The sequence below is a fragment of the Durio zibethinus genome, unplaced genomic scaffold (genome assembly GCF_047325235.1).
Source record: "Durio zibethinus cultivar Kanyao isolate XHJ-2024 unplaced genomic scaffold, ASM4732523v1 HiC_scaffold_30, whole genome shotgun sequence".
NCBI classification, from domain to species: domain Eukaryota; kingdom Viridiplantae; phylum Streptophyta; class Magnoliopsida; order Malvales; family Malvaceae; genus Durio; species Durio zibethinus.
The window spans coordinates 1,164,399-1,234,748 of NW_028322653.1; the positions used below are offsets into that span (position 1 = coordinate 1,164,399).

A 70,350-nucleotide genomic window follows, 5' to 3' on the forward strand; every position below is an offset into this window, starting at 1 on the left:
GGCTGGATGGACTGCTTACCGATTACGACTTGGAGTGCTGCGAAGGCTGGTATGTCTGTCTGCTAAACTGGAAAGCGCACGATACACTCCGGGGGCGAGGCCAGTTAGACATGACGGAAGAAAGACACTTACAAGACTTTAAGAAGACTTGGAATGGTACCAGAATCAAAAGCATTGCCTCGAAGGCTTGAACCGATGGAAAGCACAGCAGGGCCGACTAGGGCAATTTATCAAAGGCTGAACCCCCGCTAGACGAATGGACCAGATACCCGTAACTACATTTTCTCGATCGTAATTTCCTGCTTTTCATACGACATTGAATAGGAAGGGATTAGGGACTGGATATGTACATACCCTTATCCTTAGTGGGGTCTAGGTCTACTTCCTTTCCCTTTCTTGCGGAGGATTAAGCAGTAGATAATACCCAAGCATGGGAACTCGGATACTAGATCATCCACGATAAGCCTCTCATCCCTCGTTCCATGGTGGAGTGATTTGATACCTTTCCCAGTTCGAGAAAAGTAGCCATAAAGTTCCTAAATCCGGGGAATCCATTTCTTCTGTAGTAAGGCCTGTGGTAGGGCAAGGCAAGAAGGAGTTCCTGTTCCTTAAGTTAGGGTCGATATAATTGTTTATTACTCGTAAGAGAAGGGTGGGATATGTTCTGAATAAATGCCTTTTTAAATTAGAAAGCTCGAAAGAAAGTCCTTTTGTATTGTACCCTGAGCACCTGCTCTTGTAGCGAGGTTCCTGACGTTTCACTCCTTCACTTCATGCCTTTGATAGAACGGAGATGGGAATTAGGCTGCAGGTAGTACTACTACGCTCTTTGCGCTCTTTGCAAGATTCTCAGCGGGAGAATGCCCCCTTTCCCCTTTCTCCATCTCCAATTCCAGAGAGATATCCTTTTAGACGCTCTCCTGGTTATGTTGCATAACTAATATCCAATTTCACGGAATACCTTAGAAAAAGGGCAAGCTCACAATGAAAGGAAGCTAGAGTGTATACTGGTGAGACAGAATATGGCAAAGTCGGAGATCTCGTCACATGTCTGTTGAGAAAGTAACTGCTTGGGTGCTTCCATTTCAATCTTTCTTCTTTCCCTTTTCCCGGGTTCCTATGAGATTGGGCCCTTGACTCATCCTTTTATTCCCTTTCAAAAATAATGAAAATAGACAAAGCAAAGAGAAGAACTTATAGCCCAGATAAAGACAGACCCTACTTATATTCAAAGGTACCACAAAAGATAGGAAGACACGCGCTTATTCAGTTTGAAAGACTGTTAAAGGAGTTTGTTGGGGGCTTGAGGTTCAAGGTAGAATACGAAAGATTCTATAGAGTCTGGGCCGGGTTCCCCTCATTCACCATCTGGTAACCCAAGAACTCTTTCTTGAAATCTAAGGAACTAGTCCCGTAAAGGAGCACTGATGCAACTCTTTCATCCTTTCCTTAGCTCTAGTAGGGACAGTACCGCAATGAGCGGTAGGGCCCGAGACCACATTCCTTATATTATAAAGGAGGTTCTCTTCACTGTCTATAGGTAGGGACTATTTCAATCAGAGCATCCTCTCTCTCTTTGGGAGAATCTATAATTGGAAGAGGTTCAAAAGAGAGAAGCAGAATGAGTCGGCTTTACACCGGGGCATAACATAACAGAGATTTCCTTCAATTTCTATTAGAAGGAAGAAGCTATCTTGTTGGTGACAAGGGAATGAACGGAAGTGGGAGAGCAGATTGGGAATACCACTAGCATTGGGGAGAACACCCTAGCGGGTATGGGTACCAGAACTCAAAGAGCAAGACAGTGGAAAGATCAGCAGTCGGATACTTTGTTGAAGAAGCAGACATGTTAGGTACATGTCTTTCTTCTCACTACAATATGACCTAATAGATAGATTCACCTTAAGATTTCACGAACAAGGGAACAATGGATCGAGTAAATAGGAATCGGGGAGGAATCGAACCTCCCGGCCGGCTAGCCCGCGTTCGTTCCAACCGATCTGCCTCCATCCTCCTCGAAATGCTGCTTTCCTTGTGCCCCAAAGTGTCTTCTTATTCTATGCTGCTTCTCATCTCTCGGTCCTTTGCCAAGAGGCGCAAGTGTTAGACATCAATTAGCCTTCTATTCTACAAGGGATTCATTGAAGCAATCTACCTCTGAGAAAAGTGGCCTTTGCGCCTAAGGTGCAAATCCAGACCAAAAGATTCAAGTCGGACCAAAGTCAGGTAAAGAAAGCGTACCAAACACGAAAACCTCGAAACTTCAACGAAAGCTAATCGAAACCTAATTCAAATAGTAGCAAGTCGAGGCGCTCGCTTGGACAGGAAGGGAGATCCGCCCAAGTACTGAGTTCCCCTATTTGAAAATAGATATCTAATAGGTCCTCGGCGGATGCCGTCTCCCCCTGCAACCGCTGCCAGGCTATTTTATATGTATTAGTTGGTACGCTTCGATCACTCCCACCCGACAGGAAGACCCCCACTTTTGCGTACACGTCCCGGCGGAAAGGAGTGAGATCTTCTGGCGCCGCGGGTTGCGGATTTGCTTCACCAGCACCATATCGCTGACGTTAAAGTCCCGAGGCCTCCTACCCCTGTCTGCCCACTTCTTCATCGTTTGAACAAAGTCTGGTTCTAACGAGCCAGGAGTTGTTCCCAGTGAAAAGGAATTTCTAGAGTCCGACTTCCCTGCGTTAAGCATATAGCACATTCATCAATAGAGGAAGAAGTAGATGGACCATAATCGGATGTGGGAGGATATCTCATACTCAAGAAGGAGCTCTGCTCTCTCTTATGCAATAGCTCAGTAAAGAGTTCATTCTTTGACTCCTCTCCTAGTATGAGTGTGAAAAGGCAGTCAAGCAAGGAAGGACAGTGCGATAACAAGCGATTTGTGATCAATAATCCACCGGATTCAGTACCAATCAATGGTGGATCCTCAACTTAGACAGTTGAATTTGGGTATGAAAGAAAGGAAGCGAGCTATTGCAAGCAACCTAGCGGTAAGGGCACTTCTTCCTTCTAAATCTAAAGACAAATTCAATCTCTTCCCTTCAAGTCCAATTCTCTGATCTTAAGACTGACTGAATCAAGCAAGTCAACTTGAACTCCGCCAATGCCTCCAGACTTGACTGAATTGACTGAAAGCGCTTAGTTAGTCGGGAGATAAGACAACTCTTCTATAAAGCGGAATTCCAAACCGGAGAGTGAGAGTTTCAGATTCTCATCAAGCTAGGCATCCAATCCATGACTTTCCATCTTTCTCCTTCGATCCGCCTATGAACTATGACTCTTGACTTGACTGATAGCTTTTAGCCTAAGGGCGAACTCCCTTTCAACTATGAGATTCCCTTACCCCCACGAAAAAAAAAACCTCGTATGCAACCAAGTCTCCCTGGCTGGATGTAGAGAGGCCTGCAACTGACACTGGCAAGGAAAGAAGTAAACTACTAGATTAGATCTTATTGCAAGGCTAGGCGAAACCCTATTTGAAGTTGGAAGACTGGGAGAAGTTATTTTATTAGGACTGGTAGGGAATTTCAATATCAGGTTCAGGCTTTCCTCAAACTCAGTTTTGAGCTAGCGGGAAATCTTTCCTCTTTTCTTTTGACTTACTGAGAGATTAGCTATGGCTTACTTTAGGCCTTAGAAAAGGGCTTAACAAGAGATTAGTAGCCTCCCAAGAATCAAATAGAGAAGGACGGACTGGCTCGCAAGAGAGAAGGAATGAAACGGGGGGGAATGCCTTAGGAGGGGCAGGTAGTTGGAAAGGAACTCAAATTTCCACTGACTCACATGGAAAAGCAGGGGGACGTCATGCCCTTAGACTCGAAATAGATTAACTTCCTAAAAAAAGCACACTCTCTTAGAGGCATTCCAAAAAGGGCTGGCCGGGCCCATATTTGATAGTATCCATAGAAAGCTCTCCTATAAAAATGAAAGTAAGCAAATCAATTCCCTGAAGTGAAACGAATTCTCTTTTTAAAATGGAAAGATCTTACCCGCTCTCCTAAGGTACACGAAGTTACTGGCCTATATTGAAAACTTGCTTTTGCTTGAGAAGATAACCCGCTATCTTTGGGAAGACAGGTAGACTTCTACAACTACTCGGTCTACGCCCTACTGATACACTTTCTTTACACAGGGGCTGAGACAGGCTGGCTGAAAGAGGAGAGGAAGGGGCTTGAGATACTCCTGCGCTTTCAAACTCACTTGCCCGCCGCTTACTTGCTCACTCTCAGGCTTGCCTTTGACCTTGCCTGCTTGTGCTTGAAAACTTGCTTGCTCACAGGATGGATGGCTTCTTCGCCTACCGCATCAAGCTAAGAAGAAAGAAGAGGAAATCCAGCTGACAATCAATAATAGCTTCCAATCGCAGAATAAAGCTTCCCCAAAGCAAAGGCAAGCAGGTAAGCAAGCCAGTGTAAGTCCCCTTCCCAGGGGGTAATATGCCAGTATCAGTCCCTTTTACAGTCTTTTCTCCAGTGCTATCATATTTCCAGCCGCCTATTTATTAGACGCATATCTCTTCCAGCCAGTTTCCTTGCAGCCAGTTGGACTTTCTTTCCTTCTCCTTTCCTGCCACAGTTTCCCTCTTGCTAAGAAAAAGTGCTTCCCACTCCCCCTTGTTAAGCCCTTGCTTGTGTAATCCAGTATCAAGTAAGCCTTTACCGAAGTCCCTCTCTCTTATTATGGTACAGTAACTGCGTCCCTTACTTAGGCTAGTAGGGATTTTTTTTTAAAGCAAGGGATAGAGCTTTTTTGGATAGCCGGCGGGATATTCAAAGTTAAGAATAGAATAGGACTGAATCTTACCTGTGATATTTATTCTTTTATTACTTGTAAAAGATTTCCTACAGCCCTAGGAGAATTTCCTGCCGAGGGCTTCTATTGGGAAGACTACTTCAATTTCTTCCCCTTTTTTCTTCCTCTGCTTTCTGGACCTGAAGTAATTCTTGCGAGTGGAAAATGTTTTGCTTTGGGAGTGCTGCTATTCCCTTTCCCTCCTTCGTCAGTCGAGTGGTTAGGTGAAAGGAAAAGTCTTACTCTTATAAGACGGAGAGGGCGTACTTCTTGTTCATACGAGTTAAAATATCCCTATCGGTCTTCGTAATTGATTCCCTTCCCCCTGTAAGGCATTCCCAGTTCCCTTCCAGTAATTTCCATCAACATTGAATCCTAAGAGGGTAAGAGGGCAAAGCAGCTCCTCTTCAAGCGCAAGTCAAATCCAGTGATAACGCCATGCATTTCTAGGCCTAAGCCCTGTAATGTTGATCCAATCCAGTTCTATTGCTAAGCCCAAGGAAAGCCCTGCCTTAAGATAATCCCAACTACCTGGGAGTTCTCTTCCATCCAGTCCAATAGGGGAGGGCTATATCTTTTTGCTAAACGATAAACGATAGGGCTATATATTTCCATAGTAAGGTAAGCGCATTAAGTTGACAGCAAGCAAGGGACAATCCATCCACTCCATCCCGTGGGAGAGTTCTCTTACAGCCATTTTTAGCCAGTGCCCTTGTACCAGCATTCGTACCAGTAGTTGCATTTCCACCAGTCCATCCTGTCCTTATCGCTACCCGCGAGCCAGTTGGAGTAGATAGCCCCAAGTAGTTGTCTAAGTCCCATGGTAATCCCTTTATTAAGCCATTGCTAATCCATTTTTGTTGGGTTAGAGGGATGGGATTTTGATAGCGTTGTTTAGTGCTTTCCTTTCCTGTCCTGCTTTTTTACCTGGACGAGTTCCCGCCTAGATCTTATTTCCAGTTAAAAAAATATATAATAGCAATAGGCAATATGCAATATTTCTTACTCTATCTAGCCAGTCTTGTAGTATTATCTACCATATTTCAATAAGTTTCTACCAGTTTTCCCAATACCAGTAGTAATAGAGAGTTTCTCACCTGGGCTTATCAGAGTGTGAGACTAGCCCTTGGATTCGTTCTGCCTGTAATTCTATATCCCTTCGTTCTGCTTTCTCTCCTCTATCTCTTCCATCCCTTGTCAAGCCTTTGTGTAAGTGTTAGAGGGTTAAGTGAGCAAGACAGTGATAAAGAAAGTGCTTTGATCCTGTGAGCAATCGTTGCCCCTTAGTAATCCCTCAAACAAAAGAATTTCCCCCCTTATCCTTATCAGTCGAGTATTCATTCGAACCCTCTTCGCTTCACCATGTTCATTCCCTTTCTCACTGACTAGCTTTTCAGGAAATTTGATGGACCTGAACCGGCTTAAAATGAATCTAGCCCTTTATCCTTTGAGGAAAGAAAAAGAAAGAGTCCCGCCTTCTGGCCTGCTCTAGACCTTTACCCTTGTCTGAAAGATCCCATCGCTTGCTTATTTGCTTGCCCCATTTCAATACTTCTGCTTGAAAATGAACCTTAAGAATTTACCTAGCCTGGAGATCGAAGGGATGATAGGAAAGAAAGCGCTGTAAGATCGGTAGCTCGATAAGGGGATTAGAGAAGACTGGGCCAGCACTCACCTTATTTAAACAATGTTGAACTTGAAGAACGATAGGGTAAGAGAATAAAGCATATTCAATAGGGGCAGAAAGCGTAGTCCCTCCATTCTATATAGGTCTAAGGTGGTCTTCCAGTCTTATTCCAAAGCTGCCTATTAGAGTAATCCTAGAACTGCATCGAAAGAAACTCGCCCCACACTTCAACTCAAACTAAAACCTCGGGAAGGGATAAAGGGTTACGACTTAGAGGCAGAAGGATGCGCGCTTTCCTTATCTTACTTACTTGACTTCTCTAACTGCTTTTCTTTCCTTTGAGTAGATGGGGGGGCAGGCTCTGAAGAAGGATTTACAGAGACAGGGCAACTGCGGAACTCGCCTGGACCTAAAGGCTCCTATATACTGCAGCTAACCTCGTAGGGATCATTACGGTCGTTTGCATCGGCTGGAACTTATTCTCCAGGAAATCCACTACTTCCCCCTCGTATAGACATTTGCTCGCTTGGCACACTGAAGCTTGAAAGCCTTTTCCCCTTGGACAGCTATTGGAATGATACCAATTGGCACCTTCGCTACTAGTTGAATCAAAGCATTGGTATTGGTATTGGTCCCGTACTGGCTTTCAACCATTTGCCCTTCTTCCTTCGTTGACGTGCAAATCGCTGGTTAAAGATCAACTTCCGAGATCGTTGACTAAAATAGTGCCAGCTAGGGAAAGCCTATCAAGAATGGAAGAGCTTGGGAGACGGAGAAGAAAAAAAAGTCTGCTATAGCTAAATCCCCAATCGTTATTTTGATGTCAGCCGTCTTTATATGACATTTCACTGCCAGTAGTCAGCTTTCCAGTACCTGTAGGGCTCCTGCCACAAGGATGGCTAAGCTTGCCCCAGGACAGGAGTGGTATAAGGCAAGAAAGAAAAGTGCCATTTCCACCAACTCTTTACAATAGATTTATCGCTTCATCAGAGAAGCTGGAGCAGACCGATTAGTACCACAGGAGATTTTTGTACCAAAATAAGACAGATATAAACAGGACCCACAACTCATCGTCTGGTTTTGAAGAGTTCGCTATCTCCGAAGAAGTTGTGTTCTTTCCGTGGATACCTTCAAACAAGTAGAGGCGAAGTTGGAGCGAGGGAGCCTAGAAAGCCTTGCCCAGAGAACTCACTTATAGAAGAGCTTAGCTAAAAAGCTGACTTGTTGAAGAAGGGCTCCAACTCTTCTAGCATTTCTTTTCCCGTCCCAGACCACAGAAAGAGAATAGAAAAGGCACGGATCCCCTTTCTTTCCTTTCCCTGAGCCTGAGGAAAAGCGGCTTGTTGCTCCCCTTTCTTCTTTCTTGCTTTTCCAAAAGATCAATGATGAGTCAAGAAAAACACAATAGACCGTCTCTTGCACGACCACTACTTATAGGGAAGACTGAGCTCAGCCGTTCGCGTATGGTCTCACTTATTCGTTCCTGCTGTAAGCCTGTTGCCTGTTCGAAAGCCTTACCCGACAGCCAGTATCGTATCCTAGGTAGACCCAGAAATAGTTCAAGTAGTTTGGTGCCTTCCTTCTTGAATTGTTGGGCAGATCATCCAAGAATAAAGTCCGGAGAGGGAATAATCGACATAAGGAGAGACGTTGGGGAGGTTGAAATCATCTTTGATAATCACAGTTCTAGTAGCCATCAAGTATGTCCATCGAGACATTAGCGAAAGAACCGGAATGAAAAAGTGCTTCACTGCGCATATGCGACAACCGGCATATCTAACTAGAAATATCATAAGAGAAGACTTTTTCTTTTACGCCCAAAACTCCCATGTCTTCCGTTGGTCAACAACCAACAAAAGGAAACTCTAGTTTTTCACTAAAAGTACAGTGAAAATGTTGTCTCTCCTTTTTTTGGGGGGAGCGGAGAATGAAAAGAATGAAACAAAAATGAAATTGTTTTCCACGGCTAGAAATAGAAAGATATTATTTGCTGCTATTCTTTCCATTTGTGCATTAAGCTCGAAAAAGATCTCAATCTATAATGAAGAAATGATAGTAGCTCGTTGTTTTATAGGCTTTATCATATTCAGTCGGAAGAGTTTAGGTAAGACTTTCAAAGTGACTCTCGACGGGAGAATCCAGGCTATTCAGGAAGAATCGCAGCAATTCCCCAATCCTAACGAAGTAGTTCCTCCGGAATCCAATGAACAACAACGATTACTTAGGATCAGCTTGCGAATTTGTGGAACCGTAGTAGAATCATTACCAATGGCACGCTGTGCGCCTAAGTGCGAAAAGACAGTGCAAGCTTTGTTATGCCGAAACCTAAATGTTAAGTCAGCAACACTTCCAAATGCCACTTCTTCCCGTCGCATCCGTCTTCAGGACGATCTAGTCACAGGTTTTCACTTCTCAGTGAGCGAAAGATTTGTCCCCGGGTGTACGTTGAAAGCTTCTATAGTAGAACTCATTCGAGAGGGCTTGGTGGTCTTAAGAATGGTTCGGGAAGGGGGTTGTTCTAAAAGAAAGTGAAAATGCCATCTCTATGGACCATTCTATGTTCTATATTCGGTCTTCATAAATTCATATATAGGTTGAAGTTGATTCGGTGGCTCTTTAAATCGCTGGGAAACGCTCTTCAGGGTTGTGAGGAGGACCCTCTTCCGAAAGATTGGTTAGAGAGATTTATTTGGTACAAAAAACGCTTTTATGCTTTTCTTTTACTGTACCGCCTAATGATGGAGAGTATATGATGTACAGAACAAAGCGAAGGAAAAAAATCGGGGGAAAGGGGGTTCTCTTAAGAATAAAGAAGACGAATAGAAGATAATTCATGTTCATGCTAAGAGAAGAGCGGATCCAATACCAAGACGACTATCGAGAAAGCAAGCAATCTTCTTTTTGACTCATTCCATTCTTCTTCTGCTGAAATGCTATGGACGTCACACACAATCTAGAAAACGACTCAAAGTGGTTGTTGTGAACTCAGACCTTGAGAGAAGCCGCAGTTGACTGCTATTTCGGCCTAGACGATCCTTAGACGCACAAGGCGCTTCGAATTGTACAAGTCAGTCGTTCCTGGAGCTCTTCCTCTGTCCCCAATAGCCGATGGTTGAACTGAGCAAAAGAGACCTGATGCCATTTGCAATTGCAGTATCTTTTTCTGTAGTACAAGTACTAGGTGAAAGAGAGGGTCGACCGAAGGGAGACATATTTTCAATATTGCGATGAATAAGAATCCAACTAGAAAGCGCTTTTCTCTCGGGAAATGGGTGCTACTCAGATGCTTCACTGACATAATATTCATTTGTCTCAACTTGTCGAACCGCTACTCGAATCCTAAACGGCGGGAAGGGATCGAAAAAGAAGTTCCATGATACAGTCAGAAGATGATCGCTCTCTAGCTATTCAGTCTAATCGGAAGAAAATAGCTAGTCGCAAGAAAGAATAAAAGAGATGCTGCTATTGATGAATCATCTATGTATTCGACCGGGGCGCTGAAGAGCGAGAGTTCAGAAGTGCGACAAAAAAGAAAGGCTTGGAGACCTGAGGAACGAAGTGAGCTATAGATTGACCGCTGCCCCCTCGTTATGATAATGAATCATTCCCCGTGAGATTCGGGACAGGATTTCAGTCCGGGGCTTACTTGCTTTATAACCATAGAGCGAAATAGACCTGGCACATCACAAGCCATCTAACAACAAATAGAGAGTAGGGCATGTGACTCAGGCTTGCTTTCTTCAAATCTTGCGCTCTGAACTACACCCATCCTGCGATAAGGGTGAACGTGGAGAAGAGCATCAACAAAACTGTCGCCGCATGGATTGACAAGGAGCCACTGTTCAGACGAGAGTCAAAAAGTCAGGATGCCGGCAAAACAAAGCCTTTAGCGTGCCAAAACCCCGAGTAGCTTTCTGCCTACTCGGCTCGGACTAATCCTTCCCTACTAGAGAGAGTACATAAAAATCAGTAGATCCGTGTGGACTCAAAACCAGAGAGATTGCGATAGAAAAAAGTACTCTCGAGTGATCGAATGACTTAAAGAAAGCGGGTCGACGCCAGCTATAATGGTTGAAATCATCGCTCGCAGGTAACCGTTAGCGGGCTACAGTGCCTCGTAATAGTCGAATCTTGGATATAAAATAAAGAGAGCCCTCCCTTCGGTCGTCGTCGTCCCCCAAAGAAAAAGAAAAATAGGTCCCCCTGTATAGCTTACAAAGCCTAGGCCAGTGAAAGACGGGGGCATTTTACGACCCGACACAGGAAAAAGCGATAGGCGAGAGGGCAAAGACTGAACCTATCCCCAACGTAAGGGGGAACGGGCACTGCCAAAGCAGCTTTCTCTTCTAGGTCTAGGAAAGAACATCGTCCTGACAGACACGACTGGATTCGATTGATTGAAAGCCTTAGCTTGAGCCTTTTATCACTATCAAATAGAAAAAGGAAAAAGCACCACAAAAGGACCCCTGACTTATTAGCGAGAGTCGAGAATTCAAACCCCCTCGGGAGAAAGTGGTGATGATTGCCATGAATGCTGCTTCCAACCAAGATACTGTTCTCCTCGATGCGGTTCTTTTCCCGCGAGTTAGATTGTGCTTTCATACCCGGACTTCGCATATTACTTGGCACCTGCCTTCAAAGACATCTCTGCAAATAGCGGAAGTAATGTGATGTCTGATCTTTATCTTGCAGACATAAGATCGGGTGAAGAAAGTGCTCAATCAGACCTTCTTTTAGGTGGCCTGCTCCCTATATCAGATAGTGGGACCTCCTTGCTCTTCTTCTTGACCCTGAAGAAAGGGCGGGTTCACTCCGTCACCTATTGGGCAAGCGGCTTTGCTCTTCTATCCCATCCTGACTCGTACCTTCAACCGACATTGTCCTGTAAGGCAAGGCTGATAGCGCACTGGAAAAAAATCAATGCTTTCCCCGCCAGTGAGAGTACAGAGTAGGCTTCTTTCTTTCCGTAATCGGATATGAAGCTGCCGGTCAATCGGCCCCGCCGCTTGTGATATCGGCGATTGAAGGAGTTTCATGCTTGCTGATAGCCTGACTTTCCTATTTCCTGGGACTTTCTCCTCTTCTATAGCTTTCTGAAGCTAAAGACATTGCCATTGCCCGAATCGAATGTTATCCGCTTTCTTGGCTGAAACTGAACAGGCTGGGTGGGCACTGATAAGAAGAGTATGCCTGCAAAGCCCATTTTTTCTTTTTTTTTTCTACAGCTCCTTGATCTTTTTCGCCTGTTCTGGCTAACCCCATTCCAGTCTATTAGGCAAGGTCTGTTCGATTGAGCTTCTATTAGTCATCTTAGACAGCTCGGCAAGCAGCTGAACTCTTTTCCTCTTTCTTTTGCTTTGGATAGATCTCAAGGGCAAAGTACTCATTCCGGGCATGACTCGGAAGATGAAGAGGGGGCAGGCACTTCAGTCCAGTCCTATGGGTTCCTCATTTCCCTATGGTCGAGCGGTTTGGTTGGCCTGTGATGAAGAAGAACAACGATGATGACAATGGAGCTAGTCACGGAGCAACGTCATAGGTTACACTATGATCCCGATGCCTTCAAGCTCTGTTCGCCTACTGGTGAGAGAAGCAATCCTCCTTCTAGGGCTGGGCTCAGATCTCTTTTGAGGCACAGTGTCTTTCAACTAAGCGCTGAGCCCCTGCGATGACTAGGTCAAGCGGCGTAACTGAAGCTTCTTGCGCCTAATTCAATTGAGCTGCTAGGCTTCCTTACCTAAGCCCTGACTCGGAAAAAAAGTGGAAGACGCGGTTCATTGGCCTTTTTTCGATGTCAATGCTCTGACAGTGATTCTCTAATCTCTAAAGAGAAGGGTCGAAAGAAGAAAGTCTAGACTTTTCTCTGATTCATAGTGGGAGCTGTTTGGCTATTAGTCACTTTTCTCGCTCCTCAAGAAAGACGGCTGGGAACGGATCTTCCCCCTCTCGCGATGTGGCATTCCGTCCGCTCTTTCTTTGCATTTCTTTTGCTATCAGCGGGGAATCAAGGGCTTGAAGAGACTTCTTCCTTATACCCTTTCTTGCCCTAAGAAAGACGGCTAGAAACTTCCTATTAGGAATGGCTTCTTCCTTTCAGGTTGTGTTGTTACAGACCAGACTGTTATAACAGGGCAGGGGAGACGGAGAACTAATCTCATACAGTACAGCTATGCTCGGGCAATAGCGCAGCTAAGGACTGAAAGTACTTACTTGATAGAGTAAGGAAGGTGAAGGATCGCTTAGTGACCTTTAGTCCTGCAGGTAGCGAAAGTCTGATCAAGTGACTCGTAGTTGACGGGCGAGAGACGAAAGGTGGGAACTTCGGAGTGATGTTAAGGCCCCGAAGGCCGCAAAGTGGCCCGGCGGAAGGGAAGTTGCATGAGAGGGTTACTGGGATAGCCGGACGCCATGATTCGAAGCGTCTCTCATCAACGGAACGAGGAATTTCGTTAGTAGAGTAGAATCCGCGATGACCCAGACATCGCGATAGCGGGAAGTTTTTCACCTGCAGAAGTAAACAAAAGACTGGTATGGGGTATGGTAGCTGAAAGAGTTTCGAATCAGTGTTCAAAACGGATTGAGGGCTCCCGAAGAGGCTAGTTGACTCACTATAGCTATAGTCTCAATCTGGTAACCAACCAAAGCGCATGCATGACTATGGCTGCCATTTATGCAAGCATTCTCATTCACAAGCCCAAAAAGCAAGAGCAGTCTCTTCATAGCACCCAGCACCCGGCAGTCCCTTACCTATAGCCAACGATTTAGATGTTGGGTTAGCTTTTAAAGACATTTTCAAAGTATATAATAAAAGGCCCTAAGAAGCCTGACTGACGACCGCTCATCCGGCTCCTCCTGCATCTGATTACTCAAAGCAACCTCAGAAAAGAACACCCGCCCAAGGCCATAACTTTCCCCTTTTTCCAGGTTCAACCTAATTATAGGGAGTAGGAGTGCACCACTGGCTTCTTCGCCTTTTGAGAAGCGGGGTTTCGGACGACTGACACCTATAATCATTCCTTTCTTCTTAACGGGAATGCGGAACTTTTCATCAAACACAACCTCTTGGAGGAGAAGACCCTATGCGTCTTTGACAGAGAGCCGGAATTCCATTCATTTCATAAGCCGTTTTGATCCTTTGACACAAATGTCTTACTTTTTCATTTCACCGGTGAATCAACTACTAATGGTTACATAGTAAGAAAGGTTCTACCTTAGTAGCTTCGAGTAAGTAGCAAGGCAAGGCTGATGCCCCCGTATAAAACGGGCGAGAATTGGATCAAAGACCTTTTCCCCTTCCTGAGCAGCGTATAGTTGGGTAAGGGGAGGGGCGATAGAGTCAAACCGTGAAATGAATCTATAAATCGGTTTTGGGTAGATAAAATTCTTCCGGTGTCGGGGGAAAGCTCAGATTGTGACTGGTCTGGTAAGGGGGATTCGTCAGCACAGGGTTACTCTTCTGCTTCTAGTACTGGTAGAGGAAATTCTTTGTGCCAGCTAAGGCCTGTTCGGAAGGAAGAAGTCCCGCTCGGATAATCGCCTTCTCCTCCCTCAAAGCCTATTCGATAGCAGCTTGTACTCTTATTTCCGTTCTAACAGGGCATGAGATGCACCTTCTTCTCCTATTGATTCAATTCCTTCATTGAATGTGTAGTAAGAATGGCTTGTGCAAGAATAGGAAAGATTGGAACTTAGCCCTAGATTCAGTATCTGGTATGAGATGAGTGTATGGTGATACACATTTCCAAAGATTGACTTGAGGACTGAAAGAAGCCGGTAGCAAAGAAAGAAAGTTGCAGCAGTGCTTTATCTAACTGCTTTTAGGTCTTTCATCCCCTAGTCTGTGAGGCTTTTCGATTTGTTTTTTCGTAGATCGCAGGATTCATTATTTAATTAATTGATGTCTTCCCAGTGGCACTTGGATCCGGCTGCGCTTTCTATATGCGCCCGAACTCTGGATTCTCTTACTGAATGAATATGCACTCCCTTTTCTTTGCAAGCACGCATGCACTACTTTGTATAGGTATCTGCGAACGAGTTCTTCTAATGCTTCTTCATTCACAGTGGAAAGATACCACTCGAGCTGTTTATCCATTCTTCGTATTGCGAGGTTCCCCTCCTCTTGAGATTCATCCAAGTCTACCGCAACGGCTTCTTCTTCACCTGGAAGCATGTTAGGGGAAGTTAAGGTGGCAAGTTGAGCCAAAAGGGCGAACGAAAGGCAGAAAGAAAGGTGAAAGATCATCTTGTTGCATCGGGTACCACTAAAGCCCTCAGTCTTTTCTTCAGAATGGGCTATTGGCTTGATAAATGGGCCTAACAAAGACCCGAAATCTGGAACTGAGAAAGTTATTCCTTTTGGCTCTGAAGATCGGAATGGAGAATGTGGATGGGAAGGTCTAAATATCCTTTGTATTGGGCGAGATTCAGTCCTTTCTGCATGGATCCGTGGGGCGCCCGTAGGGATCGGTGCACACGGAAAGTGTTGCGAAAGGCTCAAAGAAAGCCCTTTTTGTCAGGATATGGTGGGATCTTGCCTCAAGGCTTGGGCAAGTTCTTATGAGACATAGAGATATCCCAATGCCGACCGCTCGGGCAGAAGATAAATGCTGCCCCCTTTCCCGTAGGTCGAGTTAGCTTGAGCAACTGAGTTTCCGTCCTTTGATAGTCTCAAGTGGCTTGAAGCGCCTTTTCACTTTGTTGGCTAAAAGCGGAAGAACACTGTCCGAGTCCCGGTTTGAGATTGGCTTTAGGCTCCGCTTCCTTCCTTCGTTCGAGACTCCTTACCAGGACTTTAACCTAGAGGGAGTGTTTGCTCTGCAAGAAGAAATAGAGTTAGACTCAGTGTCCATTCATACTGGTGGGTGAAAGGGCTAGGCTACTTCCTCGCCGCCTTGGGACAAGGTTCGAAACTAGGCATACCCGCCATCTCTGTCAAACTCACGAAAATCGCCTATAACTAAGTCAATCGACACTCTATTGTAGTCCGGAGGTTCGAAGGTAAGGGCTCAGTTCGTTAGCGATGTCACCAAGGGTGGACGTAGTTCAGAAGGAGCTCACGATTTCAAAGTAAGCATGAATACGCCCCTTCCCACTTTCTTTTTTTTAGTCTTTCGCGCGGAACTCTCACCAACCAAGGCCCCTTAAGGCAGCGACGGGGCGCTACAAGTGCCAGATCCTACTAATATAGCTTGACTTTATAGAGGAGGTGGTTATGCTATGCTAGCCTTATTTCAGTTATCAAGGGCCGTGGAAAATCTTTAAAGGACCTTTCTCGTCTACAGCCCGAGTCACTCTGTACTATGATATTAGTACGTACCATTTGCCTTAGCGTTCGACTAATCACAATGATTGGCACGGCCGGGAGATGATGCCCTAAACAAAAGCAACCTATCAAACTACTAAATTCCAATCAGACGGTGATCAGCCTTTCCTTTTCAATTCGCCATGGATCTCAGGAATAGGAGAAAGTCAGCTTCACATACGCCCCTCACCCGCCTCGAGCTTCTATTAACATTGCCTCGTGCCTTGTCCATCAGCTATGGTGATTCGTCTTTTGTCTCTCGTCTATACTTTATGGTTTTTTGAATGGTCTGCCTCTCGTCCATCGTCTGTTACACGGAAGAGTCTCGCCCGCGGAGCGAAATGGCTTTTGATGCCCAAAGATCGGTCTTCGACTTAAAGGCGTGTCGAAAAACGAACTATGAACAAAGTGCATTTCTTTCTTCAATCATGCTTTCCCAACCATATGACCTGGGCTCGGGCATAGAAGCTTAGAACCTCTCTTTCGCGCACTAGCTATTGCTTCTCGCAACGACTTGAGACCAGACCTCCGATCTGGAATATCAACATGCCCGGGACAGCCCAATACCCTATCTAGACCCGCCTCTTTCGTTCGACACCTAACTGGAGGAAGCGAAATCCGCCGAATACGGAATGGCTTCGACCAGGTCGATTTGACCCTTCGAGCATTGGGCATCTCGCTATCAACGAACGCATGCCGCATCGGAGTCTCTCTGCAAGCTACGCCTTGATAACATATTGAGTTTCATTAGTAGGGTTTCCTTATAGACCAAATGTGTTCAAAATTGATCCCCTCCCCCTTACTATAACTCGAATAGGGCGAGCAAGGCTTGAGAGTAAGCTCGTCCCTGAAGGAACACCCTGACTTCCCTTCCCGCTGAACTAAAAGCACACCAAGGAACAGAGTCCTTAATAAAAGGTCGTACCCTTCGATTTCGACTCCAACGAAGCCCACAACTAACTCTCCCTAAGCTCAGGAGCGGGAGAAAGACCTTATTCCTACCCCTCGTCTTGAAACAAAAAGTCACGGGTGCCACCACGCATCATGGGAGTTCGGTTTGTTCCCCCTCGTCTTCGTTGTGTTCCTGCCACTCGGTTTGAAACAAAAACATCATGAGGACGGCCTCATTGAGAAGTTACAGGATCCAGCATAACCCATAGCAAGGCAGTGCGGGAGTACGGCTAGTTGTTAACCCCGGTTGCCCCGATCGGATGAGGACGGGAGTGAAGTAGTGTGGTCGGTTCGGTTCCAGAGCTACCGAGCTGCTGTCGCTACTCTCGCCTCAGAACTTCTCCTATCCGCTAGCCCCGCAGTTCGAGATGAAATAGCCCTTTTTAGAAAAGATTATAGTAAGGCCGCGCGTTTGGCCTTTGATTCGAGATTGGATCTGCTGGCCCGCTGACTGAACGATGATTTCCCCCTAGCTGCGAGTAGACCGATTGAAAGCGTTCACCTTTGGATCCGATACTCCCGGATTCGAGACCAGCCTTCCCTGACTCATCGTCTTGCCATGGAAATAGATAGTAAATGAGCCGTGAAGTCGGCGGAAGCGAGACACGATAAGTGTCTGGAAGCAGCCGGGCCGGGTCTCCGGTGAAAAAGCAGAAGACAGGTCGTAGGGACAAAGCTTCGACTTCAACATCAAGTCGGTCTTGATATGAGGGGGGTATATCTATGCTCGGGTGATCCATCAAATCGGCCTGTGCTTTCCCCTTGACTTCGGTTTCCGGACTGGGACTGGTCTCTTTCTCTCGACGCTATATATTTGACATTGGCTCGACGAAGGGCCTTCCAAACTAGATCATCCCACAGTGGAGTAGGAGGTTGTCACCGACAGAGCGCAATTACACCATAACTGAAAGAGAAGGACTCGCCATGGTACATTCTGTACAAAAGTTTCGGCATGAGCTATTAGGCACAAAATAGTCTATGTGGACCACCAGGCCTTGCAAAAGCGGGGGTGTATGGTGCTATTAACACTTCTGCTCGTCTAGACATCTCGAGATCGAATTCTCTTTCTTTTCTGAGGGTGCTCCGTATGCGGGGCTCTCTTTCAATTCCGTATGCGGTTCGATATCCTTGTTCTTCTATATAACGCGCTCCGGACTCCCACTTGAGTGGCTCTCTGATTCTGATTGAGATTAAAGAAGGGTTCGACCGGGCTGCTCTCTTTGTTTTTAAAAAGCCCAATGGGAATAAATGAGAAAGATGAATGGCCAACTCTTGTTCTCCCCATCCGTCTGAATACCTACCTCTCGATGCAAACTGACGCTTTAACATGGATTTGTTTGTAATGGTAGAAGACCAATAAAGAGGAGTAGCAGCTCTAAGTGAGTCCGATTTCGGAATCATGAATGAGAGGGAGGGGAGGAGTAAAGCTAAAAGCTGGTAGAACGAAGGATGACTCTCTAGACTGATGATCCGTTCTAAATCAAGATAGGATAAGTATTCTCTTTACGCAATGTTTCAATTCGTGTAAACCATGTAGGTATGGGTCTAGCACGATACACACAGGATGCCGCTAGAGCTCCGCTACACCTTGTTCTATAATGGACTTCAGGCTCTAACCGAGACCTTCTGTTGGTCTTGCTTGCTCTTTTCGACGAAGGCTTCGTCGACTCGTCTTTTGACTAAAAGTACTTCTTTGGCCCAAGATCTTTTCGAGGCCGACGGTCCCTATTCGACTTCCTTTCATCCCTTTCGACTGATGAGATAGAGTCCAAGTGAGTAAAGACAGCTCGTTTTCAGGTTGAAAGATGATTTGGATTCCCTTGTTAGTTAATATCTTGCTAAGCCTATCCCAATCTCTTTCCTTTTGTTTGATTGAGATGCAGTTCCTGGTGGCTATGCAATTGCAGTGGAAGGGTAATCGATAGTATAGTAGCAGTCCCTTGAGGATTTGAATACCCACCTGAAAGATTGGATTCCACCTATCTTCGGGGTTTGACCAGTTGAAGTAGCAGTAGAAGTAGTTGTCCCAATTGTGGGAGTATCCGTACGAGAGAGGGCTTTCTATTCTGTGGATAAGTCAAAAGGGATATGTTCCAGCAAGCAAGGGGCAATTCATTCAGTGTTGATAGTTTTCAAGTTATCCTATTAGATGACTTAAGGAAATGAAAAAGCGCTTAGGCATAGATTCCCATACAGTACGCAAGTAGGTTTTAGGGCAAGCCCGGAGTCCCTGAAGTAAGCCAGGTAGGATAAGAGTCGTGGATACGATGTCTAAGTGTCCACTCAACCTATTCCTCCCATTTATACCAAGACCCCTACTCCCGCTCTAAGGAGCTAAGGATAACGATCTCCTGGCCATCCAGTGGCAGTTGTATTTCCAGTTTTAGTTTGAGTGCTATGCCCATCCAATTCCAGGACTAGGGTTTTCTAGTGGCAGACCCTGTTATTGCAGTTTCAGTCCCTCTACCTTACCACCTCAGTGACTACGTACCAGATAGATAGCTCTTCTCTTCCACCACTTTCTCTTTGACTTTGACTAAATATAGTAATAGTAATCAAATTTTTCTTGCTTACTATCTTTTGTTCCAACCAGTTCCTCCTCCCCTTTTTGGGGCATGCGAGAGCTACTCATAAGCGCATTTTTGGCACTTTTCTTTCTACTTCCCTCGTGCTAAAGCTAGAATAAGTCACCCTGCCAGAAAGGATAGACCCCGAGATTTTCTCTCTCATAGGCCGGAGCAACCCTTGCGTTGCGTTTATTATAGCCATGACCAGCTCTGACATCTCACGAATAGGATTTGTACCAGCAGCAACTTCACTGGGCAAACCAAAGGTGGTAGTTAGAGGTATGGGATCACGCTCATTCCTATCCCTTACACAATCGGCAGAGAAAAGGGCAAGGGAAGTCACCTTCTATCCCTCTCTAGTTTTGGACTCACTATCGATCGAGTGGGTAAACCTCCTCTCCCTATAAGTCGAGCCACTACCGTCCGTTGGTCTAGTACCGTCCTAGAGGATGCTAGGTAGATGCTTAACACATGCAAGTCGAACGAAGTTTTCTCGGAGAGATTGGAGATTCGAAAGTAAGTCAGTGAGTGTTCTCTAAGCCTTGTAAGAGGTCTCATTGTTCATCTTTCTCCCACGCTTTCCGTTGGTCAACAACCAACCACAACTCACTATAATGAATTCTTCACTACTCGTAGAGGCTTGACGGAGTGAAGCTGTCTGGAGGGAATCATTTTTCTTATTTATTTATTTGATCAATCCATCATGCCTCAACTGAAGAAATTGAAAACCATTCTTATTTATCTATGGGAGAAAGAAAGTAAGTACCAGGAACTTCATTCCAAAGAGGAACTTATGGAAATAATGGATTTGCTTTCTTCCTCTAGATACGTCTTCCGTCCGATGTATCGGTATTGGCTTCCGAAATGGGGGGTGGCCTCCGTCCCATAACAAAGCCGTCCGCTTCGGATCTTTTATTACTGAAAAGTCTTTTTCGCTTACTGCAGGAATCTTTTGAGCCGATCTTCCATTCTTCGTCACACGGCTTTCGACCAAATCGTGGCTCTTTCTCCTTTTTCAGTGCGCTGGGGTCTTGGTGCTCTCTTTCTATGTTGCAAAAAAGCGACGTGGTCGCTTGCTTTGACAAAATCCCGCACTGCCTCTTGCTGTCGCAGCTTCGTTCGTATCTGGGTTATGAGAATGAGGAAATAATCGATCTAATTGATTCCTTCCTTCATACTCCGATCCTTGATAAGAAGGGCGAAAATCATGCTTCCTCGTCTCTTGGCGTCCCCCAGGGTAGCCCGATCTCACCGGTGCTAATGAACGTCTATCTTCATTCCCTGGACGTTCGAATGGGTGAGTTTGAGGGTCAGCTTTTCTATCTGCGTTATGCAGATGAGATTTTGCTGGGATTCAAAGATAGAGACAGCATTTCGCGATTGACACTGGCCTTTAACCGGGCGCTAAATGACCTGAAGCTCGAGGTTAAGTCGAACAAGGTTTGGCGCCAAGAGCAACGGCGTTCATCCGAACTGAACGTGCTCGGCATACTATGCTGTCTAACTCCGGGTGGTCAAATCTCAGCTCGTCCTCCTTTCGAGAAATGGGAAAATTCGCTTTCCTTGACTCGCATTGAACAGAAAATGGGCAATGCGCCTAAGACGCTGGCTACCTTTTTCCCTTTTCTATTATCCATGGTTGAAGTACAACTTCACTTCTTTTTCGGCTGCCCTTGTGCACAACCCGAAAGCGAAAGGGAGATTCTATCTTTTTTTCAGAGAATTCTAGGGCGCCGTTCCAACGAATTTATTGGTCGGGTTAAGCCATCGGATGCGAAGGAGTACCGGCGTCGTCTTCTTGCTCACTATCAAAGTGAGCTTCTTGCTCTAATTACCAAGACTAGGGAACACATGTCTTCACTTCTTTAATAGCTTTCTTTTTCCCGTGTAGCCAGATGATAGTGGCTCTTAGTGAAGAAACAGATATTCGTATATGAAGCAGATATTCGTTCCGCTCGCAGCTATTATCGTAATAGAAGCAGAGAAAAATTCCGCGATTAACAACGGAAACTCTTCGGCAGCCCAGGGATTGTGTTTTGGTCAGTTTTAGGCTGTAGAAATTCCGTATATTCAGTGAAGAAGATTTTGACCCCCTGACAAGTCGCCTGAGGTTCGAATCCTGTCGAACAGTTTTTGAATGTCGGGGGTTCATTGAAACTTTCTCGTCGGAATCGGATCCAAAGGAGCTCATCTAGGCAGCTGGCGTCGAAATGAGTCATCATTGGACTTTCTTTCCAAAATCGGGAAAGTGGATCATGCTGCGCCCTTGACACTCGGCAGTTGTGTGGGGATTTCTCGGCCCCTCTCTCCTCTCCATAGAGCTGTTATGAAAGAGCAGTCATTGGCAAGGCAAGGGATTAAGTCCCATATCAACCGTGATCTGGAAACAGCTCTCGCGGCTAGAGATTGACTCGTGAAGTCACTTATAGTTGTTTATTAAGTATTTATGATTATTTAAGTTGAAATTATGAGGCACGACTCCTGTTGCCCATCTCCTTTGAACCGAAACTCTGCTCTCACGTTCTCTACTAGGGAAGTAACGTGTTGATTAGAGGAGAAGTATAGGACGGTTGTTGGCTAAGGAACTTGGTTGGTAGTGAGAGAAGGAACCAGGGATTCGAAGGAGCAGCTAGGCGTTCTTTAGACAATTCGGCCTTCGGGTGCAGATTGTCCTAAGGATTATGATTAATGATTGTTCAGTTGATGGTGGTGCTATAGTGGATATAGATATATTATTGATTTGTGTAATTGCCGCAGTTTCAATCAATGGGGAAGCACGACTATGGGTCGAGGGGGCTGGTGAGTCCCCGTTGCCCATCTCCATTGATTTGAAAGTTCGCTCTCGCCTAACAGGTGGAAGCTGGACATAAAGGCGTTCACTGAGAGATCTTATCTTTTTTCTTTCAGTGAGATTGTGTATCCCGTTGTCGCCTTGCGGGCTGCGCCTCAACCGGCGCCTGGGTCTACAGCCCCGGGCGAAGTCGGTACAAGATTTAGGTTACTGTAGGGCCGCTCCTCGGTGACTGAGATCTTGACGTAATATCCCATAGCGTGGATCAGCGTGTATAAAGAGTCGTCTCCGTTGAGGGTGGGCGTGGGCTGGGAGCATCGCAAGACGTGGAACACCCGATCCCATTCCGACCTCGAGAAGTGGAATCGTCTTGGCGCCATATGTACTGAACATATCTTGTTCGGATGGTCACAGCTCTCAAGTGCCTTTAGCGCGTTATATAGATATTATATACTGGCTTCGGCCGGGAGACATGGTAACAGCTCTCAAAGCTGATACAAGATATCTCTGCTCACAGCTCTCAAGCGTCTTTGTGTCTGCCTTGGAAAAACCAAGGGAATAGCAAAGAGAGGACCACTAACTATTTAGTAAGATAGCAGCCAATGAACTCATTCTCTCCATTCAGAGACAGGTGGCATACAACTGAGCAATCGAGCCTACATTGGAACTGACGAGTGAAAAAAAGCGATTCAGCTTACTGGAGTGAAACCGAGGGACATTCCTGATCATCAGCAAATGTGACAATTATTCGTATTCTTATTCTAATTCGAAGTACAAGATCTCCGAAAAAGTTCAAGTAAAGGCTTCTGTCCTAGGAAGAATCGAAAGCCTAAAGCTATGATTTATACTCGCTCTCTCCCTGAAGTGGATGTGGAAAAGCGGGCGCTAATGCAAGGAAAGGAGGTGTTGTTCGTCCACTTCTGCTCCAGCTGATCAATTCCCTTGTAGTCAGAGGAAACTCAAACGTAAGCTAGAACCGGAGAAGAGAAATTGAGTCCTATTGCCTGGAAGTAGAGGGGAGTTCACTCACACCCTGGGCTGCTTCATTCTCCTAAGCCTCAGAAAATAGACACCTTGCGAAAAGACTAAGAAAAAGCTAAAAACGAGTTCGAACTACAGTAAAAAAAAGAAAGAAGAAAAATCTAATAATATGAAAGACTATAAGGAGTCTAAAAAAAAAAAAATAGCGTTTTCCCGGGATTTTTCGATGCAATCCGATTTCACTCATAAGTTTTCGTTCAATCGTTCAATATTGCATTTTCTCGGTAAAATTGGTAGCAATAAAATTTCACTCCTAAGTGAGAGAAAAATCTTGACATTTTGCATTTTACCGGTATTTTTAGATGCAATTAGAGGGTACGAAGTAGACTATTGAATCAGCTCAACCTCTTTTATCTTTTCTTTTCTCTTTCTCTTTCTATATTATCGTAGAATAATCATAATACGTTCTTTCTTTCTTCATTCAAGGTTGATACTTTCTCGAGGATTGGAGAGGATTCGGTGGAAAAAAGGCTCGGGATGGATTTAGGAGTCTTTGTGCGAGCCGTATGCGGTGAGAGTCGCACGTACGGTAACGAGGGGGGTTCGGGTCTATACGTGTAGTGTGGTGGTTGGGCCTACCCACCCTATTTGTTCCATGATCTATGGGTCGACTGGAGCTACCCACTTCGATCAATTAGCCAAGATTTTGACCGGATACGAAATCACTGGTGCTCGATCTAGTGGTATTTTTATGGGGATTCTTTTTATCGCTGTAGGATTCCTATTCAAGATCACTGCAGTTCCTTTTCGGGCGGCTGTAGGACGGACGGCCGCCTATAGGTGGTAGGGTAGGGTGGGTGGTACCGATCAGATTTCGGCCAATCTTCCTAACCGCGCGCGGGCCGGGCTTAGAGCGCGTGAAACTCATCACTACCTCGTAAGGGCATTGAGACCATAGCATGTTAAACGAAAGCGCCGCTTTCTCTGTAGTGTTGTCACACAGCTGCCCGCCTAGAAGAGCCACTCGCTCTGTAGTGTTGTCACACAAGATAAGCACGCCGCCCGCCTGCTGGCCGGGCGAATCGAAGTTCTCTTCCGGTCAACTGTCCACCCGCAAAAAACACAGTAGAATCACGCAACGCACGCTGCTGGTGTGCTTCCTGCCCGCGAGGAAAGAAAGAAGAGCGACAAGGTTTAGTTCAGATTTGACTGTTTGCAGCATGGGAGCAGATTACCCAAAAAATCCCTGGGAACAATGAAAAAAAAAAAGATATCTCGGTAACGAAAACTATAGGGGGCTGTATTGGCGAGATCCAACGGTGAACAGCTGCCCAAAAGAAAAACCGCCTGGAAGTCCGAGGACCTTTAGTACCGTACCCTACCCCCGAACCAGCAGCCTTCGCGCCAAGCAAGACCGCCCTTGTCCCTTTCCTTTCTCCATTCTGCCTCTTTCTTTGCTTTATTCTAATAGAGTCTAAGGCAAAGCAAAAGTAAGTGGTTCGTATGCCTACTTGACGAAAGGGAACGAACTTTGTTTCGTTTCCGGGGTTATGGATTGGATTCAGTCAGCGTCACGACATAATCAAAAGGAGGGAGTGACGCTTTGGTTACCGGCGAACGCTTCCAAAGGCGACCCTCTCGAGTTTCCGGCTGTTTCCTAGAAATAAGTAGCCTTTCGTCGCCCTAGCAAACGAAAGAAGTCACTATCAAAGAGCTCGCCCTACTGAAGTACCAAAGGTGCGCTCCGCCCGGTGACTAAGAAAGAAATGGGTTTGCGCAACAATGGAAGTGATGAGGTCGCAAAGAGGGAAGTAGGGCTCCTATTGACTAAAGGTTGGTTTTTCGGTTTCCTTTAGAATGAAAGTAGCTATGAAGCCCCTACTACAACCTTTGTTTGATTCAAAAGGCGAACAGCCCCCCCCGACTAGTCGTATGGGGTGGGGCTTGTGGTAAGCTGCCTTGGATATGAGGAATTCCTAAAAAAAAGGCAAAGTCCGGTATTTGACGAAGATCTTCCTATCAATAGATAGGAATTAGTGTTCGATATAGGTGCTATTGAGCATCTGCTCTTTCTCTCTCCATTTTTTTTAGAGAAAAAAAGATATCTCGTTCATCTATCTTTTGTCTATTTATCATTGATTCTATCTATGAATCAAGTCGAAAGACTTCGTTTTTGGGTTCCCCGAAGCCCCGAATGGATTGGATCGTTTCCGCCAACGAAATGAACGCGGAGCCCGTTCCGAATGCTTCTCCGATCCGGAAGTTCTCGCAAAGAGAAAAAAATGCTGCTCTCCTTCCCTCTGTCTTTTCTCGCTTTGCTAATCTTCCCCTCTAACGCGGGCCGGGCGGCGGCGGGCGCGGGAGGAAGAAACCTAAGAGAAGACGTTCTTATCCGTTGTCCTTATTTTTTCAGTGCAACATAGGAAAGCGCCCTCTTTTTGTCATCTCTGCAGCTTTCCTTTGTATTGAACGCATGGCGTAGCTAGGACCTTCAAATCATGTTTGAGCCTATGTTCAAAGTGCAAACCAAACCCATCCCCCTATTTGAATAAGGCTGGAAAGAATGCCCGCCAAGTTCAGATAAGGGAATGCTTCCCCCAACCATTAAAGGAAAGGCTCGACGAAGGGAGGGGGATGCGGCGGGGGAAGGAAAACGCTTTCGGAGATCGAGAGATTTGATTTGTTTTTCATCAAAAACGAAGAAGGCCGAGGATGGCCTACGGTGCGTGTTATCTGAAGGGAACACGCTTTTTCGACCGCGGTGGTATGATTGCCGGGGCCTCTCCTCGTTCCGCCCGCTGGCCTATTGGGATAGCAGCCTTCGGGCTTTGCCTGCCCTTTATAATAAGAAATTCCGGCTCGGCCCGGGAAAGCGCTGGCAACAACAGAAAGGAAGGGGTCCATGTAACTGCTGCGCCCGCCCCTCTTCAACATCAATGGGGCAGCAGGTTCGGCATCTACTAGAAAAGAGAGAATCCACTTCAGATAACCATGCCTCTGCTAGGCAGCGTGTGGAATGGCCAAGAGCGGACCTTTTTGGATATATAATCCAAGTCGAGAGTGGAGTTACGGGAACAGCCGTCTGATGGAAAACAACTTTCACGTTCGGTTCAGAGAGCACTTTTTTCGTTGAGAATTCCTCGTTCCCTTTCGTGTGAATTCCCCAACGGTGAATTCAAAACTTGTGGGGCCCTATCTATTCCATCTCTCGAGCCCCGAAGAAAACCCCCCTCCCCTTCGGACTCCATATCTCTTTTGACTCTATATATGTGGGCACCTGATATCTATGAGGGTTCACCCACCCCGGTTACAGCATTCCTTTCTATTGCGCCTAAAATTTCTATTTCTGCTAATATTTCACGTGTTTCTATTTATGGTTCCTATGGAGCTACATTGCAACAAATCTTCTTTTTTTGCAGCATTGCTTCTATGATCTTAGGAGCACTGGCCGCCATGGCCCAAACGAAAGTAAAAAGACCTCTAGCTCATAGTTCAATTGGACATGTAGGTTATATTCGTACTGGTTTCTCATGTGGAACCATAGAAGGAATTCAATCACTACTAATTGGTATCTTTATTTATGCATTAATGACGATAAATGCATTCGCCATAGTTTCAGCATTACGGCAAACCCGTGTCAAATATATAGCGGATTTGGGCGCTCTAGCCAAAACGAATCCTATTTCGGCTATTACCTTCTCCATTACTATGTTCTCATACGCAGGAACACCCCCGTTAGCCGGCTTTTGTAGCAAATTCTATTTGTTCTTCGCCGCTTTGGGTTGTGGGGCTTACTTCCTAGCCCCAGTGGGAGTAGTGACTAGCGTTATAGGTTGTTGGGCGGCCGGAAGGTTGCCACGAGTAAGTCAGTTTGGGGGGCCGAAGGCCGTTCTCCGTGCACCGGACACGTAGCTTACCGAATCAGTTGCGACACAGATGGGAATGCATGCTACGAAAGATAGGGTCGAGTCTGATACATCAACCGTCTACTCAATATCCTTGTATGAGTCCACAATCACTACACGAGATGAACCTTGGTTTGGTGAATTGAAGTTGGCCTTAGGTGTAATAGGACTCCCAGTTACTGCGCGCGATCGTATACTGAGGTGCTCCCCGCCGGTTGTTGGAACGACGCGAGCCGGGCCGGGCCTCGATTCAGAAAGATGAAGGGCCCAAAAGTCTAAATAGGGGGTTCAAAATTCCCCATCTCATTGGGGGCGGAAAACGAATCGACATCTCGATGTGATACAGCCTTTTCTATTTTAGTTGGGAAAGAACGGCGAAGTCCATCCGAATCGTCCAATGAAGAATAAGAGGAGAGCAAAGCGCCAATGGCGCGCGAAGCGCATGCGGAGCGGGCACGGAGAAAAAGAAGTGTGGAGGAGAAGCAGCCGAGCTCATTCCCAAAGCTTCCTGGGCCCAAAGCAGTGCAGTCTTTCCTGGCCAAATCAAGGATTTGGGGCTTTTTGCTACGCTACAACACTATATAAATAGAAAGATAGATCCATCCATCTATCCTATCCGATTTCGATTTTTATATCTAAAAAAGAATCGATTTCATTCAACGTTTGATTCAAAGAACTGCGCTTAGCCCCCCCGCTCATGAAACGACTCTGCTGCAATGGATGGCAGAGGGTCCGTAGTACCCAAAGCGCTGGAGTGATCCAGTAGCCGGGAAGGGGCCTAGAAGTGCCTACTACTACACCACACTACACTTGGCTCTACACATTTACCGAGCTAACCCCTGTCCAGTGCCTGGCAGAGCGGGCGGGGGCTTCAATCCTTATTCCTTATCCCCATCTTCGCCCAGGCTAACGGGGCCTTACTTATTCAGGGGGGAGAGTGGAGCCTCGAGAAGCACTGTTGAGAGGAAGATCCTTGGCTCCTCTTCATTCTCTACAGGGTTCCAAACCTTTCTTCAACATAGGTGACAACGCGGGGCAGAGATGGAAGAGATCGAACAAATATGGAAAAAGAAGAATATTGAAAACGTTCCTAACCCCTTCGTAGAGCTGTGTATTGTAAGTGATCCGAACCTGCCCGGAGCGAGCCTCCCATAGAGGCAAGTGAAGTTGGTGAGCCGTATGATGGGCAACTATCTCCTGCGGTTCGGAGAGGACTCAGCTGTTAGTTAGTACCCCCTTGGTTTCGGGGTGGACCCTTTCACTCTATTTTATTATATACGCTTAGCGAAAAGAATGTTTTTTGATACACCTAGGACATGGATTCTATATGAACCAATGGATCGTAACAAGTCGTTACTACTAGCAATGACTTCCTCTTTCATTACTTCATCCTTTCTATATCCCTCTCCTTTGTTCTCAGTTACTCATCAAATGGCACTCAGTTCATATCTTTAAGTTCGATCATTGACAAGGTTCAAAGAAAGGGTGGCCCATTGATAAAGAATCGATTACAAACCAATAGGGTCTTCGGGAGGAATTTTTCAAGTAGAAGAAGGAAGGGATTACTGGTTGATGGAATGCTTGCTTGCTGTCAGGCAGAGATGCACATAACGAGTTCTTTGAAGGGAAAGAATAGGGCAAGGAAGTGAAATTGTTGATGCAGAGAATGCCCTGAGAGAAGGAATTGAATCAATAAAGGAAGAATGCGCTCTTGCTGCAAGAATGGCTTTAAGACGGGCTTGCCCCTCGCTTTCTAACTATCTTATTTTTGAATCTCTTTTTCTGTGCTTTTTAGTGAGGGAGCGAAGCCGTGGGTCTCACCTGTAATCCCGGAATGGAATAGCCGTACGAGGGAATGTGAGGTCTCAGAGTCGGTGTAAAAGTTCTCTACCTCTACATAAATTACATCTTTCCTATATGAAGACAGAGTACCAATCAAAGGAGTACTCATTCTCTCAAACTAGAAAGCTCTTTTTAGATATAAAAATGGTTCATATTTCCTTGTAGTACTCATACGCCTGGTTAACAATAAAAATCTACGTCACATGCTAGATGCAGTACAGTTTCGTACAAGCCAAGCACAGACCTCACCCACTACTACCGGCTTTCGCTGGCCTGGGAGAGCGAGTCATTAAGCTAAGGCTAAGATGTCCCGGTACTCTGGAAATCTGACTTCTGCTCAAAGGAATGAGTGGGCGTAGGAGTCAAGGGAATGAACACAACACATACTGGGTCTCCAGGTGAATAAACCCAAGGTCTAAACCTGTGTTGTAGCGGAAAAGAAAAGGGAAGACAGATACAGATCCCAAAAGCTCATAAGAAGTCCCAAGGTTAGGTACGCCTACTGCAACGCTTTGGAGTGAATGCGTAGCTCTGAGCTCATGGTCTTTCTTTGCTTTCGGAGGTAGGAAATAGAATAAAAGTCCAAAAGCTTGAGGCAGCTGTGTCTGTGTAGTGACTCCGTACCCAGTGTGGGTTGGTTGACTCCTGCTTCCCACGGGCTAACTAGATAAGATGAAATGACTCTACTATATAATAGAAATAGGCACCAGGTCTCGTCTATAAAGACAAGGCCGAGGACGAAGCTAGAGTGCTTTCGTGTAAGTATGTGAAACAGAGCCAGTAGAAGAGAACTCGGATTCCCGGCGTGAAAGCTCATACCTCATAAATTACATATATGAAGACAGAGCCAACTAGTACCATTCCGGCTTGCAAAGTATAGGCTACACAAGCAAAGGGTATCTGAGCAAGTGAGTCTCTGCTTGCTTTCTTGAAATCTCCTTCTTTTAGAATATAAATAATAATATAGAGAAGAGAGAGCCTATTTTATTGCCTAGTCCAATCCCTAGAAAGTAGTATTACCACAGCTACACAGGAACAAAAATCAATCTACGTATTATTTTCTTTTGTCACATGCTATTTGCTTAACACGTACAAATCGAAGTCAAAGACTAAGACTTGACTTCGTCTCTTCTTGCACTACCAGTGTGTACAGACAGAGCCAAGACCATGGTTTTATCTGAGTCAGTATCCACCACAATCAGTCTTGCTTCTTGTCTTGGGATGAGTGAATTCACTTAATAGAAGGTAATGCGTTCGAATGCAGACATGGTGTCTTTTCTTTCGGTCAGCGGGACATAGACCCTGAGTCCTAAATAACAGAAAAAGTTCCCAGGAGTGGTTCTCCATAAGGAGGAATGACGCCAAAAGCGAATGCATTAATCCGTTTCAGGGGTTAGGTAGGATGAGTCCAAGTAAAATAGTGCGAACACCGAGCCAAGGCAGGGGTACTCACACGAGGTGTCTGTTAAGGGAAGAAAAGAATCTAGAAGCTCTGTTCCCAGTGCGAATGCATTATGCCCGGTTGACTCAGTTAAACCAGCTAACAACACTCTGAACTCCGAGTGGCATAGGCGCGGGAAGACCAGTAAAAAGGTCTCGTAAAGGTTTTCCTTGGGCAGCTAAAAACCATTGATCCGCTGGGAGTCACACCAAGAATTTTTTGACCAACGCTTTGCTTTAGTGTCTATGGGTGCGTATATGCCCTAGACCGTTTCGTTTATACCGGCTTCTTGGGTAAGATAGAAGAGAAAGATCTCATTATGTGCCATGGCACTACCAACTCAGAGCGTGTGCCCTTAGTTCGAGTTCTATCTCGTATGAGAGGTGCGAAATAAGTGGTATTGGAGTCGGAGTCCCATAACATCGTTAACCCGATTCACTTGATGTACAAGTACAACCGCCATGAGATCCACTCGGCTCATTGGCTCTGAGACCACGGAAAATAGCTAAGAAATAGCAAAGAGTGCGTTATGACCCGATCTGTCCTAAATCCTAAAGTAAAGAGAAAGAAATTCCCTTTCAACGTCCAGTTGTTCACCTCATTACAGGACTATGTCTTTCCCCTCCTAAGCCTAAGGTATGTGAAACTAACTAGCATGGTTTCGCTAGGAGATCTTTCCTTTATCTTTCTTGATACGAAAGAAAGACCCCGTTAGCCTTAACCCTTCTTTGGTTGTGATCGTCACCTCGTAACCAAAACCAAAGAAGCTAACTGCTTTCCCGGCGCACTTCCCTTCACTCGTATTTGACTTTCTTCGCTCCTCTCACATTCGTTCGTTCTTCGAAACCTTCTTGTACGCTAGCACTTTTTGGAGGTGGTTCGGCTACCTTTTTCATCGTGTTTGCGGATAGAACATCAAAGACACAATCCATACCACTCTTTGTACTATGCCATTTATGAGGATTCATAGCTTGGGAAAAAACCGGAAATCCTACCTTCCGGCATTACGATAAAGTGTTGACGGAGCAGAGTGAAAGGCACTACATCGAGAGAGAGGGCAGGGGAAAGACCCGGACATTGAGAAGAGATTATATTGTTCTAAAACAGGTACTGATAACAAAGTACAAGCCCTAGCTTTTAAGCCGAAGAAAGAAGCAATCATACTCCTTAAACAGAAAGATATTTCACTTCAAAATCGTTACTAGAAGCACTACAAGCGCACTTCCTATCTAAACAAACCAAACCAGAAAAAGCACCTCCCTCCCGGCTAAAGAGCAAGTGTGCGAGAGAATAGAACTGAGCATCAAGGCTGCAAGACAGAAGGGCGTGCAGGAAAGCTTTTTCACCGTCCATTGGGTATTTGTCTTTATCTCGCTCTCTCCAACTAACTCAGACTTATGATAGGCGGGCTCAATTCCAGATATTGACCTCTGGGGATCCTTCTCTTAGAATTCCCGGTCTTCAGTTTTCTTCCTTGGTTCCACCCTTCCATTCATGAAGCAGATCGCCGGGAAGGCTTTTTCTCAAGCATAAAACGAGAGACCCGATCACATTGATCGACAAACAAAACTCCCGATAGAAGCCTATGTCTTTCGGAAAAACAAATGCCATGAAGGACTTAGGAAAGATTTTCTTGGTATTCACGCTCATCGGACTGAAGTTGGTCCTCATTTATCTCAGCAGAAGTCTTTCATGATCTTTTCATAAAGTTGAATCTAGCCAATGCAAACTCAACTCAGTTAGTACTCCTATATCAATCGTTGTCGCTGCCTTCTCAAGATGACGGGTAACCCCTGACGGAGGATCCATCTCTTTATCGCAGCATGGTAGGAGCCTTGCATTATTGTTGCATGACAGGGCCGGACATTGCCTTTGCCGTAACCATTTGAAGCCAATTCCTCAATTGCCGCCCAGTACATCGTAAAGTGGATCGATCGATATCTTAAGGGAACTTCTCATTATGTCTTTTACCTCTTCTTCTGAGCTAGAGTTACATGCTTATGCTGATTGGGGTCCTTGTCTTGATAGTCGACGTTCTCTTTCTGGGTATGCTCTCCTTTTTCTTGCCTAATCTCCTTTCCTAAAACTCTGCGCTTCTCTTTTGAATCTTCTCACCCCGCCTAGCTACTTTTTTATAACTACCGCAGCTGCAACGGACAGGATGGGAATGGGTTGGAAAGAAGAAAAGAGCGCTGTTTCCGCTCACTGACTTCAGGACAGCAGCTCCGTAACTTCCATTGCTTTCCCCGGGTGTAATGGGGCGTTGAGGGGCCCGCACCCCCGAGCAGGAAAGATATCCGGTAAAGCCAGCTACACTACAGAGCAGATATCCTACTCGTTCTTGCTTTACGTGCCTGAACGAAGAGAACGCACAATGCCTCTTATTTATACGAAACCACTGAGAGAACCAAATCAACGAGACCTGAATGACGCAAGGCTTAGCTAAGCCCTACCTCGGGAGACCCGGAGACTAGCCGCTACACTAATCCCACAGTCCGATATCCATCTTCAGCTTCGGAGGTGAATGTTCATATAAATAAGAGATGCCTAAAAGTAGCATGACTCAAGGAGCCTATTTAAAGCTAAGTAAACCTTTAGTTGCTTTCATAGAAGAAGCTTTCTATGGGAAGAACGAGAGGGCTACTGATCACTATCCGAATCTGCTACTGAAGAATAAAACCTCTTCACGATTGATCCTGGGTTAGAGTTAGTTAGACTCTAGGATAAATCGAGTTTCCTTCTCTATCCGTACACGGAGTCTGGTTAGGACTCAATGTCAAGAATGACATAAATTCCACCAAGCGCAAACCGGTCTTACACAGATCTAGTAATTCATACATGATGATGGAATGAATAGCAAGGTTAATACGAAGTATTACAGAAAAAATATCTATATTATATAATATAAGGGCTAACAACAAAAGATTAGGTAACAAGAGTAGAGGCAATGTCAATTAATTGATATTAATAGAAATACGGGGTCTTTTTCTTTATTTAGGAGTTGGTATTAGTCGGATAATCTGGGGTTATTTCACTCCGCAAAGAAAGAAGGGTGCTATTTGAAAGCCTTATTCAAAAGTCGAAATATTAATGATACCCCTATAGTAAAGACTAGTTTCCGCCCCGTGGGTCCTGAAAACAGACTTTTTGAGATTCAATGTCTTTCTTCACACCCGGCTATCGTAGAGAAAAGCATACGTTTTTCTACCTAATTCACTTCCAGGAAAGAAGAGCTAACCGTCCTTTCCTTCTTCTTGCTTAGAGCTGAAAACCGTCAATGTGAATTGGGAGAAAGGCGAGAGAACTCTGATTTAGTGTTACTAGCACCCGTAAAAGGCCTACAACGCTTAGAGGAATGGGTAGCGTCTTTACCTTCTTTCATGATGTAGTTGCTTATCCTTTAGGGAAGCATTTCACTCCTAGAAAGAAGAGATGTGGAACTCTTTGACAGCAGGAACTTGAGACTCGGCTTAGTGTGTTACGTGATAAGGCCTCTCTTTAAGCATCAAAACAAGAGTTACAGGAGGCGAAGTAGGAGAGAGAGTCCCATCCATCGAGGATAAGATCTGACCAAGCTTGACTTAGAACTCCTTATCTGACTCCTTGTACAAGCCGCATCATGGCTACCCTCCCCCTATCTCTTTGAATCATACGGACTACCTTGTGGTTGGCTGACCTTAGCTTCACAAGGATACTATTCTAACTCACTGGCCTTTGGCATCTATGCTCCTCAATAAGATCGTTAGTTGGGCTCGCTACTCTCTTGACGTGCTACCAAGACCACTCTCTTCTCTCTTGTTCACCAGAAAGGGGCCACTGAGGGATAGGAAGCAAGGGGAATGGGGCAAGAAATTCAATTTCAATCAAAAGACTTTCCGGTTTACAACTAACTTTGTCTTGTATAAACAAGACTTCTTTGTCTTTCTCTTACTGAAAGCTAGTTGCTTTGGCTTTATTGCTTTCACTCCAAAGGTGGCGGAAAACTACGAAAAAACCCGGGTCTTTGGTCCAAAGGAGAATAAACCCGAGTAACTGGATGAGGATGTGGAATAAAATGACTCTCCTCCAGTTGCGGAGATTGCAGAGGTTGATTCTGGTCTGGAGCCAACAGACGGATCAGAGGTGAGCAGGGACCCAGCGTTATGGCAATAAACTGACACAACCCTGATGACGATCCAAGGCTCTCGTGCTAAAGGACAGTCAGTAATGGAAGAAAGTTCTAAAGGTAAGACTCCGTCTCTTCCAGAGACCAGAGCCAGTAGAGTGACTTTTGAGAAGCCACCAGAAGAAATGACCAAGCATCTGAGGCCTCTATACATCAGAGCTCACATCGATGGAAAGCCGGTGTCTAGAGTCTTGGTGGACAATGTTTCCGCAGTGAATATACTGCCACTCAGAATGGTAAGGAGGCTGTCCAAGTCCGAGCAAGATTTGATCCCTTCCGAAGTCTCAGTTACCAGCTTTGATGGTGGCGTGTCTCAAACAAAAGGGCTCATTTCGGTGGATCTGACAATGGGTAAGACCACTAAAGTCAGCGCCTTCCTTGTGGTAGATGGAACAGCGGGGCCTGTCTTTTGACCAAATGCAGTGGTGGTCCTTATGAGCACTTCCCTCCCGTACTAACACGAGAGGAATGGAAGTTTTTTGTAAGCGAGAGAGAGCAGCTTACGGGAGATGATGTCTCAAATAAGGGTTCGCTAGCACTGGACTTTCTTCGGGGTCAAGTTGTTAGCGTACAAGTGCCGCGCTAAAGAAGTTGCCATCAGGAGCGGCGTGGGGTTTAAATACCTCGCATCGGAAATGGCGGCAGCAGAGAAGCTGATATACTTGAAGAAGAAAGACTCCGCCAAGTACAAGGCTAACAAGAATGCCCAAGGAAAAGGGGGGCGAGAGAAGGAAAAGTAAGACAGTGGTGACAAGGATGGCTCAGGTCAGTCTTCCACCCATAAGCACCATCAGGAAAAAAAGAAAGGAAGGTAGGGACAAAAGCCACGTGAGCTTCATTCTTTCCTATGCAATGGACCTCACTGGGAAAGGGAATAAAAAAGGCCATCCACTCTCTCACAGAAAAGCTAAGTGAGGAGGAGCCAGATGAGATTAACTTCGTTAACTACCTTTCTTATGAGGAGTCACATTGGGAGATCTAGACAGTTGATCAATGCCATGGCCAAACAAATCTAAAGCCAAGTCGGTGAGAAAAGGGCTCATCCACGTTAAAGTGGGAATCAATGGGAAGAAGACTCGGCCATCGTAAACAGGGGTCCTACCCACAACTTTCTCTCAGTAGAGGAGGCAAAGACACTATAGCACCCCAATAATCACAAAGCGAAGTGGGAGCCGGCGACGCACAAGAGCCTTGACATGATCTTGGATCACTAACCCGATCCTTCTTTCATGCAAGACAAAATGTCCTTTGATCGAAGAGCGAGACTCACTGATCAAATGGACCAAGCCGTGTGGGATAGAGCTAGCGACTAGGGCCCAGACCCTTCTATACAAGACCGGCTGAAGGCGCTAAGACTCCTCTTTCGGAGCCAGATTGAGCAATGGCTACAAGTAAGCGTCCGTACTTCTCTACGTAGGCCCAGCGTTTAGAGCTCGATTTCGATCCTTTGAATCTTGGACCCATCACCCGCACTAGCTGGCCTTGCCAAAAACCTTGACTTGAGACTACGAGACTGAGGACTGAATCTCGAAAGAGCGATATCTTCCTCTGGGCGTCCGTCCAGTACTTCTCCAATTAGCATGTCTTAGGCACAACGTTGTAATAATAGACGAGTTGCATTTTCACCTTTCCTATAGGCGAGAAAGTCCTCCTCCAACAGAGGTTCCCTTCCACCCTCGCCCACGTAGGCTGCTTTGTCTTTCTTTAGCCCCTACCCTCCTGTGTACAGCTACACCCAATTCCAGTCTGATAGCAGATCAAAGCAGCGAGGAAAAGGGCTAGCCCGCCGCCACCCCGTAAGAAGATAGCTTGCTCGTTCCAAGGTGGAATCACCGGTAGTCCTACGGAGATTGACGACTTGGGCCAATACCTAAAGAACTGGGTCACCCGCACTACCTTTGGCCTTTCCTCTTTGGACTGAATCGCCCAAGGACTGAGAATGAAAAGGATAGCCCTAACCTAACCCCTATTGCAAGAATAGTGCTACTAAGCGAAGAAAGGTACCTCCGCATTGATTGACTAAAGCAGGAAGAGCAGCCCTTCTGACTGAAAGAACCGAACCATGACGAATCTGTCTTTGCTCACTCCATGAGATAATCTACTTTGTATGATTGACTTCATTAGGGGATCCCTATGGTATCTATCTATCCTGTGCTTTCTCTCTCTCGGTATGGTTCACCACATGCCTGTGATCGATCTCTTTCAAGCTAGGCTTGGTATCGCTATCTCAGTCTGCCATCGGTAGTACTATCGATTAGTCTTTCCTTGCGTGGAAGTAGTTCAAAGCTTCCTTGAGATCGTTCTCAACGGTATCTATAGGAAGAAGTCCCGGGCGAGAAGGGATCGAAGCATCGGTGAAATGAATCGACTCCCCCATACTTAACACATGCGATTTCTTTCTGTCTTCGCTTCTTGCAGGCGTTGGAGTAGGAACATGACAAACCATTAGACCATTAGAATGGATTCTCGCAGGAAGTAGCATACTCGTCTTGCCTGCTTTCGTTCCTTTCGTAAAAGATCTTTGTGGCCTTCCTTCTCTTCGGGGTAGCTAGATGAGTCGCAATAGTCCTTATTAGGAAACTACAGCCTCGTTGTTAATTGACTCCCTACTTCAGCCCCCACCCCCCTTTTTCCTGTACTTTACTAGTAGGGCTAATGAACTGTAACCTTCTGCTTGCTTGGCTACAGTCACGAACTTCCAACACTTAAGAGAGCGGGTACCCCTTATTTGATTTGCTGACAGTTGTCCCTTCTTCTCTTGTTAATTCCTTCGTGTCCTCAAGCTTTGGTCTCTCATCCATCCAGAGAGAGAGGTCCTAAAGGCAAGCTTCATTCATGCCATCTCTAAATTCCTCACCTTCTCCTTCGATTCCAACTAGGCAAACAGAACTCCCGGAACTGCCTTTCTTGATTCACCCTCGGAGAACGAGAACGGAACTTGCTCTAATCCTTCTCGTTTGATCCACATTCCATAGCTTCTTTCTGCTTGAAAGGACAGTTGACTTTCTTGCGTACTTCTTTCCATCCTGAGAAGGAGATCCTTTGGAAAGTTCCTAGAAAGTCTTCTTCATACGCTTATTCTCTGACCAGAACGCCGTACCATGCAAGAAGAATGCCAACCTATTCTTTCTAACTCAGAGCCGATTCGCTGCAAGGCAAACAGCTTATTCAATAAGCGAGAAGATTCGTTGAGTCATGAGTAGCGATGGTGAGTTAAACGGAAAAGTCTTTTTCATTGTAGAGCAGTGAAAGGCAGGACCCTTCAGCCAACGTGTCTGTGAAGTCTGTTCTCCCGGCCTCCAATCAGTACTCGACAGCTAGGCCAACAAAATAGACACCGACAACTTTACAAACCTCTTCCCTCGCCGCTCTGTCTCTGTAGGCTGCTAGTGAAATGGTTTCAAAAATGGCGCCTAGACAAACAAAGAGGAGTTTCAGGCACCCTCGGCCGGCCTTCCAATGCTCATAAAAAGCGCTTTGCCTGAGTTTTCGCTCTAGTAGACTAAGCCTGTTGTCGGGTACAGCAGGTCTAGGTATTCTTTGTTCTTCGTCTGAGGGAACATGGTAGCCCAGTCTAGCGTTGACTTGAGATCTTCTCATCTCGTTATGAGAGAAATAGGTGAGGCGAGGCTAAGACAACATAGGGAACTTCCTTCCTGAGTGTGTTAGACCGTGAAGTGCCCGAAGCATGAGATTCAAGGAAGAAAGAATGAAAAGGAAAGAAGAGAAGCAGACTATTAGCCGATCGGATAATCGTCTGGTTGTGGACTCGTTTCCAGCTGCAAGAAAATGGTATTGCTTTTCAGGATTCTTTGGATGCCTTGTTCCCTTTGCTGGCTTGTGTCCTTCCTCTAACTATTGTTCTCTGCTTTCATCCGTCAATCTCTCTAAGACTAGGGATTTCAAATCCTTATTTTCTTTCCGAATCGAATTCTTTCTTCACTCGGAGTTCTAGTTGATGAAAGAGTGGATTCCTATTCCTAATGTTGAATCAGGTTCAGGTGAATCCCGAAGAGCCTTTTCTCTTAGTTCACTTGCTCAATCCTTTACTTACTTGAATTGAACCACAGTCCGTGGAGGAAATCAAAAAGAGGTAACCATTCTCCAACAATAAGGTTTTGGTTGCTGCCGGGAAAATCTCGTAACTGAGGCCTGACTGAAGCTTATTAGCCCCAGATGCGCGCTTGCTTCTTCCTCATTCTATCTTCGGAGAAAGAAAGTGTGTTTGAAGAAGACTAGTACTAGTGATTAATGTTGTCTATTCTTTTCGAATATCTAGTAGGGAGAGCAAAGGAAGGGAAACTTGATCACTACTCAAGTCGACTCTTCCCCTTCGGGAAGGAAGCTTTTATTGGAATTGAGTGCTTGTATTAGTCTGTCCCCTCGCATTGGAATGCTTGCTGGTTGAAAGGCTAGTATCAAGACTATTGAGCACTGTACGGAGAGCAGTACTCAAAGAGAGCTTTCACACAGAGCTGCCATTCCGGTTTGAGAAGTGTTTCGTCCGCTCATCAGCGCATTCAGTAAAATGGTGTCAGTCTCGGTTTAGGTAGTGGATATGGATTCTGATTCATTCGGATGATGTTCTATTTTCATTTCTTCTTTTGTGCGTGCTCCTTCCGTTGGAGCTCTCTATAGTTCTTCACTACTCGTACAGGAAGGAGTCGCAAATCCGCTGCATTCTAAGGTTTAGTGGAGTCTTTCGCAGATCGGTTGTTGTATATGATAGTCAACTAGTTGTCGCAGATTTTCTGTTATAAGAATATTCTATTCTATTTTATTGTTCATCGTATGTGCGCTTTCTTTCTTTAGCGTCTGAAGACGGATTCTTTTTCTCGCCCTCTAAGAGTCAATTGCGAAAACAGCTGTTCGAGAAGGGACATAGCCAACTCATCCGCTTGTCAATTCTTGGTGTAATACTCACTCGTAAATGATTGGTGTAAAGCAGTTGTAGCAACTCCGTAAATAAGAAATGAATTCACCTCCTTTGAACAATCCGGTTCTTCTTTTCAGAAAAAGACAAAAACGAAAAAGATAGAAAATACCATCTCATTCTGGGAAAGAAGTAGTCTAGGTATTGGATCCGTTCAACTATCGTGATCTGCTTTGCGGTAAAAAGCAAGAAGGAATGAGCGCACCGACCGACCATTAGGACTTACCGGGAGGGCAATCTTTTTATGGGTCGTTGATGGGCTGCTTGAATCACTCTACTGGCATCGGTAACCTAATTGTTAGTAAGACCAAAGGGAGCGGATAGGTCAAGACTGGCAATACCGATAAGAATAAGTCCTGCCAGGCTATTAGATAACAGTTAGGAGCCTATTAGTAAGTGGATTCTCTACCCACATTTGAAAGTTCTGTTAGGTTCTTGGTAGCAATCGGCGACATTTTCTGGATAGGCTAAACATGAAAAAAAAGCGGAGAATCAAGCCCCAAACTAAGACTAACTGTTTTTTTCCCAGCTTTGAATTCTCATTACGATCTCTGCAGCCGCATTTTGCTTCGTTTTTGCCCCTTCACCCCAATCAGCAGGAGCCTTAAAATTAATAATGTTGTCATGAATTGCTTTCAGCTTTTGGGGCGAAGCATTGTTCAAGTTAAGATCTTCGGTTGTTCGTCCAATGAAGGACGATGAGGCCCTTCTCTTACCAAAGGAGGACAGAAAGTTACCGAGCTCACCCCTTACTTCCTCAACAGTAGGATAAGCCCCGTGCCCCACGCCCGCTTGAGGAGCGGGTTGCTCATTTGCTTGGCCAAAAGGCCCAGCCGGGGGTTGTGGTTGAACAGGCGCACTCACTGAAGGAAGCCTTCCGACCCGGAATAGGCCTATGGAGCAGGTTCGGATTGGGAAAGAGCGGCCCTAGACTCAGGTTCTTAGGTAGGATGCCTACCTATGCTATGTATGATTCATCGGATTCTTCTTATGCAAATTCTTTGGGTGATTTAACGTATTCGGCGTCTGAAACAATGTACTCGAATGCTTACTTATCTATTCCCATCCACCACCCTTCTCGGGATTTGAGAAAGTACTCAGCCAGCCACCCCTCTATGGGTTTATAGACCCTACAACCAGGCTCTGACAAGACCTGCTACTGGAAAACAACTCCCTCCGCCCTTGTTCTGGTTCTATACCAGACAACACCCCTTGCCGTCGGACTTGTCTTTCCGATCTTTCTTTCTCCCGGGACTTTAATATAAGTCCCGAGCTTTAGTCTAGTTTTCTCAGTTGGAGATGGGATTGCATGTCTTTCTGGATAAATGCTTTACTTTGCCTTTGGCAGCGGTGTGAAAGGAATAGCGTAGGTAGAGCCAAAATCCTTTTCAATGAAAGAGGTGTAAGTTGACATAGAAGGTGTGGTTGATTCCATTTGTCTTATTGTCGCCCTTCTCTCTTGAAAGAGGAGTTCATTTGGGGAGGAGCAGGGGTCTGCATTGAATGAAGAGGGGGCTGTGTCGTAGCAGATAGAAATTCTCATTGCGTGAATAAGACCGTTACAAGGATCATCTGCTCGTCTCATACCAAGGCAATTACTACAATGATTATGTGTGTCGGATAGTCTTTCGTCTCCGAGGCCGCTTTCCTCGCTTCTCTTGCATAGGATTCTGTCCCGAGTACCGGGCCCACATGGAAGGTTCGCAAATGAGGGTTCAGGGCTGATAACTAGGCTAAAAAGAAGAACATAGCGGCTGTTGTGGCCAACTCACTACCAATGGCATGTCAGGGCTTTCGCAAGAACCGTGGGTGACAGAGGTGATGTACCGAGAAAGTGAGATCACCCCTTTCATTCAAGGTGATAAGCTACTTTCCTTTCTTTAGCCTGGAGATAAGCTACTTGACCGAACGTGAAGGAGACGAAAGAGAAGCTAAAGCGAGTTTCTGAAAGAGAGGATGCTTCTTCATAAACTGAATCAACAGAAGAAGAAACTGAATCAGCTGCCGTCCTTGCCTCGGTTGAAACTAGATCTACTGCTGAAACGAGCTCTCCTTCTGATGGTGGTGGATCAATAACTGCTTAGTTTCTTGTAGTTACGTCAGTTCCGACTTCATAGCAAGATACGGATTCAAAGTCCACTCGATCAGATGCTTACTTAGCTGCTCCCTCCCCTGTTACGTCAAGGAGAACCCACTCAACAGCAGCATAGCTTACTTCTTCCTCTCTTGCAGATCCTGTTACTGATAGATGAAATAGAGCGTCACGCGAGTCAAGATCAGCGTAAAGCGATGATTCAACGGAAGAAACTGAATCTGCTTCATCAACAACAGAATCCACAGCGTCAAAGTCAACTAGATCCACTTATGAAACTAGATCTACTGCTTCGATGCCTTTTGAGATGCCAGTTGTGTGCCCTTATCGCGTATGGCCCCAGTCCCACTGAAAGGGAACAGTCCTTTAGGGAAAGCGCGGTATGGTTTTGCCCAACTTCTATAGGTTCGGAGCTGGAAGCAGGGCACCTTTCTTTGGGTGGTAGGACCTCTGAACACGGTGTGCCATCTTGCTTTCCTGCTTTCTTGGCATTGACATGAGGTCTTGTGGAATAGTCCGATTGACTAGTGGAAGGAAGCTAGCTCCTAATGCACAATTATCGGGCATCGCACATTTCAGGCTTACCTGCTTACCCCAAGGGACCGGGGACGGCCTAATTCTTTTTTCAAGGAAACTCTTGCCTTACGTCAACCTTGTGTGTAAGACACTGGAGTAAACGGTATACGTAAGCTAGAACCGGGTTAACAAGAGGTAGCTTGCAATAGCTCACCGAACAAGAATCTCACCCCCTTCCCCTAAACCCGCTTAAACGTTTTCTAGCCCGGTATCGAATCACCAACTACCAAGTAAGCAGTCTTTTCAGTGCAGACAGATATCTCACATTGCAACACCAGCTTTCCTGCCTGCAACAAGCTTGAAGTTAAGGGACCGGAGCGAGTGGAATTCTCACGAGAAGCTGCTCTGGTGCACGCACCAAGGCAGAGTAGACGCATAGCAAAGCGGGGCAGAAAGAGGAGTGGGCGAGGGGATATAATATAGTCAGGTAAGTAGTTACCAAATTCATCTAGTTGTTCAGATAGCCTCCAATACTTACTATACTGATTGCGTCTCTCTATATGTATTTAGCCCTTTTTATTAAATTGCGTATAGAAAGAGAAATGATTCGTCTTGCTTGATTATTGAAGTGAGTGCGCGGTAAATGCTTTTGACTGAACCTCCCATTGTTCTTTCGGAGAAAGCATGCAGCCGGGCAGAGATATAGAAAGTGTGAAGTGAGTGATCAGTCTGCGCAAAGGCAGAATAGCGGATTGGCTTGTCTTGCCTCTCTCTTCCTATTGATCAGAAGCCAGCGCCGCGCCAGTAGAAAGAGAACCTGACGTTCTCAAGGTGCTTATTAAGGGATTCGCCTTTGCCTCAGACAGAAGAAAAAGGGATTGAACAGGACAGGAAACGGAGATCCATTGTTGATACTGATTGCCGATATGCTAATGCTGTATAGTTGATTAGGTACTATATTGGGGGAGACCTCTCTCTCTGTATCAGACTCCATGCTAACTCATTCAGTTAGGAAAATAGCTGAGCGGAAAGATCTAATACAAGGACTATCTATTCTTAACAAAGCATTTGATCTTTCAGACGAATGTCTCAAACAAATCCCCGAAGCCAAGGAGCGGATTGAGCATCAGCATGCTCATCTCCCCCCACAGACGAAGGCGAGAGTCCGGGTTGGGGTTCCCATACACGCCGGTCAACGAAACATCCGGGTGCAAGCGAACGACTGCAGCCTGACTAAACGCTGCAGGGATGTCCACCCACTAGGCGCCAAATCCCTCCATCGAATCCAAGCGGATTTACCCGACAAATCAGTAGCCTGGATTGCATTGGCAGCATTCATATCGGATTGAATGTCCATCTGCAATCAGTGCCATATCATGGTTCATCTGTAGCCTATATATTAGTAGCACATTCTGACTTGAATATCGAGCTACCAGGGGGCCCATCAGTTCTACAGAGGAATAGCGGGGTAAAGGTCAAGAGTTTCACCAATCCTATAAGCAGTGAGCAATCCTTTGCTAAAGCCAGTTCCTTGCCAGGATTGAATAATGCAATCTCTGAATCTAGCCAGGCCATCTCATGGAGTTAGTTGTGCCTTTTACCAGTGAGTAATTTGGCTAGGCTCAGTCCTCTTATGAGCAGTCCCCTTATGCTTTTCAACAAAAGCAAAAAGCTCGACTTTGGAAGAGGGAGTGTGTTTCCTGCCTGCCTAGGTCTGAGTATCTGGTCCCCAAGGGGGTCAAGCAAGGGATGAGATAACTCGATCTGTTGGGGGAGGAGTTTACTTTTTCTTAGGATAGGACGATTTTTATCCCCCTTCTACGTATACATAAATGTTTACATTACAGCCGCCGAGTGCTTCCTGGTGTGAAGTCCTGTGGGTGGTCCCGCTTTGAGGTAGTCTGGGATTTTTTTTTTCCATTTTCTCAAGCCAGCTAGATCAAAGACGGCTAGGGCAGGCACAGGTTAATAGCTAGGTCTAGGTTGTTAAAGGGTTAGGTCAAGGTCAAAAGCTGGGGCAGTGGAAGTTTTCCTTTCTGGGAGTTCTGTTCCATCCCTACCAGTAATCTATAGGTATTTCCCTGAAAGAGCTAATGATAATAGATAGATTTCTCTTAAGATTCTATAGAATAAATAGCTTTCCTTCGCCTATATAATCTTCTTTCTCTACAGGAGACTACTCTACTAGTATACTTATTCAGCTGGGGCGGTATCTTTTTAGTAAGTTTCAGGCCAGGCCCTTGCTTATGGATAAGCCGTAGTTGTCCCTCCAAATGCGGAAACCTATACAGTTTGAGTGCTGAGCCCTGTGCTTTGCTGTCCATTTTCCTCGGAAAGAAAAAGGCAACATGTTGTAGGGATCTCCTCACGTTCTTACCGTCCAGGTAGACTCTCTAGCTCTCCGCCGTCAGAACCTTTGAGAGCAGGATATATTAACAAGTTCAATAGCCAGCCTATCTCTTAATCGTACGCTTACGAGCATATCTTAGTTCCATCTCGTGGGAGTCCATCTTCCTTCCCGTTTGTTTAAGTTTGAGTTCCCTTCGGGAGGTGGGGCAGGCAAGTTTGAGGTGGGCAAGTGAGCTCCCCCGGCCAGTCTCCTAGGGTATAAGACAGGGAGTGAGTAAGTTTTCAAGGAGAGGCGGCAAGTTATTAAGCCAGTTTCTTTCACCAATCCTGTGAGCTAGCTCCTTTCTTTCTTCCAGTGTGGAACTAGAACCAGCCTATAATCTATTCATCTTACGAACATATTCCCTTTTGGCTCCATTTTTTCTTAAGAAATAAGAAGAAAAGAAGCAATGAATCGATATATAGTCAACTCAATATACTGAAAATCAGGTACTATCCAGTGAGCAAGCCTGTTCGAGTTGTAGTTCCTCCAGTAGGGCTGGGGCTTGAAGAAGTCGTATATAGACTATGTCTTTTATAGGTCTGGGCTTTTGCTTTTCTAATCCCGCAATGGAAGTTGCAGTTTCTTCTACCATTAATACAGTTTCAGGAGGAGTTGCACTTCTCCTGCATACCAGACTTTGAGACTCAGGCTAGAGGATCCTTACTCTCCCTCTCCTGGGATTATCAGAGTGTCAGATTAGCCTTTGGATTCGTTCTGCCTTCTACTCTATATCAAATCTTTTTCCCTACCAGTCGCTCTCTTTGGCCGGCCTGTTGATGGAGCGGGAGTAGGGGTTCACACTTTTAGTATTCTATTTCCAAGCGTTGCCTCTGGAGTGGCATTTCCAGTTGCTTCTCTCTTTCCTGGGGAAAAAGTTCCAGTTGGTGGGCAAACTATTTTAAAAGCATTTATATAGAGTTTAGTTTCTTAAGCTTAAGCTAGGTTTAGAGCTTTCCTTGTGTAAGCAGATCCCCATGTTGGATAGTTGAGTGGTCAGGAGTGTGTGCAAGGCAGTTTTATTTAGAATGTTTAGTGAGGTCTTGCAGAGCCTAGGGCAAGCGCAGTTTCTTGACTTTCAAGTCTTGTTGTCTCTTGGGTAAATAGGGATCCTAATCCTAGGCAAGCTAGTCAGTTAAGTTTTCTTCTACCATCTATTCTATCTGGATTGAATGAATTGAGATGCAGATAGAATAGATGGTAGGGTTCCTCGCCTAGCACCGAAAGAGAAGGCTTTGTTCTGCAGCCCTGGACAGTGGAGAATAAGATGGAGCCTACCTGCTTGGTTCGGGCGAAGTAGATGGATCAAAGGAATAAAATCCTGGTGGTTCTTATGCCACTTTTGATGGTCTCGGTTCGGACGAGATACATGGAAAACCATTAGATCGATAGCCGGGGTCATTTCCTTTTCCAACACCGAGGAGCTGATTGATCTGGATCCCTGGGAACTGGTCTTAGAGAAGTAGATGGTTCGGCTCCACTGGGAGATGGGAACCTATACGCGGAGCTAGAGGCGGAGGGACTTGTACTTGGCTCACCGTCAGAGGGATGGGAAGTAGATTGCTCCGATAGCTTACCGAGAAGATTTCTTTTTTGATCATTGGATCGGTCGGCTACCATAGCACTAAGACGGAAAGCCTGGTAGGCGATCTACACAGATGGGAAGTCACCAAACGTGGGAAAGTATTACTCGAAGGAACCGCCACCATAGGATTGTTGACAAGGATGCCTTTTGACCCGCTAAGGCTCTTACTCAAAAAAAGGAATCATGGAATTACAGAGTGCCTTCCATCCATCATATAGAATTCTGCTCCTAGGCCGGGATTGATACAAGGAAGCGCTGTATGAGCTCTTTATCAGGTGTTTAAGCGCTATTATCATTATCAGGTAAGCGCTATATCCTCTTTAGTAAGGCATGCTTAGAGTATGCACCAGTCCTTATCTTCCCAGGCTTCATTCCTACCAATGATGCCCCAAGCAAGGAAGCATACATCTGGTCTCGGAATTCTGTTCTGAAAGCAAGTCCACTTCGAATGTGATAGGTAGTTCACCAGCCTAAGTTCCATTTCTTTCTACCTCATCATCTATGAACTGGCGCATTCACCGCTTAAAGTTCCGTCGACTCAAGGCCCTGAAAGCCCTTTTGCTAATCACACGAGCTTGAAGGGAAAACCCCATCCTTCCTTAGGGTCTCGTCCCTATCTTAGGCGTCTCTATTCGTAATAAGGGAATGGTTTGGTTGACCGATCAACACTTTATCTCACATTCATGGATTCAGGACATGGGAATCTCAGGAAGATGCCCAATGTTCTAAGTCATTCCTCGGCGAAGAAAATGGATCTCTTTAGTGTGATCCGTGGGCAAGAACTCTTCAGCAACCTATGAAGGAAGCATCAGCAGCTCCCTGAGAGACTCTTTCAACGGGTGAAAGAGCAATGGCTAGGTCAAAGGAAGATGTATAAAGAGCTTTGTAGGAAGGGGAATCAATGGCTGGCTTTGGTTGATGTACAAACTGACTTCTTCAACTACGTCTATCCTTGCTTGACTCTTCTTCATTTCGATACAAACAAATAGAAAAGAAAAGGCCGGGGATCAGCACTCCTCCTCCTCTTCAAACTTTCTCACAGAAACTCTGTTCTTAAAACCAAAAGGTGAGGAATTGGCCTGTTCAGGTCAAATCATCCATGAACCCTAAGTGACGACCCTGACATCGCAGGTTTGATAGCCGCATGTCAAATAAATGTGAATTGTTCTGGTTCTAGCTCGGCTGCTTCCCTTCTATTCTTCTTCCACGGAAGCTTCCCACTGGACGATTGAGTCACCTACCCACCCTCCAATTCATATTATTTATTCCCCCCAAGCCCTTAAAGTTCCTCATTGAAAGGTGGAGGTGGATGTGGAGATATTATTATTCATCCACATCCACCTCCACTCCCCAGATGCGGTCTTATTAATGGATACTAAGAATAGAACAGACAGGTTGGAGAAATTGAAGAGGGAGTTGCATTTTTATTATATATGTCATGTTCCTCCTCGGGGATTAGCAGGTGGTCTTTGTTTGCTATGGAAGAAGAGCGTTGATTTTCAAGTTCGGACTGTTTACAGTTTCATTATGGAAGTTGAGGTCAAGGATGATGATAAAAACAAGCGTTGGATGCTTGACTGTATCCATGCAGATTTTGATGACCAGCGACGTCGTGAGCAGTGGAGTCTCTCGCAGCGAGTGGCAGGTCGTCGAGCAGATGGGTGGGTAGTTCTTGGGGACCTGAAGGATCTTCTTTTACCAGATGATAAGGAGGGGGGATGTCACCGGTCAGCTGCTTCTTTTTCAGACTTCAGAAATTTTTTAGATAAATGTGGACTGCTGGATGTAGGTTTTGTTGTTCATCCTTTCACTTGGTTTCAGAAACGACAGGGTTCTTTCAATGTGAAGGAGAGGTTAGATCGAGTCTTAGTTAATGTTAGTTGGAGTCATTGCTATGAGCGAGCTTTAATCTTCCTGCTATAGGCAGTGACCATAGCCCCATCTTGTTGAAGACTGTTTTTTTGGATAGTATGAAACGTCCATTTTTCCCTTATGATTCACGATGGGATAAAGATGAAGAGTGTGCTGAGGTTGTCAAAGAAGCTTGGCAGCTTAATGTGCGTGGTTCAGACTTGTTTAAAGTGCAGCAAAAAATGAGAAATTGCCGGGTTGAGCTGCTGAAATGGAGAAGCTAGCTAGACAGCCCGTGTATGACCATGTAAAGGCGAAATCATTGAAGCAGGACCTTAAGAGGGAAGAGGAATTCTGGAGATGTCAATCTCGGGTTCAGTGGCTTCAAGCTGGTGATAAAAAGACAAGTTCTTTCCATGCTTTGTGTGTTCAGAGGCGAAGGCATAATCAAATTCAGGGATTGGTTTTTATGACAGTGGTATGTGGAAGGAGGATCATGAGGGTATTCAGGGTGTGATACATGACTCTTTTTCCACCATTTTCACTTCCTGCAGTCCGTAAAATATTACAGAAGCAGTGAGTGGTATATCTCGGGTTATTACACCCACAATGAATGAAGCTCTTGTGAGTGATGTCACAGAAGAGGAGATTCATGCTGCATTACTAAAAATTCACCCCAACAAGGCGCCGGGGCCTGACGGTATGACCTCTAAAGTTGATGAATTTTTTGAAGGTAGAGTCTAGTCTTATCATGCCAGATGGTTCAGATTTCTGAAGAAATAGCCCAAGTCAACCAGATGGAGTTACGATCTGGCAAGAAATTACCTCCCGTTCCGAATTATGGTAAAAATCTTGTGCAAGAGTTGTCTCAGTCTAAGAATAGATCATCCCCAAATCCTGAAAGTCCCGTCCAGGATCATGGTCTATCGCAAAATCAAAACCCTGGGGGCATCCCTATAGACCGAGGTGCTGGGGGCACCCTCTCGAGCCAAAACGAAGTTACCCAACGAGGGAGATCACGAATGCTTGCTGGTCAAACATTAGCGGCTAATGGACAACATGTTCGCTATGACATATTAGCTCATCTCAAAAAGATTCCTGCACTCCTCAGCGTATACGATGCATTGAAGATGTCTGCAGAACGTTGGATGTCCCTAGTATACGCATTAACGAAGCCAGAGGAGTTTTCTAATGAAGTTAACCAAGTTAAGATGAGAAGTAGTGAACCAACTTATGCCGAGTGTTTGGCTTTGATCACGTTTACGGACGATTACTTGCAACCAGGACTCATTAAGCATAACAGGCCTTTGTTCATTTCAGGATACCTTAATGGATTGGGGATAACAAGAATCATGATAGATGGGGGATCGGCTGTTAATCTCCTACCTTTGAGAATGCTAAAACGTCTCGGGATTGCTATTCATCGATTGGGCCCAAGCAATCTACTTATCCAAGGATTGTTCCAAAGTAGGCAGAGGTCTCCGGGCATTGTACGACTTGAATTAAAGATCGAGGAATGGGAGGATACCATACCCCTTGTATGTCATTGATGCGGAAACATCAAACAATGTTCTACTTGGGCGGCCTTGGATGCATGATAATTGTGTCGTCCTTTCTACAACTCACCAATGTTTCAAGTAAACCAAAGGTGGTGAGCAGAAGAGGGTGAAAGCAGATGCAAATCCTTTTAGCGAAGCAAAAGCGTATTACGCAGATGCTACATTTTTTTTTTCCGAAGAAGCTACAAAGCTCAAAGAGAAAGGGATTTCGACCTCAGACGACCAATCGACCCCTATGATGCTATCAGAAGAGAGGCTATGAAATAGGTGAAAAAGTTCAAAAAGTTGAAGAAGAATAAAAAACTCCTGATACGTTGAAGGCCCCTAAAAAGCCTGCCTTCCTCTCATCTTCCTTATGGAATGGGCTCCTCTTTAGAATTAACGAAATCTAGAGTCTTGGATGAATCCTCTTGAAACGGATCGATCAACTCTAGAAGACTCGATGGCTGTTAAGCCCAGTGAATAACCTAATTCAGAGAGATAACCCGGTCTTTAGACACTCGCCCTACTTCTAAAGATAGATAGAAAAGGTTGGGGAGTCCCAGCTGCTGAGGTGGCGTAGTGACAGGTGAGAGCAATAATAACAAAAGCAGCGGAAGATCCTGCAGTAGTATATTCGGTTGTTTGCGGTGGAATAGAAAAAAGCGTCCGGGCCAGTAGATCCAGAGCAAATAGGCGTTGACTTAGTTGCTTTTGCAGTTTATTTTCATCCCGATGTTGATCCAACGCAACTTACCGGTGATAGTCGCAGCACCAGGAGCTTTCAAGGGAAGCAGACATGTATAGATAGTAGCTGAAGTGGCATACCTTCCGGATCGAGGGTCCCACCCGGTAAACACCATACAGGCAAAATACCAGCGGGGGGAGGAGGCCCTTATCACTCAAGCTCAAGCATTTACTTTTCTAGTTAGAGACCAACGTCTTGGGGCTAACGTGGGATCCGCTCAAGGACCTACCTACTTGGTTTAGGTAAATATCTCATGCGTTCCCCGACTGGGGAGGTCATTTTGGAGTAGAAACTATGCGCTTTTCAAAAATGGTCGGAAGAACGGGTTTAAAAAAGAAATATATATATATATATATAACTATATAAAATATATATATTACCTTACCGGCTGGCCGCAAAAAAAAAACAAAACGGGATTGGATTTCCACTCATAAGGAAGGAAGGTTAGATACCTTTGACAGGGTTGTATTTTTGGTTGAAATGGGATGGTGTTCAAACTCCCGAAATGCAGTCTAGACAGTGGGCCCTCCCCTTTCTGACTAGACTGACTCGGGGAAGGGTCAATCTCCTCCTCCGCATGCTGCACAGCCACTCATTTGTCCTGACTAAATAGTAGAATCTATCTCTCAGCGATTCTTTTCTCCGCCAAAAACCCCTTCCCAACCAGCCCGCCCGATTTTTTTTGTAAGATCAGCTAATTGAAAGGGCTTAATCTGGTCCGAAGTTGTCGGAACGAATCGTTTGCTTTATCAAACAAAGCTTTATTAGGGGGTCTTGGTTGGCCCCCCTATTTGAAACCATTATAGCTGGCGTCGACCCGCTTTGCGATACGGACGAACACGAAGAAGAAGGCAGGCAGCGAAAATGCAAAAGAGAAGAGCAAAGATTCCCGACCCAGAGCATGTTATTGACTCAACCACAAAGCTGTTGAATGAAGGTAGCTTGCTTACTCTCAGCCACTAGTTAGAAGAAAATCCCTTGACTTCGCTTATGCCCTTATGCAATAAAGAAAGCAAATGAGGCGGGCTAAGATTCCATTCGAAGTAAGATAACAGGATTCGATGTTGCACCATCTTCAACTCTTCTCGGGATCCGGAGTTTTGTTTTTCGAGAAAAGGTCCCATCCTTCAATATCATGATTGGGTCGACCAGGCCAGATCATGAGTAAATAGAAAATCGAAAACGTACATAGCTGTTCCAGCGGAAATACTTGGAATAATTCTACCACTTTTACTAGGAGTAGCCTTTTTAGTGCTAGCTGAACGTAAAGTAATGGCTTTTGTGCAACGTCGAAAGGGTCCTGATGTAGTGGGATCGTTCGGATTGTTACAACCTCTAGCAGATGGTTTGAAATTGATTCTAAAAGAACCTATTTCACCAAGTAGTGCTAATTTCTCCCTTTTTAGAATGGCTCCAGTGGCTACATTTATGTTAAGTCTGGTCGCTTGGGCCGTTGTACCTTTTGATTATGGTATGGTATTGTCAGATTCGAACATAGGGCTACTTTATTTGTTTGCCATATCTTCGCTAGGTGTTTATGGAATTATTACAGCAGGTCGGTCTAGTAATTAGGGGGCGGCCGTTCGGTCGCCTATGATACTAGGACCAATAGGTCAAAAATGGGTTTGTGCCGCAGGTGTTGAACGATCTACTCTACACAGGTGTGGGCTTACAGGGCTAGGGCTCATAAACCTTTTCTTTCATTCATCAATAGGGCCCTGGTCGGTCACTTTCCGGGTCGGGATCGATAAGTAGAAGTCATAAAAAATAAATCTTTCTCTTCGCACCTCAGATCAAGAGCTTGTCAAGCTGGCCTATATATAATAGAAAAAAAAAGATTCGTTGTCTTTTAACCGGCTGTTCTTCTTTGTCAACGCTACTAAGGACCTATGGGTTCGCCTACTTGACTTATGAAAGATAATGAGAATGGGTTATTCAAAAAGGAAAAGGCGCTACTATACAATACATTAGTAGAAGTAAGCGGCTGAGTTAGCCTAGCCTACTAATGTCTTGTATAGTAGGGTATAGTATAGTAGGCGAGCGAGTTAGCGAAGACGCTTAGGCTAATAGATAAGAGAGCGTCGGTGCGTAGCCTTCATTCTACTACGCTACGCAAAGGTTACGAAGTCACAACGCTCGACGTTAGGAAAGTCAAGGGGGAACGCCATACCTACATAGAAGAACCGCTGTTCGCTGACTTTTTAAGGTCTAACCTTTCGCTCCCCTACTGAAAAGGGGCAAAACCGCTTCGCACCACTGATAGACTACTTAAGATTCAATTCAAAAAGGCCCTACAACGTTTCGAAAGCCTTTGTCATTGTCAGTCAACTAAGTAGGGCCTGAGGCCCCCTGCGAATCCGTAAATCTGAGGAGCATGCCGCAACAAAAGGGATGGTCCCCTATGCATTTCATTCTTTCTGAAAAGGAAAAAGAAAAAAGTACCCCCATCATGGTGAACCTCTCCTTGTGATCGGGATGAGGTAAATGCCTCCCAGCCGGGGGGCGGATCGAATCGGAGTTTCCTTAGGTAGCCACCGACCTACAGTTATCCTTAAACTTTCGTGCTTGGTGGAGAAGAAGCGAACAAAGGTACGCTCGCTTGCTGTCTTGTTCTCTGCCGCGAACTGGGATCGCTCGCCAGCTAGGTCAGATTGGAACAACATTTTTTGAGAACATATTACCCATCTTCGGGGACAGGGGGCGGAACGACCTCTCGATCTACTTACTGCAGCCCAGGAATAAAAACGTCGTCTAGGCGTTCCCTCTTGCTCCGATCCCCCCGTAGCCTAGGGCGTTGTCTGGGCCAAGAGCCATAGTTAGTTGCTGTTTCCATTTGGTTGTTTTTTTCTCGTTGTTGATACCGGCAAGACCCAGCCAGATGATGTCTGCTGGTTGGTAGTGAGAGGACTCTTAGTATCTGCATACCCAAAAGGTGGCGCTGATTTCAAAACAATCATTTTCTTTTGTTTCTTGCTTTCTCTTAGCAGCGGGAAAGGAGTCTATCTATCTGCCTAGCTTTGGTAGATTTCCCCCAACGCAATCCACAGAAATTCCACGAATCTCCTTGGTGGATAAGTCCGACGACTCAGCAGCAGTGCGGAATTGAGTTTCTCGTCTGGTGGATCTGATCTATAGTTAGGGGGCAATACATACCAAAAGGTTCGAAGAAAGAACGCGCATAAGAGTATATAACCAAACCACCCTTCTGTATAACCTATTCACATTAGTGAAGCGGCTGGATGCATAAGGGAAGTGCATGTTTGTGAGACCTTAGTCGGGATGCATAGGGGAGTCAACCTACGAGCACGGAAGGGCGTGGTACCGCTGCCCCTCTCTAAGTAAAGGTAAAGTCTCTCCTTCAGCTAGAATGGTTGGAAATTGAAAGAAGCGCGGAAAAGGGTCAAATGCGGTTGCTAGCATCGAAGAGAGCCGTCATCGACGATAAAGTGGGAGTTCGGACTTGGCGAACGAGCTCTTCCCGCGGGAGAGGAAAGCGGGGGCAGGCAAAATAACCATTCCGGTGGTTGATAGTAGAGCAAAGGCTGGATAAAACATGGATAGGCGTGCCTTATCATCCAAAAGGATGTAGAAACAGGAAGGGCTCGTGGGGTCGATCCCACATCTCATAGAGAGGAGGAATACCAAGGATGATAAGGGAAAACTAACTCTACAGCTCACAGGAATGGGAAAAGTCATTCCACATTACTCCAGTTTTCTCATAGCTTTATTGTTGAGAGAATAGGGAGTAAGGCTGAAATGGCTATACGGCTTTCAAATTCTTTTCGTATGTTGATTGAATTAATAGATGCTGGGTGAGGGCTTAAAGACCCTATTCACATAGCGTTCCTGGACACATATTTTTCCTTTGGGCAGATTTTCCTATAAAAAAATTAGGGGATCCGGCCGGGGGAAAAAAGGGCATAACATCGGGTCATCCTTTTTTTTTCGTCGAGGCCAGAAAGAACTTTTCCTTTGCTGCAGAGCGGGGGAGAACCATTCAAGCGCAGAGATGGAGATGGCTCTGCTGCGATAAAGGATGAAGGATAATCCGTAGGCAACTGGTTGTTACTAGAAGATGATAAAGATGCTGGCTGCTCAACGAAGAGCGAAGTGCAAGTGCTGGCTGCTCAATAGAGGGCTGCGACCCTGATTCCCTTGGGACTCTGACTCCCCCTGATGCACGGGAGGCGCAGGAAAAACCACTGGTGAAGAAGATCCAGAAGATGCTGATCCAATAGGCGCCTACTAAAATAAGTGGGAGGGAGTAGAAGAACTCGTGCTCATGGAAGGTAAGATGCCGGGCCGTCGAAAACGAGAAGAAGGATCAAAACATCGAAAGCCTTTCTGAGCCGAGGCATGCCCCCTTTCAAAAACATCTGTTTGCACGAGGTGCAAGCTTCTGACGTAGCTGGGCAGGTATATAAGCATAGCAAAAAAAGTCTAATATTTTCATAATCAGGTGGCGATCCAAACAGGCACTGATATGGAGTAATGTCGCCAAGCACAGAGGAGGGCGGTTGATGATGATAAAGACCGCGATGGAAAAGGACCCCAACTAACATAGGGCCACTTATCTTACTAGATAGGGGGAGACACGGCTGTCAAACATCAGAGCAAGAGCCGTTTCTCTGATATGTGTCTATGCTTCCTTTCCGCGACTCCATTTTGCTGTTTTGTATATGGGCAGAAGAACTGATGATCAATTCCATGAGTGGCTGTAAACTGAGAGAAAGCTGATGAGACATATTCCCCCCCTCTGAATCTTAGTGCAAAACAGGAATCCGATGACAAAAGAAAAAATTATCAACCAACGCTTTAAAAAGCTGAAAGCACTGAAGTACCCCCTATCTAGTAAGGTTTGTGCTTAATGAATTCTTTTTTGATAACGAAATACATCATCCATAAACTGAAACTAACCCCCTAAAAATGAGTTCTAAGAAAGGAATACGATAACCAGAGAGAGAAGGCACAGACGATGGGCCCCATACATCAGAATGCAAAAGGGCTAATGGAATTGAAACAATTAGAAGATTGGAATTCGTAGGTCTTGCCCGTGTTTGGCCAGCTGGCAGCTAAACCAAGAAGAGAATGAAGAACTAGCAAATGCAGGAAGCAATTGAAGGCGTTATAGTTTGTTCAATGTAGTTCGAAGACCTAACACCCAACAAGAGGACCTCTATAAGCCCTTAGTTGCCAAAGATCAGGAAGCTCTTTGTTATGAAGAAGCCACAAAGAATGAAGAGGAAAATCAAGGTCTAAAGCGTATATAGGTTGGCTACGGGCGGCACCCTATAGCTATGACATTATGCGTGTGTAGATCCTTGACAACACAGAGGAAGTCGGAGTAAAGATAGCATAGCTTTGGCAATCATCACAAAGTTGTCCAACCGAAACCATTTTTTGAGAGACTGACTTTAGGAACCAACATAGCATCATTGAGATGAAGAACATTTCCAAAACGAGATGATAAAGAGATCGTACCAATGTCTGAAATGAAATAGAGGGTGGGGTGTGGTCACCGGTGAAGACGACACTTTTTTTTGCCTGCGAGGATGAGACAAATGCAGCCGGATTGCTCGTCATATGATGGGTAGCCCCAGTGTAAATGTAAAAAAGCCGTTGAGAATAACGCTTGGAAGATGAATGCATAATACCCACGTGATGAGTTGTTTGATGCGGAGCAAAACTCGAGTTGTAACGCTGTGGACATACGATAGCCATGTCTCCAGAGAGAATCTTTAGTTTACATATCCAAGTCAATCATAGAGGAGAACCCAAGATACCCTCATAGGATTGCTTCTGCTGTTGATAAGAAGACCGGTGCTTTAGGTTATGAAACTAAGGCTACTTACTTTATGATTATTTTGAATCTATTTCCCATAGATCTGTTGGGAAATTGTTGTCGCCATAGATCTTTGAACCGTTTCTGGGCACTGCACTTGAACCACTGATGCACGAGCTGGTACTGTTCTTTGTTGTTAGTCACACAGTTATAGTTGCTGTGAGAGTAGCGTGGCAGGGAGCACACTTGACAGGAGATAGACACGGGCGGTAGAGAGGCAAGCCTCTAATTCAAAATATAGTTTTAGGGAGGCAGAGCTTCCATTTCCAGGTACAATCCTCCGCCTCAAGGCGTTCTTTTTTTTCCAGGAATCTTTCAATCGGGGGAGCGCAACCAAGTTTCAAACCTCAAAGCCCTGCAAGGGATGTGAAGCCTTTCTCAATGTCTTCCACTCGCCCAGTAGATCTAGGAGGCAAAGGGAATCCGTTGATTGAATCCATTCCCATCCAGCATAGGCGGGTAGAGTTCACTCATCCGGTAGCGAGGGGAAGATGAACAATGAAGCTATAGCTGCTCCATGCGCGTGACAAGCAAAAAAGACGGAATTGTAGAACTTGAGTTGCCGCATGAGGATCCCGTCAAGAAGGAGGGATTCCATTAAGGCCTGTGAGGCGAGTCCTTCACTATGGATATGGATAGCACCCTTATTCTGGGACTTCCTCCTGCCTGAAGTGAAGACTAAGGCTCGTTCCTTAACTTGAAAAAGGAAGAGTGAGGCTCATCTCACTCCGCTCACCTTGTTGCTGTTTGTATTCTTAGGGTTAAGGAAGGGATTCTTTCTAAAGGAAGGGGCGATAGAGAAGTAGTCCTCTTAATTGAAGAATAGTAAGCATCCCGGCTAGTTGGGACTTCTTATTTTATTATAAATAATAAGGGTGGGCGTGATATAGCAGCTTTTTCGGGTGAAGAGGGGGTGGAGTAAGCTCCTTTTGTTGGTCCTTCCTTCCCTCTGTGTTCTTAGTAGCGGTTGTCTTATTTCTTTTTATTAACTCCTTACTCTTATTTCTGTTTATGAATTGAATCTTCCGTCGAAGAATTGTTGACATAGCTCTAACCTAATCCCTTAACACAGACCTGTTAGCTCGCTACTTACTTTTAGTTACTAGTATATCTCCCTCCCTGGATTCGCTAGCAAGATAGGTAGTTATTCCTTCTCGATAGCCTAACTATCTACTCCAAGCAATAGAACTGGCAAAGAAAGCATTGGAATCAATGCGGCTCATCATTAAAGATAAAGACTTGCTTGGCTTACTCCTAAGAAAAGCAAGCCAGTATCCTCATCTCAATAAGACAAGCAAGAACTCCGCACCTATCTTCTTTCTATCTGACTCTTTCCCTTGCTCTATTACCGAAGGGGAAGGGAGATTGGGACTCCTCCTATCCTATTAAAGGCAGTGGCTCATTCACTCAAACCTAATCGAGGGACGGGGGCTTACTCCCTTGACTTCTATATCTATTCCTATTTCGTCCTCCCCTCCTGCATAACAAACATTAGATCAACCATAACAACGTAGGGAATCTAATTACCCATAACGTAACGCCAGCCCCCCAACATAGAGGAATCCTGCTCTAATGAGATGACTTTCCCCCTTGTTAGGTTGCATGAATCGCTTGAATTAGTTGAAGGAAAGGAGGCTTCTGGCCCGGCTGGTCCCGCTGGAGAGGATAGTTTTGACTGCGAGGGAGGCATCGAAAGCATTAGTCGGGTAGTTGCTGCCGAGAAAGGAGGTTACCTGGGACTGGAAGTGAAGCAATTGGCCAGGTATTTACGGGCCTCTTGGGTACAGGTTTTGAAGGAAAGCTGATGATTATTCACCTACATTCGTGGGTTCAGGCTGCCTATTAGATACGTCATAACAATAACAAGTGGGTCTCCCAGCTATCAAAGGATAGCTTTGGAAGGAAGAGAATGCATTGGGAATGGTGATGCCGGAAGATATGGACTTGGAGAAGTGGGCTCACCAGCATAGGAAAGCTTATCTGGTTGAGTCGATCCCGATTAGTTGAGAGCTTGGTGGAGGTTCTGTTGATGACTCTTCGTTGGATCCATTAGGTGGGCCTTTAGATACGTTATTTCATTCGATCGAGAACCCACTGGTGTTGTGCACGTGAAAAGGAAATTCCAGAAGGGGTTGTGGGACCGATGACCGTCCTGGATTTTTTTCATCTCAGATGGGCAATGAATCAATGAGAAGAGAGAGGGGGACTTCAAGCTGCCTAAACTAGACCAATATCACATGAATGCACCCCCCTTACGCCGAAGACCCCCTAGTAGCTAAAAGGAAGGGCATTGGTCGACAACTCAGCAAGGAGTACAACAAGATTCCTCTATGAAGAAGTTAGAATTCGGTTCTCCGTTGGAGATTAAAAGTTATCGTGGTACTCACTTTGTAGACAACCTCACTGCCTAACTACATTGTTTATGATCATGCACAAGAAGTCCAGTCCAACAGTCAGGTCAGGCAGAATCCACTAATAAGATTATAGTTAGCTGCATAAGTGCTAACAGAAAACTGGTCGACACGTCTGCATTCTGTTTGATGGGCGGCCGAATTTCGTTGAAGTCGACCACGGGCTTGGCTTCACACCCTTTATTTTGTATGGAGAAGAGGCGGCGACTTAGTAGGGATGGGAGCTTGTGCCTAGATCTCTGATAGCACGAGATCTTATGGCATTTAGTAATTCCCCTCTATTGAAAACAAAAATCGAGGGGATTTTGGCCTGATAACCTGAGGTAGGAGTGACAAGAGTTTACTTAAAAAAACGGTAACAACCAGGGATGTCTAGAGAACTTCTCCTCGATTAGCTATAGAAAGAGCTAGAGAGTAGTTTCGTTCTGTCCGGTCTGAGACCGGGTACCGCGTAAGACGGTATCCTAGTGAGCGGAGCAGTCTTAAGAACTAATCCGCGTTGGTAATAAGTTTCTAATTTCCTTCTGGCTGAAGGTAAAGTTGCATTTGACTTACTCATTTAGTAAGGTAATCGTACTACACTTAATCGGATTACACAAAAGACGGAACAAAATAATTTATACACTAATACACTTAGACTCATACCACACTCAAAAGAGAGATAGGAAAGAATCCAAAGCTTGCTGCAGATGTTAGGCTTCGAACGCTGTTAGGACAGAGAAATTGGAAAGCTAGGACGGAATAGCCTACCTTTCATACGGAAAAAATTACCAGACGGACTGGCTGGTCCACTTGTACGTAATAGAAGAGAAGTCAAGGCAAATTCCCCTGATTGGAGTTCCAATAGGGGCTAGTACACATTCCCTGACGAACGAATGCAATACATGGAAGGCTTACGGATGTAGTACTGGACGGCTTTACCTACGACATTTCCTACTTTTCATACAAAGAGAATGGGCAGCCTGGAAAACTTGGAATGATTACAGAATGCTTACCGGCTTCGATTCGGTCTATTCTAAGTGGTCCATTGGGTAAGCAGCGGAGGTAAGAGGTCTATACCCATTGCCGTAGCGGCTAAGGGTTCCCTTTCTTCCTTGATTGAGACTGAGAGTCAGGGCATCAATCAGAGGGAGGGACTCTGAGCGAGTCTAGGGTCTTGCAGGGTCACTGGCCAGTAGCCTTTCTTTAGTTGCATTTGCTTTTCGACTGGGCCTATAAGTGTGAGGGGGTGCGCGCCTCTTTTTCTTCTTCCGGCTTGAGTTCTTAATGCCTGAAGGGAAAGACTCTTCGACCACATTAACGGCTTGAGCAAGAGCATTGGTGCTTACACGAGGAAAGGCATTTGGCCAAGCTAGAGGATTTTCCATCGATCGTGACTCAAGAACGGAAGGAACTGAAATCGCTCAAAAAGAGAAAGAATTACTTCCTTCGGCAGGAGTTACCACAGTCTCAAGCCATAAAGAAAAAGCAGGCAACTTACCTAAGCGATAGCCCAATGGTGAAAGACCATAAGCCACATTCCTCCGCGGCCAAAGCCCTTCAACAGATAAATGGGCTACTAAAGGCTTTTGCACATGAAGAAGAAAAGGAAGAAGGAGCTGTTGAGTCAGATGTTTTTTAGACTGTTTTCAAATAGGTTCTTCTCGAAGTGGTCATTAGTAAGCCAAGGAACTGATTGCCGTCTATGATACAGGTATGAATTAGATAATCAATAAAGGAAAGAAAGTTTAGTATACTCGTTCCACTCTTGCACTGTAATATTGGTAGCCGTTGTCCGTGTTTGATTGGGAAGTCCAGACAGAGTTACTCTCATTGCTATCGGTGAAATGATTCTCTTTCTCGAATCTCTTTGTAGAGGTATACCAAGGGAAATGTATGTGAGAGCGTCGTAAACGAGTATAGTATGTCAACAGATTGTCACGCCTACCTATAGTTGAGCAATCCTTGTGAATAGCTGAAACAAGTCCTACTGCCCTCCCGGCTCTGGAACAGGCTCTTGCTCTAGCTCCGCCCAATGCTCGGAATGGTGAATTGATCAATTCCGAAACTAGCCAACCCGAAAGCCAATCACGAACTGCTCGCTACTGGAACTGGCTAACAGAAAGAGCGGAAAGAAAGAGGGCATGTCTCACTAGCAAGACAAAAAGGGTGAGCGCCTAGCGCGCCCCCTTTATTACTAGGTTGGGCAAGCTTGGATGGATGCCCCTACTCCCAACAAGTTGCTGGTCGGGATCGTGAAACTATCGCTCGAGAAGTAAGTAAGCTGGTCCTTGTCATGGTGAGACTTTTGCTTGCTTCCTAGAGAAGGGGAAGGGGAGTGGTGGGTGCAGGCTTAGAGAAGGAAGTAGAAGCGTTCGAGTGAATCTGATGCTATCCGCACCGAGGGAGCACATGCTAGCCACACCTGTCCAAGACAAAAGAATATTTCCAGAGACACTTCACAGAATTCCACCCGATCCCAGAAAAGATGTAACTTTGGAAGTTGGCCAATAGTTTCAAATCAGGTATCAGAGCTTTGGTTCAATGGCTCCTCGTCGTACAAAGGCCGTTTGTTAGGATCTTCTCGCCGTAACCAGTAATAGAAAGAAAAGAAGATCAGACTCTTCGCCGACCGGAGAATAGTCTGATCTCGAGAAATAAAGAAAAAAGCTTTCTATTATGATTGCAGACCAGCAGAGCCATGCCACCAGCCAAGTAAAGATCTTAACAACTATCATTCATTGGAATTGGTCATAGTCTGCCAAGAGGGCTTAAAAGCGCCTAAGGATTTTCTGCCATAGTCTTTCATTTAAGTTACATAGTTGTTTTAAGGAGTCTCTTTAGGCAGTCGCGTGAAAGAAGTTCCCCCTCAAGGCGAGGTCCTTGCTTTTTTCCCGTTTAGGGGTGTCGCTTTGGAGAATGCCTTGAGAATGATAAATAGCGCTCACCCGTAGCTTGCTACCTGACTTGAGGAGTGAAAGGCTGGCAGTAGTATACATACAACATAGAGCTATGCCCTTCGGTAAGCATTCCTTTAGCTCAGAAGGAAGACTAGCTATATGCTTAACTCGGACTATCACCCCCACATCGATTTTCGAAATGAAGGAGATGGAGCAAGGAGAGCTTTAGAAGTAGCGTATTCGAGGTGGGCTCTTTAAAGAGCTCCTTCGGCCCCTTAGTTGTTTTTCCACAACACAAGTTGATCAGGAACGGAACAATTAATAGTTGAAGAAGATTTGGTACTCATCTCGCTGTTCAGTACTTGGGATATTGGGACACTCTCGGGCCTCTCGTCTACTCCCTCTTATCCACTCTGTCTTTTCCCTTCGTCGTTGGCTTTTCGATCCTCTCTATACTACTATCAGCCTCCTATTACTATTATAGGTATCTTCAAGAAAAGAAAGACGGAAAGGCAGTGCTTACAGTACTGAGCTACGGAAATTCGTTCCTCAGAAACGGTCTCCGCCTGCCCCCCGCCCTTAGGGGAGGTAAAAACGTAACAAAGTAAGAAGCTTATAGGGAAAGATTTTTGGGTGGGGATGGCAGTCAATTCGCTCCCTTTCGAGTTGCCTAAGAGTTCTTGCTTCCTCAAGTTATCCCATTTTCATCGAAAAAAGTCTATTTAAATATCTTCTTACACAAGTTAAGACTTGCCTTACTAAGCTTTTTGAATTCGAGACAGCTATAGGTGTCACCATAGTAGTAATGGTCCATGTCTTCCTATTAGGTCAATCGCCGCTCTGCACCTTACTAGTTACCATTTATCTCCGCTACTCTTCGTATCTCGAAAGAGAAAGAATATGTTAACAGACGATTTGCGGCATATCGCTACTTCTTTTTCCTCAGCACATTCATAGGAAGAGAAAGATCTGTTCGCTACGCCGGGTCACTTTCATAGGAAGTTGATAAGCAATAGCAAGCCCGAGTTTAATTGCCATTACCTGTCCTTGGTACGAGGGGGATTGCCCTTCTTTCGCCTTTAGCTTGACAGTAGGAATGTGATCTTTGCCTTTAAGCTTTTTTCCTACTTCGGACAACTATAAATAAGAGAATTAGGAACAAGGAAACCGTTCGTGCCCTGCGCAAATTAGCCCTCGTAAGGGTAAGGTATTTATTATTCGTTAGGCCGCATAGTCTAAGCTTAAATCCCTACTTCCACAGCTTTAATGGGGAAGCGGAAATCGCCTTCCTTCCTCCAAAAAGGGGATTCGTTGAAAGAAAAAGATTCTGTGATCTGCTCGAAGGCTTGCTGACACTTCTCATACCACTTCCTGGAATTGTTCTTTCGAAAGAGTTGAAGAAAGAGTCTTAGGAACGGAATTAGGTAACTCAACCACTAGTCACTTTCTCGCCTTAGGGATAGTGTTGAGGGAAACTGCACTTTAATGAAGGCAGATAGGGACTTTCACTAGTGCGTTAAGCAAGTCAAGAGATATAAAAATAATAGTCGCAATCTCATACCGGAAGAATAGTAGCTGAGCCTTATCTTATAAGGAATCGGATCTTGCCGGGTCTTTTTCGGACGTGAGAGTGCGCGGAAAGGTTACCTTAGTCAGTTTATGGAAGAGAAGGATTACTCCAAGAGATCCCCTCTTTCAACTATTCATCCAAGGAGTATAAATAATAGGGAGCCGGTCGGGTAAGAGCGAACGAGCTCCATGAGAACGAGTGTAGTAAAGCGAGTAGAGCTAGAGTTACTAAGCGAAGCGAACAAGTTACCTTCCTCTACCTAACGTACGAGCATTCATAAACCTGGTTTGGTTTTCCCCTAGGGAGACCAGAGCTTCGCTCCTGAAACGATTGAAAGAGCCAAGGAGCAAAGAGACATCCAAGCGGAAATTTAGAGAATTTAGACAAAAAAGCAAAAAAACCTTTCTCTATGAATCTTGGCAGTTGAAAGGTGGATTCCCTGAAAGCTTCACCCAACAGTGCCTTATTGACCTTAGCGGGTCTAGGCCGGTCCCTGTTGCCTACGGTCGCAAGCATTGTCTGTCTCGGAGTTTTGGGTTCTGGCATAAGGAGGGGATAAGCTACTAAGACAGAAGTCTAAATGCCAAGATTCATAGAGAAAGGCAGGCTAAGAGGTTAACAGGCGATACTTAAACAAGTATACCAGGCGAGGGCATGGGGCAATCACTCTATAAATCCTCATCTCTGTCACTCGCGCTGAAACAATTGAATTATCCTCGCTTCACTTCAAACCACATAGCCACATTCAGAAAGAACTACTACAAAAAGTAATGGAATAGGTTGTTGATCCCCAAGTCACTTAACTCGCTGTCACACCTACTCCATATGAGTCCCTATAAACGAAAGAGAGAATAAGAACCCTTTTTTTTTACTTGTTGTTGGGGGAGCTTAGGCCAGGTTGGTGATTCTGTCCCCTTTTTTGGAGTGAGGAAAGTAAGTTGATTCCGTTCCTTAGGTTCTTTCTTCGCAAGAGTCAATGCTAATAAGGCAAGACTGGATTAAAGACCTGAATGCCAGGCAAGCTCGTCAAAGCCAGAGTCATAGACCAACGATTGGAAGAAACAAAGCTACAGCCTTACTCCGGTACGTTGGTTGGCCAAAAACACCATCTAACCTTTTCTACGTCAAACCTCTGGGAAAGGATCTGACAAGAGAATGGCTTGAACTACGATTCATTTCTTGAATATTCCGATTTTGAGGCCTCTGTTTAATAAGGTGATGTTACCAAAAACTCTAAAATGATTTACCGACTTGAACCTTGATTCTCTCTCCGGGCAAAAGCGGGTTTCAAAATGAAAAGGATGTTCTTGCCCGTACTACCTAAAAGATGAGGTCTTCTCTCGGCGGTCACATCTAAGTCATAAAGCAAGTACGTCCTAGAAGGATATGGGCGACAGGGAGGACATCACAGTCAATCTGGTCCTGGTAATCTCCCATCTCAATGGGGACTAGGCACCTATGGCTAACGGGAAGGCTTGTTAACCCAAGCTACCTTCATCAAAAGGCTGGGGATGCGGCATTAACGGAAATGCCCAATTGTTTGTTGGCTTATGACCTGAGCTTCCTCAACTCAGAGGGGAAGTCCAAGATTGTAATCAAAATAAAAAAACATGTGCAACATTGACGTAGGGGCTTTCTTTCTAGTGTTGTTCTTAGAAGAGCGATTGGTTAATATGTGTAGGCTCGGGAGGCATACGAACATGTTTAAAAGCGCTTATCCTAAACTAGATAGCTGGGAATGCGTTAGGTTATGGTTATATATAGGCTGAAAAAGTTCATATTACCTTGAATTCTCAGTTAAAATGTTTAAAGGTAGGCCCTTAGACAGACTGTTAGCGCTTGTTAGGAAGGGGAAATATTGCAAGCAACCTAATTCCTATGTTATAGCCTTCGTTCCCTGGTCTGTCCGTGTGCGGAGACAGTGACGAGTTCGATTTTTCATAGTTTCGAAGGCCCTTGGGGGGAACTAGAATCATAATATCTTTCCCTCTCTATGTGAGAGGAGACCAAAAGAAGTAGGGATTTGATTGATGGAACGCCTTTGTGAAGTCTAGCTCTGTTCTATGCTCGCCTCTAAAGAGAAATGCTTTATATGATCTTCTTCTTTCTAAGGAATCTAAGCACTACGACCTTTTTTTGCGGGCAGAATCTGAAAAGACTAGCTGGACCCAATTCTGACTAATTACTAAGAGATCATCGCGAGTTCTCTCGGGACGGGACCGTCAGTAGGGCATTCAGTACGAAGTAAGCCAATTGTTGTGTGATCCCTGATAATGCGGCCTAAAGCCTATACTAGAAGGAAAGAACTGCAGTGGCTTAACGACTTAAGATGGGTTTTATTAGGAGCCATGGTAAACATACAAGATTTTTTTGATGCACCACATGTGCAGTCATCATGGAAGATAACTCGCAAGGACCTGAACTTGGTTAGGTTCGGTCTGATGTGGAGGATTTTCGACCGATCCTCTTCCTCCTCATTTCTGGTTGGAAATTCGTTTTCACTGATACTTTCTGATTACAATTTCTCAATTCCGGGTGGACTCGCTTCCCTTTGTAAATCATTTGTTCTTCCTTATTGTCCAGGAACTGTTGAAGTGGTAGATCTTCTTGTAACATTTCACTTTGGTTACATTCTGGAATTCTATCATTGATAGAGTGGATTTCCCGTATGTTGCTGCTTTCTTTTAGTCTCCCACAGGTCTATTGTTACCTCCCTAGGTTGTGGCTTCCCCTCTGTGTCAACGGAACATATAAATTCCTTCTATTCTCTGTGGGGTTCGCAGAGTTGTTGAGACTAAACAATCGTTCTTTCTTCCATGGCGAATTAGTAAAGGCGGATCAGGTTGCCTTTCCCCGTCTGATTAAATTTAGTAGTTGGATAGGTTGGTTTTGTTTAGAAGATCATCTCGGCCGTATTCATGACAACGGTAACTATTTCATAGTCCAAAGCCTGTGTGTGCTGTATTATTGAACTCTTCCAACTGATTGTCAAATCGATTGGGAGCCTCATGTATGTCGAGTTCTACACGGATACGTGCGCAAGATAGGTTTGCCTATGTATCTGTCGCTTTCTCCTCCCCTGTTCAATTGCTGAAAGGGGCCTTGCCTTTTCTTGCAAAAAATCCTAAACCTTCTTTAATCTCTCCATACTCGTACATCGTCGCAGGGGGGAATGGGATCTGTCCTGCTCTTCAAGATCTTAGCTAGGCGAACGAATCATGACTCATCCTGATGAACATCGCACTATCAAAGTTCAACGAAAAGATAAAGAAAATGGGTTGGTTTTAAGCGACGAGTATCCCATCTCTCTTTCTCTTAGCGGAGTGAAAGCAGCTTGGAACACAACCGAGGGGATTTATCCTCGAAGGATACTAGCGGAAAGTCTTAGCGTCAGTTTTGGTACCGCCAGGGTTCTTGTTATTTCAATACCGTCATCATAGCGAGAGGACTAATAGAAGAAAGCTCCATCGATCTCGTTTTTAATGCGACCCATGGATCATAAAAGACTAATGACAGATTATGACCTACTTTCTTTCGAGTAAAAAACAAGACTTGGAAACGACCAAAAGAATAAAAGGGAAATTCGTCCATCAATAAACGTGGGGCTATCAGTCCTGTGTATGAATTTCATCCCAAGCCAGCAACTGATAAAGATCTTGGTGCTACTGCATTTAAAGCTGGGTGGCGGTGATAAAGAGGGTCATGCATTTACAGAATTCCTCATTGGTCTCGCAGCTCTACCACCGATGGACCAAAAACCACTGGAATTTCACTTAAAAGGTGGGTTACCGGAATGGATATTGAATGCCATACATTTTTGGTTATCTCTGCAACTCTTACTGCCGCTGCAACGGGAATTGAGTTGAAAGCTAACCGTCCCAATCAACTCGACAACACATTCCTTGGCCTGATCTTAAATCTTAGGGTGCTATCAGAGCCGCAGGGGATGAGAATTCATCTATTGATTTCACATGCACCTGAATCTCTCTATTGAGAGGATATTTTCAGTGAAAGCCGGGAGTGGGAACGCAGCAAGGTCATCCTCTCTTTTGAAACAACCATTTTTAGTCTTCTTTCCTTCCTAAGTAGGGTCAATTCAAAAGTCAAATCATAGTCTTTGTTATAGTTTGTTTACCGCTCCGTGGGTTGCTAGATTGGGCAGGCTGAATTGCTAAATACCAGATGAGTCCAATCGTGCTATCAAGAGCCCGGAATGCCCTAAAATGACTAGAAATCTGGAAATAGGACTTCAATTTCTGACTGAAAACTTATGACCCTTTACGCACGCCGCTTCCTAATACTCCCTTTCGGTTGGGGTCTTACTGTAGCTTTTGTCTTCTATGGAAATACTTTAAAAGTACCTCTTTCTGAGAGTGAGTTATAAGATTGGCACTAAGCACCAAACGAAGAATGGAGTGGAATTGCAGCTTGCTTTCTTCTTTTTCTTACCATAAGCTGGTGATCCAATACCACCGAGTTGTTCACTAAAACCGGAGCAGAAGACAGACCTAGCTATGCCCATATCTAATAGACCTGTAGCTTCTACTTATTTCAATGCTAGCCATGCCCTTTGCTAAACAGATGTAATCACTCTATTCTATTTTGAAAGAAAGTCCAAGAGGTGGGCTATTTTGCCAGTAGATCGGATTGAGCGAGATTCGATCCAAAATATGAGACTGGATCCGAAGCTTTCTAATAAGAATGTCGAATAGAAGACCTTTGAAGAAAGATCGGAAAGAAAGAATCATCGAATTATAAGCATCGATTGCAAGATCAAATCTCAAAGAGACAGGTAGCGCCCCGCTTTCTTAGTAGTCTTTGAAGTGGAGCTTCAGGCGTACCTTCAAAGTCACGCGAAAGGAAGCGGATCTGAAAGGCGCATCGCATTCAAGCGAAAACGAAAATCAGAGCTTGAGGCTTCCTTCGGCAACGATAACGATAATTACAGGATCATCGGATGACTATTCCAAGCATCTAGGAAGAAAGGACCGAGCTTCTTCAATAGCTGAGAGATTCAGTTCATTTGTCCACTTCTCTTACTCTGAAGACGTCGAAGCGGTTGGCTCCCCCATTTGAACCATTACATTGCCTTCTGTAACAGCTATTGATCATGTCTGCTAGTATTCTGTTTACAGGCAAGGAACTTTCAACAGGCATGGTACGAACCAGGCTCGTTGAAGGAAATCGGCATTAGTCAATCAATGAAAAGGAATTTGTAGTTTCGTTCAAAAAGTAGTTTGGCTTCCATTCCCAGTGTTGGTTTGAGTTTACCCAGTAGCAGGAGTTTCAAACTATATTGATCCCTTCTTCATCCGCTGAAAATCTGTGCCAGTTCTGATCGATGATCGATGGGATAGGCGTGAAGGCCAATCATTCGGTTATCTGAGTTTCCCTCGACAATGCCGGAGATGTTCTCAGATGCTCAACGATCGGGGGTTGAGGATCATAAGGAGTAACCAGTTTCGAGAAAACCGAAGCTAAGGAGAAAGATAACTTCTCCGACGTTGAAGTCAGTGTTGGAGGACTAATCCCTCTTCTAGCCAATGCAAGGAAATACTTTCTAATAATTCTATTAATAGGCTAAAGAGAAGTTACAGAAGTACGGAAGTGACAAGAAGTCAACCTTCTTTGCCAAGGACTGAACCTCTATCTGATACTGAACTAGATGCCGCTTCAAGCCCCAACTCTGGCTCGAAGAAAGGGTATCCATGAGATGAGTGCCCGTAGTGTTTCGTTGAGTTACATATGTGCTCCCATCTCTTTCTTTAGGGGCAGTGGAAGCTCGACTAAGGAAGGTTTGGAGGGAAAGATAATGACTTATAGCGGTAAGCTTATTCTCTGGTTTCAATTTCAATATATAGAGTGTTACGCAAACAATAAGGGATATTTGGGTACGAGACCGACTAAACGGATTGAAGTACGCTCAGTTGAAAAGAAAGACAGTTCTTCCGGGAAGAAAGAATCGGGTAGGGTTAGAGATTGACTTGACTTCGAAGTTAGGGAGTTCAGAAATCTCCTTCTTTTAAGAATATAGGAGTTTACTCGACGCCAAGGAGGATAGGGAGAGGAAAGACTGAACCTGAGTAGCTGGAAAGGAGTCTTTCTTGGGCTTCAGAGGTTAAAAACTGCGGCTAAGACGGAGATGATGGCATACCCGGATCGAGTAAATAAAGGGGTCAGGTACTCGACTAAGACGGAGAGGAAAGCTTCTTCGAATCTAGGTTTTGAGGTGGCATCAATACCAGAGAAGAGAGTAGGCTAAAGCCCCCCCCCCCTCTTATGTCATTTCCCTCCTTCCGAGAATAAGTATTTCGGTGGGGAAGACTCCTGCCTGGAGGCAGTAAAGGTTTTTTGTTTAGTTTTAGTTTAGGCTGCAAAAAGACTGACTTTTCAACAGCCGTAGCTAAAGGCTTAACCCATTGTTTAGTACCCAGATTCTTCAACCCCGACCTCAAGAGAATCGGGGAAAGCTCCATATCAAAGAAGCTTGACCAGTAGCGGTAGGAAGAGAGATGTTTTTGATATCTTCTGAGTTTGTGGCTAATCACCTGTATCTATCAATTTTCACTCTTCTCTTCACCGGAATTAGAATCTACTTACTTCACTAGATGGAACAAAGATCAAATCTTCCTAAGCCTAAACTTGCCGTGGATTAAAATAAATCCCTGCTTTATTTAGGGCATATCTTTTCTCGCAAAGCAGTAAACGAGGGAACGGCCCTCGCTTTCGACTTAGAGGAAAGAGATCATATTGACTTCGGAAAGCAGGCGCATAGAGGCGAGTCAAGGTCAAAGCTGTCAGCTAGACTAAACTAAAGAGGAACGAGACTAACAACCAGATCGACTTTAATAAGTGTGTTTTTTTTTTCAACTGTACTGACTTAGACCACAGCAGACGTGGCTTAGGCCTCCTTCCTCTCAAGTGAGACCCGTACCAACCATAGGATATCTCACAACAGAGTAGAAATACCAGGAAATCTCCTTCTTTTAATTAACTCCTCATTAAAGAAAAGCACTCCATCATAGCCGATAGCAAGCTACGAACCCTTTAATGGCTGTCCCAGCAAGGCAAGGACAGCGAGAATGACCGCGGAGAACAAGGCGGGAATACAGGGTATGGGTTCAAGGCTGCTCTACTTACTGGGAATGGGATCCCGTAAAAGGGCACACTGACGAATGGGACCCACTGTGGCATATGAGATGTGGATGATGGAGCTGCTTGCTGCTGATCTTTGCTACGCAGACGCAGAATCCATTGGGACCGTGGAAGCAGGTCGCTAATTCAAATGAGGAATGACATATGCAATTAACCAGACACAATATTCACAAATGAATAAGCGCAGAGCAACAAGCACAAGAGAGGCATTGCTCGCTTCCCGCTTGCAAACAGTAACGGAATGTTCCGCATGACTGGCTGGTCGATAAGCCTTTTTTCCTCTTACTAGTCCTATTTTTAGTCAACCTCCTATCCAGTTTCTGGAGCGAACTCACTACTCTATTAGATAGAAGAATAACCCACTCTATTTTCTATTAAAGAATAATATACGGCCTGTGTCGAAGTGCTCTGTGTGGAAGGAACCCTCTATTCTCTTATTTCCCCGTCGACATACCATCCCCACCGGA

The 70,350-nt window shown here is 45.2% G+C and overlaps 5 protein-coding genes across 5 annotated transcripts in view; 4 read left to right on the forward strand and 1 right to left on the reverse strand.

Annotated features, from left to right (window-relative positions):
- The window catches only part of LOC149510544 (ATP synthase protein MI25-like), a 13,129-nt gene extending 3,822 nt beyond the window's left edge, over positions 1-9,307 (forward strand). The window contains exon 2 of the mRNA XM_089757547.1: positions 1-9,307. This exon is cut by the window's left edge and continues 3,340 nt beyond it. Within this exon, the coding sequence (XP_089613673.1) occupies positions 8,324-8,962 (639 nt within the window). The 5' untranslated portion in view covers positions 1-8,323 and the 3' untranslated portion in view covers positions 8,963-9,307.
- A 14,369-nt stretch (positions 9,308-23,676) lies between these two features.
- Positions 23,677-52,377, forward strand: LOC149510545 (NADH-ubiquinone oxidoreductase chain 2). The gene is made up of 3 exons (XM_089757549.1): positions 23,677-23,830; positions 26,287-26,858; positions 28,193-52,377. The coding sequence occupies exons 1-3, from the start codon at positions 23,677-23,679 to the stop codon at positions 28,379-28,381; spliced, it is 915 nt and encodes a 304-aa protein (XP_089613675.1). The 3' UTR covers positions 28,382-52,377.
- LOC149510546 (uncharacterized) lies at positions 47,258-48,357 on the forward strand. The gene is made up of 4 exons (XM_089757557.1): positions 47,258-47,742; positions 47,859-47,970; positions 48,072-48,218; positions 48,295-48,357. Exons 1-4 carry the CDS (start codon positions 47,258-47,260, stop codon positions 48,355-48,357), a joined length of 807 nt encoding a protein of 268 aa, XP_089613683.1.
- Positions 51,299-53,199, forward strand: LOC149510547 (NADH dehydrogenase family protein). The gene has a single exon (XM_089757548.1). It carries the CDS (start codon positions 51,299-51,301, stop codon positions 51,596-51,598), a length of 300 nt encoding a protein of 99 aa, XP_089613674.1. The 3' UTR covers positions 51,599-53,199.
- LOC149510548 (uncharacterized) lies at positions 51,425-53,244 on the reverse strand (the record flags this gene model as incomplete). Its single annotated transcript, XM_089757558.1, is given in 4 exon segments — positions 51,425-52,812; positions 52,888-52,964; positions 53,072-53,087; positions 53,089-53,244. Coding segments are annotated over 4 exon segments (588 nt in total), but the record flags the coding sequence as incomplete, so codon positions are not given.
- Between the last annotated feature and the right edge of the window lie 17,106 nt (positions 53,245-70,350).

What these genes read in the sequence shown, in the direction of transcription:
- LOC149510545 (XM_089757549.1), top strand. Translation starts at nt 23,677, where the DNA reads ATGATCTATGGGTCGACTGGAGCTACCCACTTCGATCAATTAGCCAAG. An exon ending in GATCACTGCAGTTCCTTTTC is followed by an intron (nt 23,831 to 26,286) that starts GGGCGGCTGTAG and finishes TTTTGACTCTAT; the next exon opens with ATATGTGGGCACCTGATATC. An exon ending in TGACTAGCGTTATAGGTTGT is followed by an intron (nt 26,859 to 28,192) that starts TGGGCGGCCGGA and finishes CCTTTCACTCTA; the next exon opens with TTTTATTATATACGCTTAGC.
- LOC149510547 (XM_089757548.1), top strand. Translation starts at nt 51,299, where the DNA reads ATGGCTTTTGTGCAACGTCGAAAGGGTCCTGATGTAGTGGGATCGTTC.
- LOC149510546 (XM_089757557.1), top strand. Translation starts at nt 47,258, where the DNA reads ATGGATACTAAGAATAGAACAGACAGGTTGGAGAAATTGAAGAGGGAG. An exon ending in TCTTTCAATGTGAAGGAGAG is followed by an intron (nt 47,743 to 47,858) that starts GTTAGATCGAGT and finishes TTTTTTGGATAG; the next exon opens with TATGAAACGTCCATTTTTCC. An exon ending in GTGGTTCAGACTTGTTTAAA is followed by an intron (nt 47,971 to 48,071) that starts GTGCAGCAAAAA and finishes TCATTGAAGCAG; the next exon opens with GACCTTAAGAGGGAAGAGGA.